The 72,089-nt window shown below is 34.3% G+C and overlaps 2 protein-coding genes across 5 annotated transcripts; both read right to left on the bottom strand.

Moving 5' to 3' along the window:
- Positions 1-21,811: 21,811 nt before the first annotated feature.
- On the bottom strand, positions 21,812-57,415 carry LOC124359836 (aminoacyl tRNA synthase complex-interacting multifunctional protein 1). 4 transcript variants are annotated; one of them, XM_046812914.1, is made up of 6 exons: positions 57,285-57,355; positions 52,955-52,989; positions 43,579-43,725; positions 27,292-27,427; positions 23,719-23,867; positions 21,812-22,242 (listed from the first exon to the last, which is right to left on the bottom strand). In XM_046812914.1, exons 3-6 carry the CDS (start codon positions 43,711-43,713, stop codon positions 21,865-21,867), a joined length of 798 nt encoding a protein of 265 aa, XP_046668870.1. In that variant the 5' UTR covers positions 43,714-43,725; positions 52,955-52,989; positions 57,285-57,355; the 3' UTR covers positions 21,812-21,864. The 4 variants fall into 4 exon arrangements, with proteins under 4 accessions (XP_046668870.1, XP_046668868.1, XP_046668867.1 ...); XM_046812912.1 differs by lacking the exon at positions 52,955-52,989 and having other exon boundaries at positions 57,285-57,362; XM_046812911.1 differs by lacking the exons at positions 52,955-52,989; positions 57,285-57,355 and adding an exon at positions 45,747-46,053.
- Positions 57,416-57,602: 187 nt separating this feature from the next.
- Positions 57,603-66,192, bottom strand: LOC124359837. Its single transcript, XM_046812916.1, has 4 exons — positions 65,905-66,192; positions 62,655-62,745; positions 62,330-62,437; positions 57,603-58,311 (listed from the first exon to the last, which is right to left on the bottom strand). The coding sequence occupies exons 1-4, from the start codon at positions 65,980-65,982 to the stop codon at positions 58,082-58,084; spliced, it is 507 nt and encodes a 168-aa protein (XP_046668872.1). The 5' UTR covers positions 65,983-66,192; the 3' UTR covers positions 57,603-58,081.
- Between the last annotated feature and the right edge of the window lie 5,897 nt (positions 66,193-72,089).

Here is a 72,089-nt window from a genome sequence, read left to right as displayed (position 1 = left end):
TAAAAGACGGGATATGAATATTCAGTGCTATGTTGGACCATATAAGAATAATGTTGGAAAGTATGTATATATTTATAGGACTACAAAGTCAAAAGGTAAACAAAGTTTTCCTTACAATCAGTTAAAGTCAGTTTGCCAAAGACATCCGTTGTTCGGGTTCATTCTTAATAATCTCATTCATAATTGGAGTCAGGTATTATAGCTGGAATAGATAGGTTAGTATGTTTTAATTGGTCACATTTTTATAGCGGGTTTTAATTGTCAACAACCATAGGTGTAAATTTGCGTCAATCTCTATCTAGAGCAGTGATTCTGCACTCGTTGCTCACATTTTATAAAAGTAATAAGTTAACCACATTGTAATAAGTATTAGTTTGACGGAGCAGTTTATGTATGAAGTATGAGAACATAATAAGACTTAGTATTTTACACATGTATTCAGGTTTGGAACAAGTGTGCTCATTAGTGGCACCACAATACACTGATAACTGCTCCCAAGCTCTTGAATTTCTCACTGTCGAAATCGCTACGATAATCGCCGAATGAAGTAATAACGGAAATGCTATCTAACTGTTCCATCTTTAAGTAAAACAAAAGTTACTGGAAGAGACTGTTCCTTGTTGCATTTAGATGGAACTCCTAACGTTTAGTATTTGATTTATTATGATAACATAATGATAAATTTGATTAAAAATATAATCGGGAAAAAGTATAAGGGTTGACATGTACATAACCTTATAAAACTATAGTTGGACCTAATTGCAAATGTGCAGTACAAATTGCCTAAAGAGGCTCCCACCAAAATAGTCCGATTTCGGCTGTTGTCTTTTACCCCGAAATCCCCCTCTAAACCCCGCGCCCAGTTTTACGTTTATGGAAAGATTACTGATCCATCTCAAAATCAGGAATATTTTGTGGTCAGCAGCGATATGGCAACATCGCCTCAACTGTCAGAACTATTTTAATGCGGGCTGCTCTTGTAAACATTTCTCGTAGATCTTAGTGTCTCATGAAATGTTATTGCTTGGATACATTGAGGCACTGGAATTTTTATAGCCGCCTCCATTTGACAGTAATAACATTAGTATTTCTCTCGCTGAGTCTCCAACAGCTCCGTAGAATTCCAGTTGTGTCCAGACGGAAGATGTCACTTTCATTTATCCACACGCCCCGAACTCTCCCAAATATTGTTTTGTTTCGTTGAAACCTTAACCAAAATACAATAGTTACAGAATAATGATACAATGAAAATAATTATTAGAGTAATTACATTTATTCTTTATTATAATTAATTAGAGTTATAATGTTTTTAATAAATATGTGATTCGAAATTACACAAAATTAATTCTATACAAAATGTAGTATCCCACAAAGCGTATTGTAGTGAGTTCTGTTTAACATTTGCTGTGTGCCACTTGCCGTTAAACAAGCCTAATTCTTGCTTTTTTAATTTTTTGTAGGATCAAAACATGGAAATGAACCAATGATAGCAGTTTCTTGTCTACCGTGTACCACATGTTTATGTAGTCCTTGAAAAGGTTCATCTCTTAGTTTGCGTATACTTCTCAGTTTTATACGTTGAAAGATCCCCCTAGACAGTATGTTGTCACTCTGCACCACCCGATTCCAGAACATTTGTTGATGAACTCTCGTTAAATCAAAGGGTTCGCATCCCCTATTATGCCCCATATACCATGTACAAATATAACAAAAAATTGACTGCTTTTTCCTGTTTTCTACGATGAAAAGTCCAAAAAGACATGAAACTATTTCAAAAGTTTTTAAAAAATATGTAATGAGAAAAAATACAATTACGGTCTTGATCTAGGTCAAAATTGACCGAACAGTTTTTAAACCCTCTGGAAATAATCAGATCATCAGCAGATCACAAATTTAATATTAGTAACTGAATACATCCCCTTACCATTCCAACAAGTTTTATGTTGAAATCTTACGTGAATTAGTTATTTTAGACCGATATGTTGTGTGTTTGTGTTAATTTACTGATAAAATACGTATACAGCCAACACATTAAATATCTAAATGCTAATAGTATATTGCTAAAAGATCAGATACCACTCACTAGCTTACGGTCCCTGATAATTAATAAAATAATCAGTATATCGATGCATGGTTCATCTACGATAGTTAATTTTATCTGATTCTTGCTCTGTTGACTATCTCTTTTTGGTATCTATTTCATTAATTACCTGAAATTTAAGATTTTCTTAGAAATGAATTATAATTTAAAAGCCTTAATTTGTTTTATAAAGAAGTACTATTGATTCAATTGGTTAGGTTAGCGATTTCTAGCTTACGCTAAGACTAGTGTATGCTAAAGAGTTCTCTTTATAGTGTCATAGTGTACGTACAGTACCGTAGTTGTATGTAATAATACATCACAATACTGATTAATCCGCCAAAACCAATAGCATATTCACAGAATAATAGCCTGCATAATTTGTGTCCCACTCCAGGCATTGTCACAGAACACTGAAATTACCTTGCTGTAAAGATGTTGAACCATTAACTTTCTTCAGGCAAGAAAGTACAGTACTGCACAACTATAGACCCATCTCCACTTGAGCCTACAATTGTTGGCGACATCAGCGAAAGCAGCGTATGACACGGACTACTTATCTCGTATTGTAACCCGCGCCAGGAGATCGGGTCTCTCACTCTCATGCTGTCTTTCTTTCAAAGTTAATCAGAAAGGGAAGGCATAGTTCAGAATCGGTTGTATCAAAACGAGCAGGTAGTGAACAACAAATAACGGTATGTAATTTTCTCCGTTACCCATCTAGATTTAAAATAACCATGATATGAATTTACTTCTAGAGCCTGTTAAATGTAATCACCTGTTATGTGTAAACATAGTTTTATGACAGTACGACCATTTAAATACTTTAACCTCAATTTTCAATTTGTTTACATTTATAGTCTTGAAAGCATAAAGTAAGGTTGATAGTAACATGTTTATTATATCAAGCTTTTCTGCAACTGTAGCTTAGCAAAAAGTAAGAAAATATCCAGATAGCAAAATTTAATATCCAGATAGTAAATATATATATATATATATATATATATATATATATATATATATATATACTTTTAACTGTAGATTTTAGCAAATGTTAAGTATTTAGCGCTTGGTTAGTAATGAAAGGTTGATATAAAAAATAAAGTTACTCTCTAACTATTACTATTAAGTTTTACTATAAACTTGTTCTTCTCTGTCCTGTGTATTATATGTATATGTTAATATATATTCTTGGTCGGGAAACCAGGTAAAATTCAAAGACCAGTGTAAATTATAATGGCCATAAATATAGACGTTTTGACCGATCTTCTTGATCTTAGCAAACAAGACCGAACATTGGCGACGGAAATATAATTCTCTGGAACCAGAAGTGCTCATACACGTGCAAAGCGCACGAACTAGTGGGTGAAGCTGCGGGATACTGCTAGCATGTAAATACATTTAGAAAACGGGAAAGGCAGCATATATTGATCGTATAACCAAGTCACAGCGAATAAATAACAAACATTAGGGTGTCCTTTACAGAACTTTAACTCGTTGAGCAATTGAAGCTCCACCTTCTCCAAAAGATGGAGATCGACCAATGTCTTAGTAAAATTACGCAGTAGACAATAACAATATTTTACTTAGCCTAGCACTCCGTTCCACAATCACATGAGTAACAACATTCTCCATTTTCCAAATATAAAGCAATGAAGCAGAATCTACTGCTTCTGATGAAGACCATTGTTTACTACTACTGCGGGATAGTTTATCAAAACACTGATCTGACCATGAGAACTATTCCTGAACCAATTCCAGTTTTCTCCTATTTGAAAGCTTATTCCATACCAATGAGAAGCTATTCAAAGAGACTTTAGGTATATTAAATAAAAACTTTTGGGAGGAAAGTTTTAGTAGTCGTGTACAGATAAAGATGTACCCAGAAAATGGACGTTGCTTTATTCTGACGCTCCGTCAATATATCGCTAAATGTGTGTCATGACTTTAGAATTTGCTGCAGTTGTTGATATGGTGGAGTGATTACTATCACTAATCTTCAAATACATAGGGTTTTACGGCAGAGACTGTTCAAAAAATCTTTATTTGGCTATAATTTTACAAGCATTTACAATTTTCTTTCCCATGTGCCTCAAGTAGCACGCGCGGGAAAAAACAGTTACGATCGTATATAAATACTCGCCTTCGGCTCGCTGGGGGCTACGCCCCCAGGCCCCCATGATGTACGCTTGCAAATTCGGGGATAAGCGGAATTCGGTGATTGGTTAAGTCCGGACATTAGGTAAAGGACAAGGGATTTAAAAATTGACCTTTTCATTGATTTTTTTCTGGATTCGTCCAAACTTTTGACTTTGAGGGTGTTTTTGCGGCTTAACCGTTAGAGATACGACAAAAAGTGATTGGACCTTTCTTGTCGGAAATTTAATTTTTTCTCTTTCGATTCTGGTGTCCGATTTTAGCTACGACGTCTGGTTTAGCCAGTACGGAGCTGTGGAGAAAGGACTGCACTGGTGGGCTTTTGTGAATTGTTTAGTGTAAATATAACAAAAACCCAACCCTGAGTCATTATTTTTAAGTTGTTTAGGGGGTTTAATTTGCTCAGAGGTTTATCTTGTCATGCCAGGAAATTCCCGGGGGGGGAGATTAATGTTAAAGGGGGTTAAGATATCAGGGGGTTTAATTTAGTCAGGATATTTTCTGGTCATATGAATAAATTCCCGGGGGAGGGGTTAATGTTACAAGGGGTTAATGACACACGTGGGCCTATTTTAGAGAGTGTTGTGTATGTGAACATAATAAAAAACACTCTGTCCCTATCTATTATTGAAGCTTCACTAACGCTCAGCCAACTGCCGATGTGGAAGGGGGTTTTAGTCACTCGTTAACGTAGAAATACAAGGTCAATCTCTAACCAACATGAATCGCACTAATTATAGTTGCATACATCTAAAACACCTAAAAATGATGACAAAGAATTTGTCATTTAGTGCATTTATCAGGCTTACGGATAGATAAACGACAGAATGCTACTGAACCTTTTTTTAGATCTCTAGATTGTCTAGTTATGGATTTAAGTTATGACCAATGGTTCGGTTGCTACCGCCTCCAGAAACAAAGTTTTCACCTAAAAAGTATAAAATATTTCCTTTTAAAACAGGTTTTTTGGCCAGACCATTTAGGATAGGGCCAAAAGTTACTGGACGTTTTTTGTAGAACACATCGTTTACTAAAACTTATTAAATGACATGTTTTGAGCTACGACCAACCGTTTAGCCGCTATCAAGCCCGGAATGTAAATTTGTAGACGAAAATTTCCAAATATTTTCACTTACTAGCGTTTTGTGGACAAACCAATGGAGATAGAGTAAAATGTCACTTGACCTTTTTTGTAGATCACATTATTTCCTAAATCCAACCTTTGATTTATTTTGACCTCCGACCAATGGTTTCGCCGCTATCGACCTCAAAAACAAACTTTTCACGTAAATATTACAAAAAAATTGCACATAATCACGTTTTTCGGCCAAACCAATGGAGATAGGGCAAAAGGTCACTAGACCTTTTCTGTAGATCGCGCAATTTGCTAATTTGATGGGTCAATCAGATTTGAGCTACGACCAACGGTTCGGCCGCTATCGGGCTCGAAACATTAATTTTATCGAAAAAATCTCTGGAATTTCAAATGTTCGAGCGTTTTGTCGCTTAACCATGGAAGATACAGCAAAAAGTCACTGGACTTTTTTTGTAGTTCACTTCATTCCTGACCATGAATTTTTCGTCAGATCCGAGCTAGCTCAAACGGTTCGCCCGCTATCGGACTTACAAAAAAGGCCTGCAGGGGCGAAAAATGCGCAAATTTTCTCGAATTTTTTTGAGGGGTTTAAAAGTAAAAAAGTCCGGTTTTCAGACTTTTCCTGTTGGTGACACGACAAAAGGTACCCGCGTGCCAAATTTCAAGTTTCCCAGCACTTCTAGAACTATGTTAGAATTTGTATACATCCATCAGTGAGTGAGTGAGTGAGTGAGTGGTTTCACATGCGGCTGTATATAATATAGGATTCGTCAGGATATTGTCTGGTCATATGAACAAATTCCCAGGGGGGGTTAACGTTACCGGGGGATAAGTCTCCAGGGGGTTATCTGGTCATACCAGGATCTTCCCAGGGGGGGGGGGTTAAGAGATTTGGTGACTGGTAAAATTCGGACATGAGGTCATGGCAGGAAATTCCCTGGGGGGGTTTAATGTTACCAGGGGGGTTAACACATCAGGGGGTTGAATGTACAGGAGGTTATCAGGTCATACCAGGAAATCCCCGGGGGGGGGGTTAATATTACCGGGGGTTAATGACACACTTGGGCCTTTTTTTAGAGAGGGTATTGTGTCTGTGAACATAATAAATATTCCTCTGTCCCTATCTACTATTGACGCTTAGCTAACGCTCAGCCAACTCCCGAAGTCACTGAACCTTTTCTGTAGATCACGTGATTTCCTAAATCCCGTTTAAAATTTGTTTTGAGTTACGACCAACCGTTTAGGCCGCTATCAAGCCCGGAATGTAAATTTTTAGGCGAAAATGTCCAATATTTTCACTTAATCGCGTTTTGCGGTCAAACTAAGGGAAATATAGTAAAAAGTCACTGGACCTTTTTTGTAGGTCATCTTATTTCCTAAATAAAACGTTAGTCTTATTTTGACCTCCGACCAATGGTTTCGCCGCTATCGACCCCAAAAAACAAAAGTTTCGCGTAAAAGTTACAACAAAATTGTACATAATCACGTTTTTTCGGCCAAACCAATCGAGATAGGGCAAAAGATTACTGGACCTTTTCTGTAGATCGCGCAATTTGCTAATTTGATGGGTCAATCAGATTTGAGCTACGACCAACGGTTCGACCGCTATCGGGCTTGAAACATTATTTTTTATCGAAAAAATCTCTGGAATTTCAAATGTTCGAGCGTTTTGTCGCTTAACCATGGAAGATAGAGCAAAAAGTCATTAGACCTTTTTTGTAGTTCACTTCATTCCTGACCATGAATTTTCCGTCAGATCCGAGCTAGCTCCAACGGTTCGCCCGCTATCGGGCTTACAAAAAATGCCTGCAGGGGTGAAGAATGCGCGATTTTTTTTTGGGAATTTTTTTGAGGGGTTGAAAATGAAAAATTCTCACTTTTCGGGATTTTCCTGGTGGTTACACGTGGAAAGCTATCTGTGTACCAAATTTCAAGTCTCTAACTCATCTGGAAGTAGGTTAGAATTAGTATACGTGAGTCAGTCAGTCAGTCAGTTACACATGCGGTTGTATATATATTAGATTCGTCAGGATATTGTCTGGTCATATGAACAAATTCCCAGGGGGGGTTAACGTTACCGGGGGATAAGTCTCCAGGGGGTTATCTGGTCATACCAGGATCTTCCCAGGGGGGGGTTAAGAGATTTGGTGACTGGTAAAATTCGGACATGAGGTCATGGCAGGAAATTCCCTGGGGGGGGTTTAATGTTACCAGGGGGGTTAACACATCAGGGGGTTGAATGTACAGGAGGTTATCAGGTCATACCAGGAAATCCCCGGGGGGGTTAATATTACCGGGGGTTAATGACACACTTGGGCCTTTTTTAGAGGGTATTGTGTCTGTGAACATAATAAATATTCCTCTGTCCCTATCTACTATTGACGCTTAGCTAACGCTCAGCCAACTCCCGAAGTCACTGAACCTTTTCTGTAGATCACGTGATTTCCTAAATCCCGTTTAAAATTTGTTTTGAGTTACGACCAACCGTTTAGCCGCTATCAAGCCCGGAATGTAAATTTTTAGGCGAAAATGTCCAATATTTTCACTTAATCGCGTTTTGCGGTCAAACTAAGGGAAATATAGTAAAAAGTCACTGGACCTTTTTTGTAGGTCATCTTATTTCCTAAATAAAACGTTAGTCTTATTTTGACCTCCGACCAATGGTTTCGCCGCTATCGACCCCAAAAACAAAAGTTTCGCGTAAAAGTTACAACAAAATTGTACATAATCACGTTTTTCGGCCAAACCAATCGAGATAGGGCAAAAGATTACTGGACCTTTTCTGTAGATCGCGCAATTTGCTAATTTGATGGGTCAATCAGATTTGAGCTACGACCAACGGTTCGACCGCTATCGGGCTTGAAACATTATTTTTATCGAAAAAATCTCTGGAATTTCAAATGTTCGAGCGTTTTGTCGCTTAACCATGGAAGATAGAGCAAAAAGTCATTAGACCTTTTTTGTAGTTCACTTCATTCCTGACCATGAATTTTCCGTCAGATCCGAGCTAGCTCCAACGGTTCGCCCGCTATCGGGCTTACAAAAAATGCCTGCAGGGGTGAAGAATGCGCGATTTTTTGGGAATTTTTTTGAGGGGTTGAAAATGAAAAATTCTCACTTTTCGGGATTTTCCTGGTGGTTACACGTGGAAAGCTATCTGTGTACCAAATTTCAAGTCTCTAACTCATCTGGAAGTAGGTTAGAATTAGTATACGTGAGTGAGTGAGTGAGTCAGTCAGTCAGTCAGTTACACATGCGGTTGTATATATATTAGATAACCGTTAGAGATATGACAAAAAGTGACTGGACCTTTCTTGTCGGAAATTTAATTTTGTCTTTCGATTATGCCATCAGATTTTAAGCTACGACCTATAATTTAGGCAGTACAGAGCTTAGGACAAAAGACTGCACTGGGCAGTTTTAAAAATATCACGTAAAACATAAAAATCAATACTTTAAAACGCGTTATGCAGCCAAACCGTTGAGGATAGGGCAAATTGTTACTGAGCCTTTTTTGTAGATCACATTATTTGCTAAATCCTGTTGAAAATTTGTTTTGAGCAACGAGCAACCGTTTAGCCGCTATCAAGCCCTGAATGTAAATTTGTAGGCGAAAATTTCCAAATCTTTTCACTTAATCGCATTTTGCGGCCAAACTAATGGAGATAGAGTAAAAAGTCCACTTGACCTTTTATGTAGATCACTTCATTTCCTATATCTACACCTGTGTTTTTATTTTGCCCTCCGAGCAATGGTTTCGCCACTATCGACCCCAAAAACAAAAGTTTCGCGTAAAAGTTACAACAAAATTGTACATAATCACGTTTTTTGGCCAAACCAATCGAGATAGGGCAAAAGATTACTGGACCTTTTCTGTAGATCGCACAATTTGCTAATTTGATGGGTCAATCAGATTTGAGCTACGACCAACGGTTCGGCCGCTATCGGGCTTGAAACATTATTTTTATCGAAAAAAATCTCTGGAATTTCAAATGTTCGAGCGTTTTGTCGCTTAACCATGGAAGATAGAGCAAAAAGTCATTAGACCTTTTTTGTAGTTCACTTCATTCCTGACCATGAATTTTCCGTCAGATCCGAGCTAGCTCCAACGGTTCGCCCGCTATCGGGCTTACAAAAAATGCCTGCAGGGGTGAAGAATGCGCGATTTTTTGGGAATTTTTTTGAGGGGTTGAAAATGAAAAATTCTCACTTTTTCGGGATTTTCCTGGTGGTTACACGTGGAAAGCTATCTGTGTACCAAATTTCAAGTCTCTAACTCATCTGGAAGTAGGTTAGAATTAGTATACGTGAGTCAGTCAGTCAGTCAGTTACACATGCGGTTGTATATATATTAGATAACCGTTAGAGATATGACAAAAAGTGACTGGACCTTTCTTGTCGGAAATTTAATTTTGTCTTTCGATTGTGCCCTCAGATCTGATCTACGACCTATGGTTTAGCCAGAAATGAGCTCGGGAGAAAAGTCTGCACGGGTCAGCTATCTTGAATTGTTTAGTATAAACATAATAAAAACCGACCTCAAGGCAGTATTTTAAGTCGAACAGGGGGTTTAATATCACCAGGAGACTATCTAGTCAAGGCGAGAAATTCCCTGGGTGGGTGATTAATGTTAAGGAGGTTAAGACAAGAGGGGGTTTAATTTCGTCAGGATATTGTCTGGTCATATGAACAAATTCCCAGGGGGGGTTAACGTTACCGGGGGATAAGTCTCCAGGGGGTTATCTGGTCATACCAGGATCATCCCAGGGGGGGGGGTTAAGAGATTTGGTGACTGGTAAAATTCGGACATGAGGTCATGGCAGGAAAATTCCCTGGGGGGGTTTAATGTTACCAGGGGGGTTAACACATCAGGGGTTGAATGTACAGGAGGTTATCAGGTCATACCAGGAAATCCCCGGGGGGGGTTAATATTACCGGGGGTTAATGACACACTTGGGCCTTTTTTAGAGGGTATTGTGTCTGTGAACATAATAAATATTCCTCTGTCCCTATCTACTATTGACGCTTAGCTAACGCTCATCCAACTCCCGAAGTCACTGAACCTTTTCTGTAGATCACGTGATTTCCTAAATCCCGTTTAAAATTTGTTTTGAGTTACGACCAACCGTTTAGCCGCTATCAAGCCCGGAATGTAAATTTTTAGGCGAAAATGTCCAATATTTTCACTTAATCGCGTTTTGCGGTCAAACTAAGGGAAATATAGTAAAAAGTCACTGGACCTTTTTTGTAGGTCATCTTATTTCCTAAATAAAACGTTAGTCTTATTTTGACCTCCGACCAATGGTTTCGCCGCTATCGACCCCAAAAACAAAAGTTTCGCGTAAAAGTTACAACAAAATTGTACATAATCACGTTTTTCGGCCAAACCAATCGAGATAGGGCAAAAGATTACTGGACCTTTTCTGTAGATCGCGCAATTTGCTAATTTGATGGGTCAATCAGATTTGAGCTACGACCAACGGTTCGACCGCTATCGGGCTTGAAACATTATTTTTATCGAAAAAATCTCTGGAATTTCAAATGTTCGAGCGTTTTGTCGCTTAAACCATGGAAGATAGAGCAAAAAAGTCATTAGACCTTTTTTGTAGTTCACTTCATTCCTGACCATGAATTTTCCGTCAGATCCGAGCTAGCTCCAACGGTTCGCCCGCTATCGGGCTTACAAAAAATGCCTGCAGGGGCGAAGAATGCGCGATTTTTTGGGAATTTTTTTGAGGGGTTGAAAATGAAAAATTCTCACTTTTCGGGATTTTCCTGGTGGTTACACGTGGAAAGCTATCTGTGTACCAAATTTCAAGTCTCTAACTCATCTGGAAGTAGGTTAGAATTAGTATACGTGAGTCAGTCAGTCAGTCAGTTACACATGCGGTTTGTATATATATTAGATAACCGTTAGAGATATGACAAAAAGTGACTGGACCTTTCTTGTCGGAAATTTAATTTTGTCTTTCGATTGTGCCCTCAGATCTGATCTACGACCTATGGTTTAGCCAGAAATGAGCTCGGGAGAAAAGTCTGCACGGGTCAGCTATCTTGAATTGTTTAGTATAAACATAATAAAAACCGACCTCAAGGCAGTATTTTAAGTCGAACAGGGGGTTTAATATCACCAGGAGACTATCTAGTCCAAGGCGAGAAATTCCCTGGGTGGGTGATTTAATGTTAAGGAGGTTAAGACAAGAGGGGGTTTAATTTCGTCAGGATATTGTCTGGTCATATGAAACAAATTCCCAGGGGGGGTTAACGTTACCGGGGGATAAGTCTCCAGGGGGTTATCTGGTCATACCAGGATCTTCCCAGGGGGGGGGTTAAGAGATTTGGTGACTGGTAAAATTCGGACATGAGGTCATGGCAGGAAATTCCCTGGGGGGGTTTTAATGTTACCAGGGGGGTTAACACATCAGGGGGTTGAATGTACAGGAGGTTTATCAGGTCATACCAGGAAAATCCCCGGGGGGGGTTAATATTACCGGGGGTTAATGACACACTTGGGCCTTTTTTTAGAGGGTATTGTGTCTGTGAACATAATAAATATTCCTCTGTCCCTATCTACTATTGACGCTTAGCTAACGCTCAGCCAACTCCCGAAGTCACTGAACCTTTTCTGTAGATCACGTGATTTCCTAAATCCCGTTTAAAAATTTGTTTTGAGTTACGACCAACCGTTTAGCCGCTATCAAGCCCGGAATGTAAATTTTTAGGCGAAAATGTCCAATATTTTCACTTAATCGCGTTTTGCGGTCAAACTAAGGGAAATATAGTAAAAAGTCACTGGAACCTTTTTTGTAGGTCATCTTATTTCCTAAATAAAACGTTAGTCTTATTTTGACCTCCGACCAATGGTTTCGCCGCTATCGACCCCCAAAAACAAAAGTTTCGCGTAAAAGTTACAACAAAATTGTACATAATCACGTTTTTCGGCCAAACCAATCGAGATAGGGCAAAAGATTACTGGACCTTTTCTGTAGATCGCGCAATTTGCTAATTTGATGGGTCAATCAGATTTGAGCTACGACCAACGGTTCGACCGCTATCGGGCTTGAAACATTATTTTTATCGAAAAAATCTCTGGAATTTTCAAATGTTCGAGCGTTTTGTCGCTTAACCATGAAGATAGAGCAAAAAAAAAGTCATTAGACCTTTTTTGTAGTTCACTTCATTCCTGACCATGAATTTTCCGTCAGATCCGAGCTAGCTCCAACGGTTCGCCCGCTATCGGGCTTAACAAAAAATGCCTGCAGGGGTGAAGAATGCGCGATTTTTTGGGAATTTTTTTGAGGGGTTGAAAATGAAAAATTTCTCACTTTTTCGGGATTTTCCTGGTGGTTTACACGTGGAAAGCTATCTGTGTACCAAATTTCAAGTCTCTAACTCATCTGGAAGTAGGTTAGAATTAGTATACGTGAGTCAGTCAGTCAGTCAGTCAAGTTACACATGCGGTTTGTATATATATGTAGATAACCGTTAGAGATATGACAAAAAGTGACTGGACCTTTCTTTGTCGGAAATTTAATTTTGTCTTTCGATTGTGCCCTCAGATCTGATCTACGACCTATGGTTTAGCCAGAAATGAGCTCGGGAGAAAAGTCTGCACGGGTCAGCTATCTTGAAATTGTTTAGTATAAACATAATAAAAACCGACCTCAAGGCAGTATTTTAAGTCGAACAGGGGGTTTAATATCACCAGGAGACTATCTAGTCAAGGCGAGAAATTCCCCTGGGTGGGTGATTAATGTTAAGGAGGTTAAGACAAGAGGGGGTTTAATTTCGTCCAGGATATTGTCTGGTCATATGAACAAATTCCCAGGGGGGGTTAACGTTTACCGGGGGATAAGTCTCCAGGGGGTTATCTGGTCATACCAGGATCATCCCAGGGGGGGGGGTTTGTTAAGAGATTTGGTGACTGGTAAAATTCGGACATGAGGTCATGGCAGGAAATTCCCCCCTTGGGGGGGTTTAATGTTACCAGGGGGGGTTAACACATCAGGGGGTTGAATGTAACAGGAGGTTTATCAGGTCATACCAGGAAATCCCCGGGGGGGGTTAATATTACCCGGGGGTTAATGACACACTTGGGCCTTTTTTAGAGGTATTGTTGTCTGTGAACATAATAAATATTCCTCTGTCCCTATCTACTATTGACGCTTAGCTAACGCTCATCCAACTCCCGAAGTCACTGAACCTTTTCTGTAGATCACGTGATTTTCCTAAATCCCGTTTAAAATTTGTTTTGAGTTACGACCAACCGTTTAGCCGCTATCAAGCCCGGAATGTAAATTTTTAGGCGAAAATGTCCAATATTTTCACTTAATCGCGTTTTTGCGGTCAAACTAAGGGAAATATAGTAAAAAAGTCACTGGACCTTTTTTGTAGGTCATCTTATTTCCTAAATAAAACGTTAGTCTTATTTTGACCTCCGACCAATGGTTTCGCCGCTATCGACCCCAAAAAAACAAAAGTTTCGCGTAAAAGTTACAACAAAATTGTACATAATCACGTTTTTCGGCCAAACCAATCGAGATAGGGCAAAAGAGATTACTGGACCTTTTCTGTAGATCGCGCAATTTGCTAATTTGATGGGTCAAATCAATTTGAGCTACGACCAACGGTTCGACCGCTATCGGGCTTGAAACATTATTTTTATCGAAAAAATCTCTGGAATTTCAAATGTTTCGAGCGTTTTGTCGCTTAACCATGGAAGATAGAGCAAAAAGTCATTAGACCTTTTTGTAGTTCACTTCATTCCCTGACCATGAATTTTCCGTCAGATCCGAGCTAGCTCCAACGGTTCGCCCGCTATCGGGCCTTACCAAAAAATGCCTGCAGGGGCGAAGAATGCGCGATTTTTTGGGAATTTTTTTGAGGGGTTTGAAAATGAAAAATTCCCTACACTTTTCGGGTTTTTTCCTGGTGGTTACACGTGGAATGGGGGGGGGGGGGGGGGGGGGGGGGGGGGGGGGGGGGGGGGGGGGGGGGGGGGGGGTGGGGGGGGGGGGGGGGGGGGGGGGGGGGGGGGGGGGGGGGGGGTGTGCGTGTGTGTGCGGTGTGTGTGCGTGTGTGTGTGCGTGTGCGGTGTGTGTGCGGTGTGTGTGCGTGTGGTGTGTGCGGGTGTGTGTGCGGTGTGTGTGCGGTGTGTGTGCGGTGTGTGTGCGTGCGTGTGTGCGGTGCGTGCGTGTGCGTGCGTGCGTGCGTGCGTGTGTGTGCGTTGCGTGCGTGCGGTGCGTGCGTGCGTGCGTGTGCGTGGCGTGTGTGCGGTGTGTGTGTGCGTGCGTGTGTGCGTGCGTGCGTGCGGTGCGTGCGTGCGTGCGTGCGTGCGTGCGTGCGTGTGTGCGGTGCGTGCGTCGTGTGCGTGCGTGGTGTGCGTGCGTGCGTGCGGTGTGTGTGCGTGCGTGCGTGTGCGTGTGTGCGTGCGTGCGTGCGTGCGTGCGGTGTGCGTGCGTGTGCGTGCGTGCGTGCGTGCGTGCGTGCGTGCGTGCGTGCGTGCGTGCGTGCGTGCGTGCGTGCGTGCGTGCGTGTGCGTGCGTGCGTGCGTGCGTGCGTGCGTGCGTGCGTGCGTGCGTGCGTGCGTGCGTGCGTGCGTGCGTGCGTGCGTGCGTGCGTGCGTGCGTGCGTGCGTGCGTGCGTGTGCGTGCGTGCGTGCGTGCGTGCGTGTGCGTGCGTGCGTGCGTGCGTGCGTGCGTGCGGTGCGTGCGTGCGTGCGTGCGTGCGTGCGTGCGTGCGTTGCGTGCGTGCGTGTGCGTGCGTGGCGTGCTGCGTGCGTGCGTGCGTGCGTGCGTGCGTGCGTGCGTGCGTTGCGTGCGTGTGCGTGCGTGCGTGCGTGCGTGCGTGCGTGCGTGCGTTGCGTGCGTGCGTGCGTGCGTGCGTGCGTGCGTGCTGCGTGCGTGCGTGCGTGCGTGCGTGCGTGCGTGCGTGCGTGCGTGCGTGAGTGCGTGCGTGCGTGCGTGCGTGCGTGCGTGCGTGCGTGCGTGCCGTGCGTGCGTGCGTGCGTGCGTGCGTGCGTGCGTGCGTGCGTGCGTGCGTGCCGTGCGTGCGTGCGTGCGTGGCGTGCGTGCGTGCGTGCGTGCGTGCGTGCGTGCGTGCGTGCGTGCGTGCGTGCGTGCGTGCGTGCGTGCGTGCGTGCGGGCGTGCGTGCGTGCGTGCGTGCGCCGTGCGTGCGTGAGTGCGTGCGTGCGTGCGTGCGTGCGTGCGTGCGTGCGTGCGTGCGTGCGTGCGTGCGTGCGTGCGTGCGTGCGTGCGTGCGTGCGTGCGTGCGTGCGTGCGTGCGTTGCGTGCGTGCGTGCGTGCGTGCGTGCGTGCGTGCGTGCGTGGCGTGCGTGCGTGCGTGAGTGTGCGTGCGTGCGTGCGTGCAGTGCGTGCGTGCCGTGCGTGCGTGCGTGCGTGCGTGCGTGCGTGCGTGACGTGCGTGCGTGCGTGCGTGCGTGCGTGCGTGCGTGCGTGCGTGCGTGCGTGTGTGTGTGTGTGTGTGTGTGTGTGTGTGTGTGTGTGTGTGTGTGTGTGTGTTTTACTAATTTTTAACGGCATTAATTTTCTACTTATTCATTATTAATAATTTTTTTAAAGATAATGCCGTCAAAACAAAAATGAATAACTCCCACACGCCAAAGTAATTAACTAGACATGTAAGATATGAATTACGTAGCGTAGAATTTAAAATACATACAATAAGACTAAATTTTAGAAAACAGCCTCCGCATAAAAGCTCGTTATGGTATTGAGGAAGCGTCACAGACACATTAGTGTCAAATTCAAGTTTGAGCTTGCCAATAGCACATTTTTTATAGTAGATACCACCAGTTTAAGCATATTGAGACACACTCAATAGTTGCCGTCCAGTATCTTCCATTTTATCGCAGCTGCGGTATGTGACCTTCATCATTCGGTGGTGCAATAATTAGTGATCCTGTCTTGATAGCCAATGTTCTCAACAAAAGTTGTATTAATGCTGTAAGTAACCTTGAACATAATACACTCCTGTTTTACTAACCCATCATAATTGTTCCTATCTGAATAAGTTTCCACCGCATGTTCTAATTTCCTTCGTTTTCTTCAACATTGACATCAGTGATATTTTTAATCAATATACTCGTAGTATAAATAAGAAAAACAAAGAAGTATTTGGCATATATTTAACCTTTGTCGACTTTTCAACAGAGTTAACCCCAATTTTAACCCATGTGTTTAGTTCTTCAATTCAATATCACGGGACATTTTTTCATCCGACTTAAAGATCACAAAAACTATAAATGGCCTATTTTAATATCCCATGTTACAGACATCAACGGTTACGGACCGATATTTATCATTCCAGTGTTTTGAAACTTTTTGAAAGAGATATATGTTCACAACACACTGGATAAATTTTAAAACAGCATAATGTTATCTCTCAGAATAAATCTGTTTCTAAAGCTGGCCAGATCACTATTGCTTTGAAAGTGGTCATCACTCACTGCCTGGGGCTTTATGATGATTTCTCTAAAGCTTTTAAAGACAACTACTATATTCTGATAAATTAAAGATAGGTACGAACATGATATAGGGGACATACGGTGTATTGGTTCAGTTCTTATTTGACAAATGAAGTGCTCTGTTTTCAACTTTCTCAGAAAAATGAACTTTACTTCACATTTTGCAGGTGCTAAGACGAGTGCTACAGGCTTCCATCAAATATTTTTACTCCTGAATATTTTTAATATCAATCAATTATTTGCTATATTTTATATATTTCCAGGTTCCTGACAACACCAATATAGTATACACCCTCTCTGCAGATGATAAAATTTTTTATTTTAAATAAACCGTAACTTAATCACTGTCAACAATCTGTATATCATTTCAATATCACACTATCTTATGGATTGATAATTGAACACAAGCTCTTTCTAATTTTCCAAAAATAACAAGATTTTATTAATTAGGTACTTACTAGACTTCATCGCGATAACTTAGCCCCTCAATCAGGTATTGGGTTAGTGGTCGCTTAAATTTGTTGGCTTTGCGAGTCACGCAGTTAGTCACTACGAGAACTCATCGCGATAACGCAGCCTCTCAATCAGGTACTGGTTTAGCGGTCGCTTAAGTTTGTTGGCTTTGCGAGTCGCGCAGTTGGTCGCTACGAGACCCTATCGCGATTCTTATAAAAATTCTTATAATAGAAACCACACAGTGATAATGTACAATATTGTTTATTTGGACCTCATGTATTCTTCTAGTTACATATAATTTTTTTAAGAATAAACTTTTTTAACACAATCCTTATAACTTGTTAACACGTTCGGCAATCAGAATAATGTGTAATAACACTCACATGAGATAGAACGATCTGAGTCCTGACATACTCAGATGTTAATAAGTCCTGACATACTCAGATGTTAATAAGTCCTGACATACTCAGATGTTAATAAGTCCTGACATACTCGGATGTTAATAAGTCCTGACATACTCCCTCAAGGGTCAATTGAGTTAAGACAAGGGTCACCGTAATATACAGTGCCACCTAGTAACACATTTTGAGCTTCACAGGACATCAAATGCATGTTCGCATGCACTAGGCAGTATATGACAATGTAAGCCTACAACAGCTTGATAACTGTAAATTAAGAAATAATTGGCTTCAGACCAACAATAGCATCTGTGAAAACAATCCTGAAAATGAAAAACCCATAGATCTCTTAATTCAATCTCTCACCACAGATTGACTGACTGATGGTTTATTTATTTTGAGCAACAGTCAGGCACTTTGTAAGTGAAAATTGTGGCCTAGAAACATGTGCAAATTTATTACTGTTGCTCGTTTTGATATTTAACTATTTTTGTTGTATTTTTTTACCTTTTTTTATTATTTATTAACTAACTTATATTTCTTACTTATTCATTGTTTTGTTGATTATTTATTTTTAACACTGTTTGTTATTTAATTATATAAGTAAATATTATTAGAGCTATTAATAGTTTATACTCTTTAAACTCATTTATGTGTACTAATGGTGTAATTCTGTTTGAAGAATAGTTAAATAAATACTCCAAATTATTTATTCTATCTCATTATATGTATTTATTAAAATTTTAATGAGTGATGTGTAATTAAATATTTATGTCATGCCCCACATTTCATCTAACTTTATCTATTGTCAACACTTATTATTTACATTAATATTTGTCAGATACTTATTCATGTCACCATGTTAATTAAACATTCACATATTTTTATCAATATGCGTAAATTCAAAATTGAACTAAATTCTCCTCCTACTTTCATGTAGTGCTGTGATTTTGTGCTGTGCTAATTGGCTATTGGTTGCACCTGATGTACACTACCAGTAATGGTGAAATATTGTGTTATCCTGTTTCTTCATCAATAGACTTTTCATTGATGACCTGAAGATTGTGTATTAAAACACTTTTTAGCACTTCCTAAATTAAATTTCTCCCCATAAGTGTTTTAAAAATGTAGTTCAAACTTTGCATTAAATAGATTTTGGCCACTTATTTTATTATTATTTGAAGCCTCAAGAAATATACTGGTTGAAGAATAATCAGTCTGTGAGATAACCTATTACACTTCATAAACTCCTCCATTTGTAATCATTTCCAAGAATAACAAGATTTTTATAACTTATCAAATTTTAATACACAATTCAAAGACTAATCAACAACTAATATAAATCCAATCTAAGAGTCATAATATTATTATTGGTTTGATATCGAGTTTAAGAAATTTGAATGTAATTACTCGCCAAAACTTTTGTTAATAAAGTTATAAAAGCCATAATAAACTCTGGCCTGTTAGGATTGTATTTTGAACAATTTATTTAATTATCTACTTTTCAACAACAAAATTGAATTATATCAATGATTGGAATATTTATTTCGAACCGGCAAGCAAGCATTGCTTCTTGTCTAAAACATCACAGTCCACTCAATTGTGTATCTGAGGAGAAAATGAAAATACCTCTTTACATAGATTACACTATATGTTGTAGTCTAGCTGTCTCTGATATCGCATTGATGTAAAGTGTTCATTTTATGTTTCTAAAAGATAAATGAGCAGGCATTTTTCAAATACCCTTACAAAATCACTAAAAAGGGGAAAACTTTATGGCCAGGATTAAGCCTAAATGAAATAATTTATTTCAATTGAAATATATATCCTTTTTCTGAGAAATTTATGACTGTGCCAAAACTAGATTGGGTTAAAAATCTATAAATGGGAAAACAGCAGGATTTAAATATCAGATCGAATCGAAAGATAAAAAAATAGTTTGAATAGGTTATCCAAGGTAGTATTAGAAATATTCAAATAGATTGTATGCTTGAGTTGCCAAGAAAACATTTCTTAAATTTATTATATAGTCACTTGTCATTGACGAAACTAGAACCAAAAACATTCAGGCTGCACACAAACTTATATCTAAAGCATCTCAAAACTACATCCATAATTGTTCAATTTAGTAAACAGCAGAAACCTAATTGTGTTAAAATAAAACGTGAAAAATAAAGGACTACTACATTATGAGAGATGCATAGAGTCTACAGTTTATGTAAATTACTATATTCATTTTTTATTCAGGTAAATGTAGCTGAAATTATTAAAAAACTAATACTTTATCATTTAAACCAAATCACCATTACAAACAAATGCAGTAATTAAGGAACCAAAAGAAATTAATAGATAAATAATCCAGACAGAGATAGCAATTATACTTAGACTAACACATGTGTTCATTCATACTCATTCTTGTTTTCACAACCTGAACACTCTTTTACAGAAGGTGTGTTTTTTAAGTACCGTTTTAAAATTCCGCCACTGTAAAGCTGCGATCAGTGTTCCTTGCTTGCACACTCTACTTTTATCTCATTACAAGCCACACACACAATGACGGCAAAAATCTATCATTTTTACATGTGTAACTGCATATTTCAATTTGAGAATTTCACTGACCGTGATGTATGTGTTGTTAATTGTTTTCTTAGCACTAAAGGTGAAAACAATTGAAATTTACTGTCAGGACTCAGAATGTAAGGACAAAATATTATGAGTGATAAAATACTCGCAGCATTCAAACTAGCAAGAGCTTTAAAAGATGGCCAAAAGAATGTTCGTAATGACAGAGTGAACGGCCCTCAATGATCTCCACCAATTTCATGCAGAAATGAAGTACAAAGTGAAAACTAACAGGAATTTTACAATTTCTTTGTTATTGGAAGAGTTTCCTGAAGTTTCAAGAAATGTTCCCTAAGACATTTTTATCGACAAACATGTTTTACTGTACGTCTGTTCACATGTGGCAAAACAAACTCAAGATCTCACCACTGCACTTTGCTGGGAACAATTTGATAAACCCCCAAAACATTCCCATTTAGCGACCAGTGACTACCATTTGTTTTTTCATCAGAAGAAGCATCTTGAAGGTTAGCACGGCAACAACAATAGCATCAAAATGATCATGTTACAGTCATAGTCACATTGAAAAAATATTCACATTTTACCTCAACAAAAACAAACTACAGTAAAATTATATTAATCCGGCATCCTATAGTTCGTTTGGCACGCTTGGTAATCCTAAGCATTAAGCGTAATTCTCAACGTTAAAGCCTTTTAGAAAAAGTAACATTTTCCTGAACAACGCAATATATCAATCATTATATAAAAAAAATGTTTTCCATTCGTGGTAGACACAGCATTTATGCAGGCGTGGAGAAGAAGCTTGGCATCGGCAGTCAGCCTGTGTAACCAATTGCACTTCCATATTTTCATATCAGTTCAATTGAATCTAGTAATGGTAGGTCAATGTCACAGTTAATGTGCTCAGCACAGGTTTGTGATGGAAGGACGACTCTAAACGAATAATATCTCACCATTTCTTTAGGAGATAGGAAAGCAGAGTCTAGAGAGGCTGGCAGAGGCAGTACGGCGTACGGGGCTGTGATGAACTGGGGTGAACGTGCCCTCAACTTCGTTCCGCCCAATTGTTGTGATGTGTAGACTATGCACTATAAATAAGCCACTTAAAAAAATGTTCTTATAGATGCATATATAACGAGGAGGCTATATTTGAGTAATAAAAACGTGTTTTACTATAATTGTTTGTTTATTTATTATGCCAACATTATTTCTCTGATATAAATATGCAATAATCTGGTATATTTAATCATTTGGCATGCTTTAAGTACTGACCATGCCGGATTAATGGCAGTTTAGTGTACTAAACAAATACATAACTCCAGGTATTGCAGTTGCTGTGAAATTAGGCAGTAATATTCTAAGATGACAGTTTTAGAAAGGTTGTGTTTATATACACATGATAAATGCATTGATTTGATAGTAATTATGTAGGAAAGTACAGTAGATAAAAGTGCAGGTTTTCATATAGAAATAAAATTGTTACAAAAAGTGTACTTGATTTTTTTTTTAATGGTACTTACTTAAAAACAGTGAGGGTAAAAAGAAGTTGGAGACATTTTTTTAAATCAACATAATAAATTTTAATATTTATTTAATTGAAATAATTATCTATCTGATGTGACAACCAGAAAGTGCTTGAACAGTTATATAGCCTGATTTTCCCTCAATTTCCCAGGGAACATCTTTGTAAGAAGCTTGTTTTTTGCTGTTTACTTTCAAATCCTCTGCAACTTTTTCAAATATTTTCTTTTTTGGGTTCATGAATGGCAAGTCCGGGTTGCGAGGATATCCCGGCACTGTTATGTTGTCCCCAGCCTTGGCCTCGGGAGGCGGAGTCAGCAGTTCCACAGTTTCTGGCGTGCTTGCACACAGCACCATTGCTTCTGACACGATGCCTCTCATCTTCTGCGGTTTCAAGTTACACAACACAAGCACCATCCTCTGGTCCAGTTCTGCCAAAGGGATGTGTCTCACCAACCCACTCACCTGTAATCACCATCTCTAATTATGTGACGCTAAAGATAACATACAAATATACAGTTATAGTATAAGTGCTATAGTTGCTATCAATTATACTAGTGTGTTTCACTTTATTGTATTTTGTTCAAAACCATTAGAAGACAAAACAAAAAACTAAATAAATGATTACCATTTTATGTACAATGATTATAAAAGTCTTTAATTTAATTTAAAAGCCAAATGGTTTTAAGGTCCCAGCTTGTCATTCTGTTTCTGGTGTCACAATACATATAAAAGGAACATATGGCTAAATCGCCTCCAAAAATAAAAAAATTATTTCAGGAAGCAATCTATAACTTCTGAAAGTGGAGATAAATTTGCTTGCAGCACTATAGTATGAGATAATATCATTGCAAGCCTGGACATTTGTTTGGCTTTATTATTTATTATTAACATAAAGCAATACTTAATAATTAATTTTAATACTAGTGTTATTGCAAGAAACTAATCTTCTATACTCATGTGAAGTTTTAAAACAATATATATCATGCCTAGGTGCATTAATCAATAGTTTATTTGCCACACACCACCCAGGCTTGCAATGATATGTCTATAAGAGATACTGCCAATGTGACAAAAACAAAGACAAACAATTATTACAGATTGCTGTTATATCAATCTTATGGCCCAAAACACTAACAGATGTATTAAAATGTTAGATTGTTAACTTTTATTTGTGACTACTGAGTTGTAATCGGAGGTGACATGAATGCCAGCTATGACATAACCTCGTGCAAAAAAAAACAATTAGGGAATTTTCAAATATGTTAAGACAATATAGTTATTTTTGCATCAATGACAAACCAACCCGGGATAAACATTGTCTAAATTTGTTAAATTTCCCAGATCAAGTCATCTCACTTTATTTTCAGACCATAACAGGCTCATCTTAAATATCCAAAATTATGACCTTTATAATTATACCTATGAAATACCTATGACCTTTCAAAATCATCTGAAAAATTTAATGATTGTACAGAATGGCACAAGAGAGTCTTTTAGTGGAAATCTTTATGAATGAAGTATTTTCATGATGATTCTAACAGCAACATAAATGACAGCAGTACCAGGACACAACATTGGTGTGCTGCGAGTGTAATGTTACACTGTGAATCTCAGACAGCTTCTGAGCCTTCATATCACTTCATACTCTTCATATATGTACACTTTATTGAACTTGAAAATGATAACCATGTACCTTGTCTTAATATGTATATAAATAGATACTGACTTTTATTTACATTAAATTGTATAAATGGCAATAGCCTTATTTAATTTCAATAAACATTGAATCACAAAAAGTACTTGCTAGCATATCTGCTTTGGCAAATCCAGCATAATAAAAGCTCATTGGGGCATTACTACTGTGGAAAAATTATCACCAAAGTTGTTAATAATGTTGGTGAACTTGATAAAATAATAATTATGTTAACTAATACATACAACAGTTCGAGAGATTTCTTCTCCAACATCAATCTGTTCAATGTACAACTGATCAGCATCTGGATGAACCTGAGCATGTAACACCTTGCCAACACGAATGTCCAGTCGGCCCACATCTATTGGAGGCTCCTCTGCTGCTGGCGTCACCTCTAATGACAATACCAACCAATCACAACTTCATCAGATATTGACACAGAATTTGTATGAATACATAAACTAGTTTACACTCGATTCTCAATAATTACTGCTAGAACAAGCCTGGTTATATTTTTTATTATTATAATGAAAAAAATTAAATAAAAATTTCATAAAAAACATACATAAACATACTGTGAGTAAATATTGAGAATTTGAGTTTTCTTTGTTTACATCAAATTTTAATGATGCTAGACCTGGACACAGAGAATGGCAGAGTATGATTAATAGTGGGGTAGTACTGCAAGAAGCCTCCTGCAAAAACAAACTCAAATCAGTCCGGCGTACATTGGATGGCGGTTTGATGGCCAGATGGCCAACACATTGAATTGCTTAACAGTATACAATTTTTGATCAGATTTTGCTAGTCAGTTGTTCTGCTGTGATTGTGATATCTTCCGTAGTTTATTTGGCCCTCAAAATTTATGAGTTTACTGTATTTCTATTAGTTTATTTTAGAACTGCATTTTGTGATTTTTGTTCTGCCTTAAAATGGAAACATTGATACCGAAGTAAAAACCAACCTCACCAAGAAAACATTTAGGCTCAATAACTTAGCAGATGAGTGAGTATGCAAAGTGAGACAAAATATCCAACAACATAATACCGGTGAAAAATTCTTGGAAAGAATAGTATTTATACATGGAGTTTCAGTTGTAGTCCAATCATTAATAAAAACTAGATTTAATACCTCACAGGAATTAAGATGTTTATTCCCTACTCCACAGAGAAAAGAGAAATTTCAATACCAAAGAAACCAATGTTTTTTTACAAATCAGTAAAAAATGTAGGTTTGACAAAGATAAAACAGAAAACAGTCAAACAACTTTCATAGATGTTTTCATTTCAACATTAGAGCAGATTGAAATTAAGACATACGGACTAGTGATACATTTTATCAATGTACACAACGGAAAGTCTGGTATGATACCGACTTAGGAGGTTTAAAAAGTAACACAAACATAGGCCACACAGCAGTTGTAGTAAAAGGAAAGCCAGAATTATAGAGAATGATTAAATCAAAGTAAGAACCATGCAATTTTGTTACCTTAACCAGAAATATGTTATTCCAATCAAATTCAACTGCTGATATTGACAACACACACTACCATCCTCAATGTTTAAGTCAATAAATAACCGAATTTCAAACTTTAAAAATACTACATACACAATCAAAAGGCTCAATCAAAAGTGGAATTGAATATGAAATGAACAATACTCTTAATTTTTATTTGTTACCTATTTGCCATAATTTAATTTCAACCAGTTGTTGATCTTTACTAGTCTATTTTCATGCAGAATTAAAAACTTAAGACAAAAATAAATATAAACCACTTCAACCCTTAAATTTAAAATTGAGGTTAAACAAATAATCATATTAATTTAAGCCCAAAACCAATTTTACTAATTTAAAGTAAAATTTATAATACTCAACAAATTTGAATACTACTTTAATAAAGTTTGCAATGTATTTTTTCATCTAATATACATTAAACTCTTGGCTACAAGTCTGTAATGACTGATCTTGAATAATCACAATTCCTAACACACGTATGCACCAACTTGTTAATATATTAAACTACTGCACTGTAACTGATCATATATAACGCATGTAGTTAACACCTTTACTGCTGGTATATACTGAGTGATCTTGATTACCCATATAATGATACACTAATAATGTGTCTGCTGCAGTCAATGTGTTTTATAATATTATGCCACTCCATCATGCCACTACCACTTGTGTGGCTCCCATAGTCTAAAATATAAATCTTCTACAAAAAAGTGAGTTACAAAATTAAATTCATCTTTCCATAAAAATTCCTTATTTAAAGATTAAGCCTAACAATTTTTCTAAATCTTTACTTGTCACCTTTTTTGATAACCTCACTAATAATGTCTCAAATATAAAAGAAAACAACAAACATATGACAAAATTGTATGGTTATTACTTGATTAACCCTAGAAGAGGTAACCATCACATTTCCAATATTTCTATTCGTTTGTGAGGTAACCAGCATCAAATTGCCAACCATCCTGTATTATTTAACTTTAACTCATGATTTAAAGTTTGCGGCTAACATATATATCAATTAAAAGATGAGACTGAACTTTCATTTTCGTATAATAATGAAACAAACATTACTGTTCTTTATTTGGCTATGAATAGAGAATTAAAAACTGCAATAATTTGTAAAGGTCAACATTTAAAACAGTTTACCAGTTATATTGGCAAAACGCAGTAACATTGTACAAAAACATTCCCATAGAGCTATTGTTTTTGTACAAACTTCAGAATAATATCACTGAAAAGTTCCATTTCTAGAGCAACTATGGTAAATTAAGTGTTTTTATGTAGGAATTAATTTTCATGCAATAGATTTTTGAAATTATGCCATTTGAAAAACTACAAACAAACAAAAGTGTCAGCAGGCGGTAAAGAGACAATCTTCTTTTTTACTTGTACTTACAATATAAAACATTTTTTAGTAATGATATTTATATCAAATGAAAGCCTAAGTTCTGTAATATGCTTAAACTATTGTTGTTGGTCAGCATTCATCGCAACAAAGCTGTTTCTAAAGAAACCAGATTGTTGCTCACCTGAGCAAAAACTGAGTCAGTTTATATTGTACATTGTTTGCTGGGCATGTTGAAGTTGTAATATAAGAGTAATTTCACTTTCTTTTATTTAGATGTGTAATTTGAAGTATGAAATCATACAGTTCAATACATGTTTATTTCATTGTATATAAATTAAAGTTTGTTTTTTCAGTTGTGCATTTAAACAAAACATTATAAAATAATTTGTACATAATAATATTAATCATTTCACCTTTAAAGAACTAATTTCCATGATTTCTGCATATTTTAGAATCTATATCTAGATATTGTAATACAGTTATTTTTTAAATTAAAATAATATCTGTCCAAATACTGCTTCTTTTGTAGTTTTTTAGCTAAAATTATAAATCGTGTTTTCATTGAAATGTTTAGGTTTTACAAAATTATTAACGATTCAAAAAATCATATTAACTTATTGTCCTCTTATTTCTGTTTACTGGTTCTAGTTACAGTATACAAGTGAGCCATTTGAGTTTAGATCAACTTTGGTGAAGATAGTGAGTTAAATTAACATGGTGAAGATGGTGAGTTAAATTAAACATGGTGAAGGTGGTGATATAAATTAACAATGTTTTAAAACTTTGACTGCAGCAGACACCCTAGTGTGCTTACTGCCTCATTAGACTACTTATAATCAATCACTTAGTATACACAAGCAAGTGAAGGTGTCAATGGGCTTTTACTACACACAATTGATATAAAATATACTTAAAATTAGAATAAATTCTAATACACCAATAAACTAATACAAACGTTTTTTTGGCTTTGCCGCCTTGACAGGTTTACTTTCATTGCTAGTATTCTCAGTGCTGACGACTTTTCCTGAATCCTCAGTGGACAACTTAACTGGATGCTCCTCCACATCTAATTTGTCTCCAGGTACTGGAATCTTACAGAAATAAAAACAAAAATGTTCATATGGTAAATTACGTTGAAGAAGGCACTTTGGCACAATACTGTGTTGAAGATTTAGTGATCACTTATCAACATATCCAATTAGAACTGGCTGTACTGGTATTATTTAGGTTTTAGCCTCATAAGAATATAATGTTAAATCTGAAACAGTTTAAAATCTTATTTTTTGTTATAGAATTATAAAAGATAACCCATTTTAATGATTTGATGAATAAAAGTCATCACACTTAATTTTTTTAATATATATTTTATATACTTAAAATCTATACAGTTTACTTTACAAGAAAAAACTCAAAAGCATTTCTATGTGTATTAATAATATCCTTAAAATGAAACATCTCCCATTATTCAAAATAAAAATAAAGTTGAAAAAGTGATTGAGGTTTAACATTGTTTTTATACAGTAAAATTTACGTTTTGCTTTACTTGAACTTCTGTTCCAATTATTATTATATTTTTTTATACTTCACTGTAGGCCTAGTGTTCTTGGTGTTTTATATGTAAAACTTTTTTAATGAGCATGGAATATGTAAAGAACTTACTTACCTATTTACCTTAAATATTTAAAGAATGATTCATTGACACATGATATGTACGAAAATATAATAACCACGGTAATTATTTATCACACACTGTATCCAACACAATATTAGCAGTACCTTAAATAAATATTATATTACACAAGGCAGCTTGATGCTCCATATATTGCATCCTTGAAAGTTGGGAACATTAATTTAATTGGCTGAGCATTAGCAAAACCACTCATGGGGGTGGAATATTGTTACAAGTAACCTCAGTGAAGTCTATTACTTGACACGTGGTGGCTCCTATATACTCCTATCTTGTTACATAATGGCATAGTAAAAATAAAGAATTTTACTACATCAAAGTTTAATTATTAAATCTTAAGAAACAAAAAATGTATTCTACACCCACGAGTTAAACATGTGAAAAACAATTGGTCCTCTGTATAAAATTCATTTAATTGCTATCCACAATTATACTAAACTTTTTAATGCATTTCCACAAGTTATTTAAAACACTTCACCAACACAAATGAAGAGAAAAAATTACTGTTTACCACAAGTTCAACAAAAGACCACTGTGCCCACTCTGCTATCACAGCAAAAATTATATGACACTGTAAGCTGTCCTTTAAAATGATATTTCATGATGAATTATAGAATTACAGATACTAAATACTCTGTAAGTCCAGCACTCATAGGACATACTCTACAGCAGTGTTCTTCAACCTTATCTTAATAAAGGGCAAAAGTTTTATTATGGGTAGGCTTGAGGGCCGCATTGATCAACGTATGTATATGAATATATATATAATATAAACATATATGAAATTTTTGTTTCAGGCTAAAAGAAATAACATGATTTTTTTTTTAAAGCTTATATTGGTTGAAAATGACAGTAAATTATAATATAAACATATATGAAATTTTTGTTTCAGGTTAAAAGAAATAACATGATTTTTTTAAAAGCTTATATTGGTTGAAAATGACAGTAAATATTAATATTGAAACATATACTTATACTTAAACATGTTGTAAAACACAAAACCAAACCAAAAACGTAAAAATGGTGATTTTTCAGTTCAATGGGAAACTTGACATTCTTTCTCTTTCACTAGTTTGTCGACATTGGCTTTTATGTTGGATATAGAAATTCAAAGAGAGTTCTCTAGATGAGTGTCAGAAATACGGTTCCTCAATTTTGACTTCACGTTCTTCATTTGGAAAATAGCTGCTCACAGATATAAGCGCTACCAAAAAGAGATGCTGTGGACAGAGCGTAAGATCTAATTGTTGAAAATTTATCTCCTTACACATACAATAAATAAAACTTCAAAATTTCAACATTTTGAAATTTTTCCTGTAAATCACTATTGCACTGAAACTCGATAAGTTCCATTTGTATGTTGCCGGGATATTCTTCCATATCCACACTAAATGGAGCAAAAAAATGTTTCATCATTTTTTTATTTTTCTTGAAATCTTCAAACCTGTTGCTAAAATTAGAGCTTAGAACAGATAGTGCTTGTCTTGCTTTTGAACTTCGTAATGTGAGAATGTGGGAAAATGTGTGACTTCACCCTTAAGTAGTTGACTTTCCCAAAAACAAAGTTTTCTCTCAAAAGCCTCAACTTGATCAAAGAGGTTATGTATCATAGCATTCTTTCCTTGCAACCGAATATTCAGCTCATTGAAATGCACTGAAATATCAGTGAGATATCCAACTCAGCCATCTCACTGGGATCTTTGAACTGGTGAACTGTCTCTCCATGAACTTACTTTCCATGAAAACACAGATTTCTTCTTTCAGATCAAAAACCCTTTTTAAAACCTTTCTTCGACTAAGCCATCAAAAATCTGTGTAATATACTGCATCACCAGTCTGCATCCATCTGCTTGAGAAAGGTCTGGAATCCCCTATGGTTCATTCAATCCTTGTGATCTAATGAAATTTTTGATATTTGTCACATCTTTCATGACATCCCTGAAACAAGCGCTTTATGTACATAAATGTTCTTGATGAACAATGCAACCGTACTACATGAATTGTTTATTTTCACATGCACCTTTTCGAAACAGAGCCGTAGCACCTTCATGCTGGGGGACCATCAGTAACAAGACCGGACAGGTTGTTCAGCTTTACACCAAATCGGTTCAAAGTTAAAGTCAAAGCCTTGTAAATATTACTGCCTTTCATTGGAAATAGAGCAACCATTTGCTCAGAATATAAAAATTCTGGTTGATTCCTCTAATAAAAATGGTTAACTGAGCTGTACCTGTAACATCAGTGATCTTGTCAAGTGCCACTGAATAAAAAACAAACTTTAATGCAAGGTCATTTAGTGTGTTTTCAATATCCTGAGATAATCCTTCTGGCCACAGGAACCCCAGATAAACTAACATTTGAAAACAAGTGCTTTTGTTTCCAGCCTAGAATTTCAGCTGCCAATTCCATGCACTGTAAATTACAAACTCACCACCTGTAAATAGCTTTGATTTTTTAGTAATTCGTTCAGAAATGATATAGCTAACTTTAACACTCAACCACTTTCGACTTTTTGTCAAGTGAACAAAGATTGTGGATTCTCTAGTTTTTTTCATTAAATCTCATACCTTATCCAATCAAAACTGATCTTGTATTGTGTCCATCTTGGAGGCATGTTTGGTGTTATAATGACGCTTTAAGTTGTACTCTTTCATAAAGGATACAGACTCATTACAAACTAAGCAAACTGGTTTATTTTTCATATTTACAAAGAAGTAGAGATCAGTCCACTTTTCTTGAAACACTCATCAGTAATTTTCCGTTTCTTACTACTCGTGACCATAGGGTTAAAAATCAACAAAATTATGCAATGTTCTGAGGTCTTTGCTCGAAAACTGAAATCATTCGGCAGGCCGCTAAAATTTAAGTGGCGGGCCACGGGTTGAAGATCACTGCTCTATGGGTAGAAAAGATAGGTTACACACATCAGTGCGCAGTGCTTGCAGAACGTTATTCCAAAGGTATAAGTTGTACATTAGGTAATATACAAGGTACAATCCAAATGTACTCGGAAGTATTATTTGTATTCCTTTTCCAGTAGTTGGCAGCACTGCTGTTAAAATTTCCAATCCCTTTGTCTCTTATTTATTTTATCCCTTTTAGAGGTGCAGTAAAACAAAAGATTTTGCATACAGAATTTACAAAAGTCATTATTGGTTCATAACTAAAAACATTAAGTGTTCAAAGGCAATGGAAGATATAGTTCTCCAAAATGCCCACTCATATGATTTCTCGAATGCAAGCAACATTGTCTTGCACTAGACATGGAGGGATAAACTTTCAATGTCTTCAACTTGTATAGCTGTAAGACCTCCAAGAAAATGCTCACACCATATTTTGTGCATTGTTTTCTTATCATTATCTTCTCTCTATATGCTCCTAACAACTTCAAGCATCTTCTCAGATGGTGATTTCTACAACAAAACACACAATTTGATGTTGGCACGCTGCTTTAAAGAAAACATCTGACTGATAAATATAATTCTTTTTGAGAAATAACTTGTAGTTTTATACGGGATTGTTCTTACGTTACCGGTTTGGATTTCAGTGACCGACCCCATTAAGAATGAATTATACAGAGATTAAAACTTGTAAATTATATAAAGATTATTTATTCTTTTGGAAAATATATTTGTCAATTAAAAATAATGTACTTATTTTACTATAATTGTTGAATACAGTCACTAACTCATATTGTTTAAAAGATAGTGGTAAAAGTGATGAATTAATTTTGTGAATTATAAAAATTATATTAGTATAAATAATTTCATTTTTCTCTATAACATTCTTAAGGAAATTTATATAAAAGCACAAATTCGACCAATTTGCAAATTACTGTTTAATATTCCTATACTTTAATCTAACTATAGGCTATAAACTTAATAATAATAACTTATTAAATGTTTCAGAATTTTGAAAATGTCATTATTACGTAGTTCCCCTTTTCTGAACCATCTCCATTTTAATTCAACAATACATTGATCACCATACTTATTTTGAGAAACAATACATTTTATAATAAATATTTTCTTTACTAGCACATACCCGTGACTTCGCCTGCAATTACTATGCAACATTCCGTGTATTTCTTTGAACAGCTACCACGATTTCAGTAAACTACTTTATATCAATGTAGAGCAACTCCAAAGTCAAAGTTCATAGCTTTCTTAGTGAATGCACTTGTGATATACTACGATAGGTTTCTATGATATTTTTAAAATGGATTTAGTCATACATCATGCATCACGTAACCATATTTTTCAATGTTCATGAATGAGAGGACCAGAGGTTAAGCAAAATTGCGAGTAATTCTTATTTCATGTTTTGTATTTCTAGTTCAAATTAATTATATTTAAAACAAAATTGGAGTGTACTATTGTGCCCCGAGAAACAATATAAATAAGAATAAAAACTAAATCAACATCAATAATACTTACACATTTCAATACTTACATTATTAGTATAGGAGCTAGCAACGTTTTCTAGAGATAATTTCAGGTCAGCTGATTTTTTGATATACTGTCTTTCTTGCTCTTTCGGTTAGAGTCTGGGCTATCTGGCTGGCGGTAGTGGTTGCGTTTATTAATGCGCATCTTGCCTGCACAGGTAAAAATCCTGGAGTTTAAAAGAATTTTATTATGCGTAATTTTAATTTTTTTCCCTTTAGATAGATCTACCAGACATTATTTTTTTATTGCAGACATTTTTACTGTTGTTAATTATGTGCCATACGCGATAATTATATTTTTTTTTTATAAAAAATTCAAAAGTATTTTAGAATGTCTGTTATTTTTATATTATGTTATTTAAACTAAAATAATCTAAAATTAATTTGCCAGACGTTAATTCGATTGTTAAATATTAAATATATATAAAAATGTAATGAAAAGTATTGCGGTATGATGCTTGTGGTTCGGAGAGAGACAGTTTGAAGTGCAAGAGAGACAGAAAGCGACGGCAGCGCTTTGGCATATGGACAACAATACATGGCGTCAGTCTAAAGTCACATGTTTGTGTTGTGGTTTGTTTTATTTGTGATGTTTATTTATTAACTTCGCTACAATGGGCCAGTGGTACAATGAAATGTGTTTTCTGTAAAGGACATAAAGGTAAAATAATTCTTTTCGTGATTGATAAATTGAAGAAGTGCCAGGAAGTTTTGAATATACGTTTGAAATATAAATTAAAGTACAGTGACATTGAACTGCCTACTGAAATAAATGAGACAGATGGATACCACAGACAATGTTATAGCAGTTTTACAGCTTTAATGGCAAAAATACCGTGATTTCATCGACTGAAATAGATAGTACCAGTAAATCTATTCCCACATAATTTGTCATCAAAACACTCCAGCAAATATCAGTGATTACTATTACGAGTAACACAAACAGTGAAATAGTAAGTGAGATTGCTGCTTCAAGTTTAATTCATCAGACAACATCCATGATTTTGATTGAGTTTAAATAAAAAATAATACCGGAAGATGCTCGTGAAAATGTAAATAATCATTGTATGTCAGGGACATCCTAACCAAGTTTTAACGATGAGGTACTTTCAGAGGATGCAGCTGTAAGTTTAGATAGTCAGGAGAATGCTTGGAGATATTGCTTCCAGCTCTCTTAGCAATTTGAGTATCAACGAAAATAACGTTTTGTGATGATTATCCTGACGCAAATATTGAATGTGTTGAGGCAGGTCGACAATTCAAAAATTTTTGTTTTTATTGTGAGAAAGATCGTAAACAAAATAAAGGAAAACAACAAAATCTTCATTCATCAAAAGATGCAAAACTTTATCAAAAAATTACTGAGTGGATGGAGAAACTTAATAATGATGTGTTGTTACAAAAAATTTAACGATTTAAAATCTACAAATAGACCAATTTTTTATCATCATTCGTGTGAACTAAATTATTTAAATGAGTATAATAAAGTAGTTTCAGACATTCCATTATACTTCTTGGCATAAAAATCGTAATATCCATAAAGAAATTTTCAATCATATTGCTATCAGCAATAAACGAAGAGGTTTTAATGAAAAAAAATTGTGTATCGCTATCATTCTCTTTGTGATATGTACAATAATGAGTTGAATTATGAGGAGAAATTTCAGCCTCAGACAGATATAAGTTTAATAAACTAATCATTATCTGGAAGAAAAAATACAAAAATATTTCAAGAAAAATATCAAAATTATATCGAAGCAAAAGGAAAAAATTATTATTCATAAGGATTGTAGTTTATTAGAAGATGATCTAACAAAACTTGAAGAAAACGACCTTATTGATAAAGTTCGCGTTAATATTACAAATACAATTTTGAAAATTGAAAAATCAAAATTTACCATCAAAAATTAAAACAAATGACTTGATTACTGGTGAATGCGTGATTCCTGATAAATTAGATCCATTCTTCAAAGCATTTATTGGAGGTAAAGATATTAGACGCAGAGATGGTTTAAATTGTAGTAGATTGAGTTCTTCAATGGCTGCTGATGCAATTTTTTTTGTGTTAGTAAATGGTACCGTTAAACCATCCAAACACATTACTCTTGGCAATGACTATAAAAAGTCTCACAAGTAGTAAGAAAATAATAAATATTTTAAATAGATTTGGACATTGCTGTAACTATACTACTCTAGAAGAATTGGAAACAGAAGCAACTATCTCATCAGTACATCGAACACAGTTTGTCCTCCAGACATCATTTTAAATCCCTCACTATGTACTGGTGTAGCTTTTGATAATTTTGATAGATACGTTGATACCTTGAATGGAAAAGAAACTTTGCATGATACTGTGGGAATTCAATATACCAAAACATTGATAATAATTCACATGCTCAACTAAATCAAGCTAATGATAATTCAGAAGATTTATTACCAACAGAACCATCACAAAAAAGAAAACGATCGTTGACAGACTTCACTCCCGACATAATTCCTTATGGTAAGCGATTAAAGATGGCAGGTCGCTTAACACCGGTCGAAATTGATCGATCATCACCATCACCTGAAAATGTTTCATCTTTACAAACCATTGATCTGTTACATTTGCTATCATATGTTTTTCGTGTGTGCCAAATACACCATCTTGGACAGGATTTTAATGGCAGAATGATAGAAGACAATACTCCAAAACAGAAAGTATCATATCTTACTTCTATTAATTTATCACCAACAAATGTATCAGTGGTCGCGTTTACAATGGAACAAGCACAAACTAGTTGGTAAAGAATGTGGTCAAAACTTATGTACAGGTCACATACGATATTTAGCAATTGCTAAAATAGCTTATAAAATTCAAGCAACAGGAAGGTCTCAAGTTTAGTAATCTGTTTATACATCTTGGATCGTTTCATTTAATGATGGCTTTTTTTAAAGCTGTCGGTACTTTCATCGATGAGTGTGGATTATCCCACATGATGATTGAAAGTAAAAATCATTGCTTCAGGGTCTGTAAATGGAATTAATTGAGGGTAAACACTTTAATCGTTGCAAACGTTCTACATCCGTTGATGGCATTAAGCTTACAGATGTTACATTTTGATCCAATTTTTGAAAAGTAAGAATGCTGAATATGATTTTGTAAAAGGACAAATTTATGAAGATCTTTTAGAATATCAGGAGAAAAAATTTTCCTTCTCATTCATCAACGGACACTGATTTATTACCTAATGAAATGTTATCGCAACTGCTCAATTCATACAAGAAATACGTAGCAAAGACCAGGCAAGGTACCCATGGAAAAACAGCACAGTTCTACATGATCTACATTCAGTTGATTAGTTATTACATAAATCTTTCGAGAAGTATACGTATGGGTGACTTTCAAATGTTTACGCACGTAATTCCAAAAATGACGAACTTGTTTTTTATTGTAAATCAACCTAACTACGCTCGTTATTGTGTAAAATATTCAGATTATTTAAAATAATGTTGATAAAACCCACCCTGGGACTACAAGATGATTTTAATAAAGGATGTTTTGGAGTCAAAAGAACTGATAAGCCATTTTCACGAATACCAATAGATCTTACACTGGAGCAAATCGATAAATGCTGATGCAGCTAAATGACTGAGCGGAATTGCTCACTTTACTAATTCTTTAGCTGCACGTCAACGCTGGACCAAAAGTCACAGCATAAAGAGCAGCGTTAATATCACGTCTTGGATGTTTGTGGCTTAAGATACTTTACAAGATGTTACGGCAGAATTTACAACCGAACAGAATTAAAATCTATGGAAAACAAATTGCTGATTTTATTGAAATTCTCGATAAAAATTGCAATCCATTTGATCCAAAATTAGACAAAGAAAATCTATACAACATTGCTACTTCAAAGCCTGCTTCTCCTGACGTTACTGATTTTTTACTAAATATTGAAGAGAATGGTGAGACTCTAAGAAAACAATTTATCAGTGAATGCATTGAAGATGGGAATAGATTTGATAAACCAATAACAAAAATAAAGTTTTTAATTTTGCTGAGGTGCGAAGAAAAAGAAGTTGACTTTAGGAAATAAAGTCGTTGAGTTGCGAATGCAAGAGATCTATTTGGTAGAATGCTGGGGATTTCTCTGGCTCACAAGGTTCACATTGAGAAGGTTTTGACATTCCCACTCACCCCTATGCCAACATCAATGTGTCACCCAGATGGTTCAATCTGTAAAACTGATAAATCACAATTAGCAAAGCTCATCGAAAAAAAAATTGAGCAACACTATACATCAACAACCGTCATCTTTTGATGTTTGTCTTGTTGATGGTTTCTTTTTGTTGCATCTCATGAAAGATGTACCACAAACGTATGATGGTATATCTAAAAAGTTTATGAGTACCATCTCCCAAATGAAATCTATTCGTATTGACATTGTCTTTGACCAGTATTTCTCGCCGTCTATCAAAGATTTCGAAGTTCACGTCGAGAAGAAGCAACCAGTCCAGTATCAATTGGTCCAAATCAAGCTCGACCACACAATTTTGCAGCAGAACTTAAAAATATACAATTTAAAGAAGCTCTAGTAAACTTTTTTATAGATCACTGGGATAGTGAAGACATTGTACCTTTTATTGCTAATAAAAATATTTATGTAAGTTACAATAAATGTTATTCTTACAAGGTTTCAAATAACAAAAGTGATTAAAAACAAACTGAAGAATCATTATCATGTGAAGAACACGAAAGAAGCTGATTCTAGGATCATTTTTCATATTTGTCAAATCGATTTTGACGCTGAAGTTGTTATACGCTGTGTTCTGACTCTGATATTTTTAATTATACTTCTGGGGAAATATGGATCACTTAAACTCATCTTTAAAAAATCTGGATGGATATGGGCGTAGGAAATCATCAACGATACATAAAACGTCAATGAAATATACCAAAATACTTGGAGTATCTTTATGTAAAGCTTTGCCATGCTTCCACGCAATCACCGGGTGTGATTACACACCAGCATTTTTTAGAAAGGCAAAGTTAGACCCTTTAAAAATATTAGAGAAATCGAACGAATATCAATTAGCTTTTCAAAATATTATTACGGGTGACGAAGAAATACTTAAAACTACCTTTGTAACCCTTGAGAAGTTTATTTGTCAAATGTATGGAGTTAAAAATTCCTTCGAATGTTAATGATGTTCGATTTCATCTATTCTCAAGCACTTTTCAGTCAAAAAAATCCGATGAGAAATTTGAAAAAAAAAAATATCGTAACTTCGACTCATCCAGTTTGCCACCCTGTATAAAGCAGAATTGCTTCAACATTTATTAAGAGTTCGCTATGTGACTAAGCTATGGAGAAATGCTCACTTAAAACATCCAACATCTTTATCTCCAGTTGATTCCGGTTGGACCATCAACAATGATAAATATGATTTTATCTGGTTTGTCGGAGAGAGCAATTACCTTCCACAGTTTCAGATGTTATTATTTCAAAGTAAGTATAAAATAGAAATTTATCAATAAAAACTGAATTTTTGTATGAAAAACAAAAAGAATTAAAGAAAATTTAATTTCTTCTTTACAGATGATAGAGTATTGGAAGACAATGACAATTCCCAAGACGATGATCTAAATAATTCTGACAGTGACAGGGAAGATGATGATGATGATTATGAAGATGCCACCTTTTTTTGTGACACTATTACAGAATGAAAATCGTTATAATCGCTTTTTAAATAAAAGATGTAGTTTTTAAACCTTCTATGCTATGTTTTTAATTCCATTCTTTTCAATTTATACTTATTTTAATTTTGATGTTAAAATTTTTTCATCCCAAGTTGTATTTACAAGAACAAACGTAAGTAATGTATTTTTGCGATTATTTTCTGTCTCATTCTTAAAAATATTATGTTATTACACTAGCCTAAGCGTTGCCGTCGCTTTCTGTCTCTCTTGCACTTCAAAACTGTCTCTCTCCAACCACAAGCATCATACCGCAATACTTTTCATTACATTTTTATATATATTTAATATTTAACAATCGAAATTAACGTCTGGCAAATTAATTTTAGATTATTTTAGGTTTAAATAACATAATATAAAAATAACAGACATTCTAAAATACTTTGAATTTTTTATAAAAAAAAATATATTAATTTCGCGTATGGCACATAATTAACAACAGTAAAAATGTCTGGCAATAAAAAAAATAATGTCTGGTAGATCTATCTAAAGGGAAAAAAATTAAAATTACGCATAATAAAAATTCTTTTAAACTCCAGGATTTTTACCTGTGCAGGCAAGATGCGCATTAATAAACGCAACCACTACCACCAGCCAGATAGCCCGGACTCTAACCGAAAGAGCAAGAAAGAAAGCATATCAAAAAAAATCAGCTGACCTGGAATTTCTTGTTTTAGAAACGTTGCTAGCTCCCGTACTATTATGACAGTTGTCATCCGTATATAAAGATGATACACAATACAGTAAAGTACATGTTCTTGCTGCCCAATTTAGCATACCATTGTTCACAGTATTTTTCTATTTCACACTATTTCCTCAGTCCAGTGTAGAATTATGTCAGCATTTATATACCTAGTCAGTATCATATACCTTATTACTGAGAAATAGATGCTATGTCCTCTTGACAATTTTCTCTCATAAAAATTCCATTTAGAGTCTTGTGTTTTTTCTTTGTGATTCCACTTGCTATAATTAAGAGCTCACTGCACTCGCTAGTTATCCCAAAATTTTAGTCATGAAGTGAATGGTTAGTTGAATCAAGCTCATGCCGGTCCGTCTGATTTTAGTCCTTCAGCTATTGTAAATATGCCGTCCCACAATGTCTAAGGGAACCAAATTCAATACCTTACATGTATGCATTCCCAATTTAGTTCAATTAATTATAATCCTGAGTAAATTAATTTGTGTGTCTTGCGCCACGATGTTGTTATTTTTATTATACTTTTACTCTATAAATGTAAACAAATTGTTGGTTAAATTAACTAAATATACGATCACATAATAATATGCTGTCATAATATAATTTTTACACAGAAGAGTTGACTACATTTAACAGGCTCTTTCAATTCATGTTACTCAACTTTATAGACCAAGATGAGATTTTTTGCTGCTTTAGAGGCCAGTGGACCGTAGCCCGGAGTGATTTTTGAAATAAGATTAGGCCTATATACATCCCAGGAGGCCCTGAATGTCAATGTAAAATTTCAATAAAATCGGTTGAATAGTTTGTGCCTGAAAGCAAAACAAAGAAAAGCAAGGCACGTTGGCATTTATACCAGTGGTATTTTTTTCTATACCAGTGGTATTTTTAATCAAACATGTATAACTTAACATATAAAGACGTGTTAACACTTTTAAGGGGAAATGGTCTAAACCCATATGCAAATGTTTCATGACCTCTCCGGGAATTGAACCTGTGACCTCTTGGTCTGATCACAGCTCGTTGCTCTCCCACAGTGCAATTCTCAAGCAGACTCGCCATTTTTCACTGAGTAAATTTGAGGCTATATTTACAAAATATGTGTGAACAGCAGATCAGATGTCAACACAAGGTTGCCAATTTTATTTCCTAAAAGTTTCATAAAGATCAATTCAGCCGTTTTTTAGCAGTAGTAATTTGTCTCGTAACTTGTTGAATGACCCTCGTATAATGGCATTCTAATACATAGAAATTTCTATTTTTTTTAGTTGTTTGACTGGTTTTAAAAACAATTAAAATTATAGTAGCTTGAGACCTATAAAAAATAGAGCAAACTACACTTTAAATGTTTAAATTAGTTTAAAAACAAAATTGTATATAACTATTGTATAGGACTCCACTTATGTACATGCATACTATATAGGACCACGTAAAATATTTAAGTATAGTATGTCATTTAAAAATATATCTAATGCCCAAGAAGCGTTTTTGAAGAACAGTATTATTTTCGTTACTTAAATGACCTAGATAAACTATGCTTAGCTCTCATTGCTATTTTACACTACACCAACAACAGCTTTGAATGTCCTCCTCACAAACATAGAAACAAACATCAGCTGGTTGCAATAAAAGAAAAAAAGTAGTATATTATGCAGTTATGTCAAACAGAAACATTTAAAGTATGATAGGTAAGATTAGGGCTCACAGCCTATTCCGTGCTACTATATAGCAGACAACAGTACAACTCCATAATAAGTTTCATAGCGAGATAGTCTCGTCATAGCATGATTATAGTACAGCTATTTCCAATAGTAATCCTTACTCCCCTCTTTAAGTACTAATATATATTCTAGAATTTGAAACCTTTCTCTCAATAAATTTATTTGCAACTTTTTTTAATTCTATGGAACATTTTTGGACAATTTATTACACTTTATGCTATACATTATTAAAATCTACTGTATAAAACTAAGTGCCACTCCTAATAAAACTTTTTCAACGTCGTTCAATGGAGGAAATGATGTCATCATTCCAGGGTACGCCGGCGTACCCTGAGCATTGGGCATGAAAAACTTCATAGGCATACTCTGCGCACTATGTAATATCTATCACAAAAAATACACAGTAACTTGTTTTATCATAAACTGTATTTATTTCACAAATAAAATCAAGTCTTATTTACACTGTAGCCTAATATTTTTAACAAAAACACTATTTACAACCCCATCCAACCTTGCTTAGTCTGAAATCTACTGGGTGTAGAACTTGTCATAACAAGCCACTGGGCAAAGTCCTGGTTATCCTGGGCATTGAGCACAAAAATACGCTGTGTGCTTCTGTTTCCCCAAAGAAAGATACACTCTACAACGCTTTGGCTTTTGTCGTTCAACTCCTCTGCGATTAGTAGAAACAACAATGTTGTTTTAAAATTCAGTGGAGATATAGTTGGCAACACGTTTGTCTTTCCACTTTGCCATCATGATGTTGCAAACAACATCATGATGGCAAAGTCAACAAAAACAACATCAAAATGATGATGTTTCAACTAAGAGGTCCTAGAGATCCAGTGTACATGGTAAATTTCAGAATAAGACGTCCAGGCTCAGTCACAGAGTACGATTTCATGCCATATTTATGGCACTTGCCTTTTATGTATTGCCTAAATACTAGTCACCCATATCACAGTACCATTGCTTCATCCAAGGATAATTCCTGCCAGGGGTAGTAAATGGTATTCATTTTTCGATTGAAATGATCAATCAACAAATAGACATTTTGCAAGCGATCTTCATGCAAGTCCCAGCACATTAGCAGGAATATGCTCAAAGTGGATGCACCGTAAAATGAGTAAAAAACGATCACAACTAATGTTTTCACTAAAACTGAACATGGAGTTTGTTTTCCAGTAATCTTGAAGCCGGTTCAGTCTAATCGTACCTGTATGTAATAATAGGCCTATGAATCGTTTGAGTTCATCAATGGTTAACTCTTTCCAACAATGAACACGGGAATTCAGTTCAGTATTTGGCCCACAAAACAACTCAAAGGCATTTCGATTTGTATCAGATACAATAGCTTCCAGTAAGTCATCATCTAGTAATAAATAATACCAATGAATAGGTTTGTTTTCACCTGGAATAGGAACAAGAATTTTGTTTTGTTTATCAAATAGAATATTTCTTAGTGCAGGGCCTTGTGAGGATCAAGAGGGGTTGTACTCACGGGTTGTGTCATCATCAAAATCAGTGTCAGAGTCCATTTCACTCTCACCACTGCCACTGTCACTAATGAACTCAATGAACTCATTGTCTGGTTCACTGTCACTAAGCTCCCACTATAAATTTGTGAGTCACTCAGCATCGCCATTGTTGCGAAAAAAATCCCTGTAGTAGTTAAAACATGATTACTACGCCTCACTACATAGTAACAAACAGTATTACAATAAAAGCCACTATAAGCAACAATATCAGGAAACGAAGAGCTCCAAAATAAACAATGGACTTGCCCTACCACGCTCACGCACAAACGACCTTTTCCCGCCATAACTGTGGCCATAGTGAGCAATGTTGTTGGAAGTGCGAGATGTCCACCAGCGTACCCTCGCAGCTTTTTGGCGCACCCTGAGAAGTCAATGTATTAAAGACAATATGTCCCACAGTTTAGAATTATTTGTCCTGTGTATATATTTATTTTCAGCATTCATGGAATTATGGCAAAGGGAAATTATTCTTTGTTATACATGAGCAAATAAACATCTGATTTCCAATAAAATGACATAAAAATCTCAAATTTCAGAACAGTTTAGTTTTTGTACGTATTTAAGTTAAGAGTATGTGACATTTATATTGTTTGCTTACTACACGATAGAATTTTCTTATACTTAAATTATTAAATTCTCAAAATTAAATGTTTATTTTTGTGGGGAGGGTAATAATTTGTTACCCAAACTGAATCACTTTTAAGGAACTTTAAATTATTTAGTATTTTTTAAGAGGCTAATTTAGTTTTCTAAGTTACATGGTTAAAAACGCTATTAATAAATCATCTTAGTAAAATTGTAAGAATTTTGTTGAAAATTAATTATAATGCCTTAAACAGTTTTTAGGCATTTCAAGAAGTTTAAACATTCAACTAAAAATGTTATCTTTTGAATTGTGTACCATTTATAATCAAATAACAAATCATTTACATTTTCCTTTGTTCAAAGAATTTATAAAATTGCCCATTATAAAAGTTAAATTTAGGTTTAGTCTACTTCAGAAATTTTTTCAAAGTCTTCGAATAAAGTTCTCACAATTGAATATTTTAGTTAAAAATAAACAATTTTGAAGATTATTCTTTTTATAACAAATAATATTGGCTAAAAAAGACAGTTGAATTCGTAAATCTTGTTTTTAAAATTATCTATCACTCAAAACCTTACAACTAAAACTTATGTGCGAATAAAATTGTTCAAGGCTTGTTTTAATGCAGCCATCATATAAGTTGTCTTAAGAAATCATCATCAACAATTACCGGTATCATCATGTAGTTGTTTCGGACATAAAAATGTTAAGAAGTGTTGTGATATAACAATGACAAATGTCCGAAAACTTATTATCCTTTCAAAACTTCCACCGCCAATAACAAACTATAAGCAAAGAATGTGTTTTCATATTTTAGTCTTACCTGTGGAACACCATTAGCTATTTGCAGTTGAATTAATTCTTTCTTGACAGCATTTATTTCATTTTTTATTTTGTTATTTTCATCTTGCAACTCCTTTATTTTAGTAACTGTATACTTTTCATGCACAAGGGACATCAACTGTTTTACCTAAAACCAAGCAAAACTTTTATATTTTCATAACAAACACTTCAGAAGGAATAACAAATTTAATGTGTAAAAAAAGTGACCCTTACTAGAATTTTATTATCTATGTTAGTCTCTATACAATTTGATACAACTAATATATCCAATTATTATAATCTAAAACGTCCTAAAGCACTTAGACTTATATTATACATTCAACAATCACACAATTGCATCATTCTTCCCTCCTTGAATATTTTATAAATAATTTGTCTACATTTGTTTACTATATAACATATTAAGTGTAACTGAAAATATGACATTGTCAGTTTTTTTATGTTCTTGTGTCCGTGTAGAGTATGAAAGGGAACTGGGCTCTTTAAAACTGAAAAAATTATCTCATTAAATTAATAAAAGTCATATAGACTAATGAATTTTTGTACACTTACATGTTACCAAGGTAACAAGTTACTGGACCGTAATATCTCAATACGTTACTTTGTAATAGGTTATTGACAAAAAAAGTTTTTCATCTCTAGCGGCCATTACTCAAATACTAAAAACATTATTTCTTTGTTTGAACTAATTTGGAACAATAAAATCAAACAAAATTAAGTACGTTATAGACTTTTATGATTCTATTATAGTGGAACTATATTATTATATGTAAAAGAATTAGTCTACGCACTTTAGATAGTAAAAAATAACACAACTTTATTTATACTAAGTTTGAGCAGTGCAATGCTTACAAATTTTACATGACAGGGTAAAAATGACTGACAGCATTTAAATCCTTTAATTGATAGTTGATTTGATTATTCAAATGTTTTACACTTATCATACTGCAGCCCAGGGATTTTTAAGCCCTCCCCCCCCCCCCCGCGCAGGAGGAGTTGAAAAATTCGAAAATTCCCAGTTGTTATTCCAGAAAAGAGGTATCAATTTACATTAACGTGACCATGGAAAGGTATGTTCAATTTTTTTTCCTGAAAACAATATTCAAGAAAAAATTCGTCGGCAACGAAAATCAAAGGAGCTACGAATTTTTTAAATCCTCTGAAAACTCAGTTTTTGACAGTTTCCTATAACTCCCCGTCTGCTCAGACTCAGTATAGGCCTAGCCAGATTTTAAAAACCGATTATCATACCAACAACGAGAAATTATTGTACTTTCATATAAAATAATCGTACCAAACACATTTAATAAAAAAGTATGTTATGTTCGTATAATAAATTATGTTATAATTAATATTTGGTTTGTTACTTGTATAAATTTGTCAAAAATCTCTCATGGTACGATAATAACTACCCATCGTGTATCTTACTGGCGCATAAAATTAATGAAATTATCGTACCTCTGGCAACAGTATCCATATTTGACAGTTTGGTATTACTCCGTGCCTTCTCAAATATAGAAGGGAGGCCATTTTGAACTACTGTTGTTCCTCCGCGTCTATTCTTAACCTCCTAGTTCAGTAGTGGGAAAACTGTACCCACCTGAACATTAAGGTAAGTGATAAGTTACTGAAATGATGCTGACTAATACGTTAATCCTGTCAACGATACCTGCCCGCTGCGCACTGCTTGCTCTTTTAGAACAAAAATTAACTCAAGCTTGCAAAGGTCGAATCCCAGATCATGTGATGCCCCTGCTCCTTAACGCAATAATGTCCGAAAGGCATCAATATAATACAATAATATACTTTCCCCCCAGTTCATATGCACTTGTGATAATAATACTTGGCTATAAATGCCCAGCCCATGAAAAAAAGTCCATCTTCCATGGTCACGCTAATGTAAATAAATACCAAAATAGATATTGAAAAGGGTTTTAGAACAAATTTGGTCAAAATCAGGCAACTTTAATAAAAGGAGAACAAGGTAACCCCCCTGAGAAAGGGGTGTCTGGGGATGAAATGTATACCATATATTTCATGGAAACACAACTGCGACATTTTAAAAATATTTTACTATAGTAAATGGGCTAACCTCCAGAGTCTGGGAATCACCCCATCTAACAGTGACACTATCATACTAAAACATACCTCTGCTTTCAAATGAGTGATCAAATGCTCACTATCATTGACATTATCATGTAACAAGTGAAGATCAGTAGCTGCGGACATCTTATATAGAAACCCTTTGCTGATTCCAAAACTAAACAATCTACTACAAATTAACATCTACTTCTAAGCGTTTTCACTTTTAATTGAGTTTAAATACTTTTAACCACTGATAAACTTCCTTACAATAAATAGGCCTATGAAGTTATTGAACTTAAAGTATAAACACGGCACACACACACAGCAGAGCACTATTGTTAGTAGCACACTGTTCAGTGTTCACGCTAAATCTCACAGACCACAGATTAGCTGTTGCGCGTTTTCGTTCTGAGTATAGGTTAGGAAGTAGATTGTTATAAATATATACCGATACCGGTGTCCAGTTTTACACTACATACTAGTTAGAACCGTTGCTCGACTATATAATGTATATATTTCATTAATTTATTGGAATATAAAATAATAATACTGGTATAACAGTTATTATTGTAATTAGACTCTAAACAAAATAATTAACAGCTGGCCCTAATTCTGATTCTAACTGATAATGAGTGACCGGCAGGGATCCAATCCATGCCCCCGCGGTCTGAATAGAACGCTGTTTAAAATGGGATGTTAAATCATATCATTTATTGCCATAAAAACAATTTCTTGAGCATTTGCAATACTAACAATAAGGTTCTGAGATTGTAGTATACGTATCGCATATTCAAACTATTCTAGATATACAAACAAAAATAATACTGTCTGAAAAAACTAGTATTACATATAAGTACTAAATTAATAAATTAGTTAATAAATTAATTTACACTGTAAAATTATTTGTCATAGAATATTTATTTTAACATGCATAGGAAATAATTCATGGGTAGATCTTTCTTCAAGAAGGCTAGGTGAGAGTTTAGTGTTATGTTTGTTAGTTTCTGAGCTCATAAATAATAGGTGTAGATGAAAGTTTAATTAGAAAGTTTGGAATCTGAAACTGATATCCAGCTCAAAACTTATCAATAAGAACAAATTCGAAGAGCTGTATTTGAAACTCTATCCATGGTATTCATGCCAAGTAGCGTACACAACCAGCTCTTAATACATAGAGCAGATATCATGCATTCTTTCCACTTCCGATAGGACAAAATGTCAGAAGAGGCAGTTGAAGCTACTCAAAGTTTTCCGCAAACTCGCATGGTATTTTATCTGTACCATGCACGAAAACATCAAGCTCGTTTTTATGAACCTGTAGTGATCTTATGAACAGAACGATTCTCAAGCCGACCCTAACATAGCATTGAAGAGAAGTGTTGAAAGGAGAAATAAAAAAATCCGTCGATAGCGACAAAGAGCTTCATCAGTATTGTTTATCATCAGAAACCGAATAAAACATTTGGAAATTAGAAGTGATGATGAGTCAAATTAAACCTGTTATACTTATTTGTGTGTGTGTGTGTGTGTGTGTGTGTGTGTGTGTGTGTGTGTGTGTGTGTGTGTGTGTGTGTGTGTGTGTGTGTGTCATTTATTTGTATAATAAAAGCAATTATAAAAGTATGTAATTATACTATCTCTTAGAAGTTCTGTTTCACTCTAATGCTCAACTACTTGGCGGCTTATATGCTTTCAATGCCCCCTGGTTATTTTTTTATCCAGTAACATCTGGATCTAACCTAGCCAGTGTGGTAATAAGTTGTTTACTGGAGTAACTGAAAGCCTTGTGAAGAAAATAGATCGTAAAAATAATGTTTTTTTCCAATATCCCTATTTGCTCGGTGCGCTGTGCGGCGTTGCTTTCTCATTTCTCGTGTTTAAGTTTACTGTTCCCAGACACAACTATAGATCACGTCAGCTTTTCTCCTATTATTTCTTTCGAACTAATTTGGACACATGTTCACCTCTTAAAGCAATTATTTACTGTTTAATTTAATTATTATAATAATTTTGGATATTGTTCCATTAGGAGAATGTGTTATGTATGAGGTTTTGTATTAGTGTGGATGTTGATTGTTGTATGGTGGTTTTGCAAAGCTATTGTTCATGTTCATTGTGATTATTCTAGTTGGCTTCTTTGTGTGTTTAGTAGTTACTATTTTTCATATTTTATAACTTATTGTTCATTATAATATATAATTACTATGTGACATCATTCACTTCTCAGTTAGTTGATAACAGTGGAATTTTGTTACTTAGGTACTTTGCTTTACTTTACTTAGGTATTATTAGTTAAGGGCTCATGTGGGCAAGCTTGATATTGGACCTAATATGTTTTGCCAACATGTCAATTGGTATGTACCTTAATGCTGCTTTGTCATTGGAATTAACCTGTTTTGTATAATTTTGAAATGCAATAAATAAACTGTTGTCGTCAAATGGCTCCTGTCTGAATTTGAAGTCTAAAAGATTCGTTTTTGGTGTTAACAACCAGACAATTTCCAACAAACTATTAAAGTATAAAGGCAAATTTAATTCAATAAAGCCATTAACCTCTGCGTTTTTTATCATCGAGAGAAACTCATCTTAAAAGGAGTTTATTTGCATTATTAGTGAAGTTTTTCATGTCTTTTATGGATACAAAATAAGAATTGGTTCTAAAACGGACCCCTGATTTTCTGGGGACTCCCATTTTATCATCTACATGGTTAGAATGTTATTTTTACAAAAATCATGACTGCCAACAAAACTTATTTCTACTCTAAGAGTTTATCCTGTTAGGCAAGAAGAAAAGTTAATCATGATATAACTTCTGACGTCTACGAAGTTTATGTAAAAGATAAAGAATGTCAACTGAGCCAAAAGCTTTACTTAGGTCAAAATATAGACCTAAGGCAACAACAAGAGCGTCAACTACTTTGTCCATTAAACAAAACATTACATTACGTGTAGGCTGCTTTTTTGTTTTAGGAATCCAACTGGTTTGGAAACAGAATCTTATTTAGGTAATAAAGATAGAAATCTATTTGATATTATTGTAATCAGCTTAGGCAGTTATGAATGAATCGAAATGGGTCTAATGACACGCCGTTTCAGGCCCAAATGCTTTAGAAGTTTTTTCACAACATCCACTTTCAAAATAAAAAGAAATGAGCCACATCTTAATCAAACCAATCGATTATTACGTTAGCTGCCATGCTGAATTTGGGTGATTGCCAATTTTTTAAACTATTTTAATCTAATAGATCGTATTCATTTAGTGGTTATTACATATCACTGACACCTAATATACCCTAATAACGTATTTATATATTTAAATAAAAAAGGTCAGATATGGCCGGCCAATTTTATTTTGTTTTTATTTTCCACTGAAAATGCTCCTGCCGGTCAGATATGGTCGGCAGGGTTAGACTGTCAAAATTTTTCTACTCTGCGAGGTTGGCACTAACTGACGGCCACCCCACTACTCTGACTAACGTTCCCGCCAATTTGACGTGTTTTCTGTTTACTTTTCTGCTACTGATCATTCATTACACAGGCAAGAGGCAACATCGTTGCAGGTAGTTTCCAGATGGAAAGATAAACGAGACGTATGCATGCTTTCTCCTCTGCATGGCGTTGATTTTATTGATACAGGTAAAAAGGGCAAACAACATAGGCCTATTATGAAACTACACGTTGTAGATGATTACAACAATGCTAAGATGGGGATAGATGTATCCGACCAAATGTCTTCGTACAATACTGCTGTACGAAAATCCATGAGGTGGTACCACAAGGTGGCCGAGGAGCTTCTACTCGGTACAGCAATGGTTAACTCCTGGTTAGCATATGCAGACAAAGTCAAGCCAAGACCAACAGCTAGTGGACGACTTAAAAAGTACAGTATTTCTATAACTGCTTTCAAGGAGAAGGTAGCAATTGCTTTGATGAGCCTAAAAGAAGATGAAGTTGTTCCACCTGTAAGGGTTATGGGACATCATTACTTGACCGTCTCAGAAACCTTTGTCAGCGAGGGAAAAACGAGACACAGAGTGAGAAAAATTTGTAAAATATGTTACAAGAAAACAGTAACAGAGTTTGGGCGTAAGGGGGCAAAGAACTTAAAAAAAAGTGAACACTTTCTATGACCAATGTGAGTACAAACCATACTTGTGTAAAATCTGTTTCAAAGAAGTACATATTAAAATGATGTAACTGACTTTTCTGTGAAAGCACATGGCTATAAAATAACGTTATTGTTCGTTCATTTTACTAATAATAAGTAAATTTAGCTAAGTACTATTTAGATTTACTTGTAAAATAAAATTTAAAACAACTTCATAATAATAAATTTTACCCACAATTTTTATACGAGTACTACCTAGGATACAGGTTATGGTAAGTATAGATTTATTTATAGCTTATTTCTTATAAAACAAATTAATTTTATAATACCAGTTGTATAGTTCCACATAAACAGTTTTCTGTAATATTTTAAAATACACATTGAGCGTAAAAATAATTGCCGGCTATATCTGGTCGGCAGAAATACGCAAACATTGTTGAATTTCAAGCCAGCACTGTTGTACATTCACAAAGCACTAGAATAAAACATCATGGTTATCTGTATAGCACATCCCTAACAGACTGCTATCAGTTTAGTTTGAGACCAATAGATCGCAAACTAGTAGCCAGTTCTAGTCTATCAAACATAACATTGCATTCCACCACTGTCGGCCAGATATGGTCGGCACAGTTCTGTTACTACCATCATTGTGCCAGCCAAATGTAGTCGGCGCGGCAGCTAACGTGTTATATGAACCAGCGACCATTCAGACATGGTAAAATCTTTTTTTAAACAGCTTATTTGTCTGTACTCACTGAAGGACTCGCTTAAATTACAATAATCTATACCTCTATCAAGCCTGTAAGACGATTTGGAATATAACAAAGAGGTCCAATAAAACAAGACTAATTAGGAGTGTTCGAAACAGTACACTGGGCTTTAATTTCCCCCTAAAGTAACAACAACATAAATGAAGACATTAGCTTTATCTATAGAATTTTCAACAATATCACCATTTTAATCAACAAATTTCTCACTGAAATATGTTTGTGGAGAAACTACACAATAACTACTATTGTCCTCAGATAATTATTTTCCACATCGGCTTTGACTTCGATTTTGCATTATTTATCACTCTAATATCTTTTCAGATCTAGCTATGCTTATAGAGGATCTATGCTATATTTTTATTGTTATGTATAGATTGTTTTTTATCGTCTAAGGAATAAAGTTTCTTAAAATCTTTAAACGAGACAAAGATAATTTGAAAAGGTATGGTAATAAATTTGAATTTCCCAGGCGGCAAATACTTAAGAGCGGCAATATTTACAAGGAAATACATTTAATCTATACAAAAACTCAACTTTACAAAATATTGTTTTTTTTATGAGTAATGTAATGACAAAACCACATATATATGTAACAAATATATAAAAACAGGAATTATTATTGACTTATTTCTTATTGACTTATGTTACAAAAATTGGGTGGAATTTGGCAAGAAGCAGTGTAGCAGTGTGTACAGCTTACCGCAGAAGCAGTGTGCAGCCTACAGCTTACCGCAGAAGCAATATGTACATCTTACCGCGGACGGCCACAATCACTACGGAAAGCAAGCAACGTATTTCTTTCGAATCTGTAACATCCATCGGGTCATATACCCATTTGAAGCATTCAGAAGAAACACGTGGTTTTAGACGGTCTAAGACTGTTCAACCATTTCCATTCTCATCTGATTATCCCTTCAAGGATTCACTTCACAAAGTACATGAACTTAGTTTTGACTTAAACCTAGATAACCGAGCTTTATGGAACGTTGAAATCTATGAACAAATGAAAAAAGTTTATTCTAACCTAACAAAACCTACAAGAAACTGTTGTAACGTCATGTCACGACGTTTATATCGGCAAATACTACATTTTCCTGTGTGCTACTAAATTATGCATGGTGATTGTTTTAAAGGGATTGGCTATTGTGTTCAAAATCTACAGGCCGTGCGTTCCGCGTGCCTTAATTGCTGCTATATGTTATAGCCTGAAAATAGACGAACGCCTTTTATTCCGAAGGTGTTAATTATTAGAAGAATTCTTTTGAGAAGGCATACTAGAAGCTGAACGAACAATAAAATTATGATTGTGTATTGATTTATAAAAAAATAACGCGTCCAACGTTGCGTATGCTTGTTTGACTATAGCGCGACGTATGTCAAAAACGGCCATACTCCAGTCCCTCAAAAACCAGTAACTGCAACTTCCATGAGAAACGTTGATTTCGGGGAAAATGTTTTTCATCATTAAAAAATGTATACCTATACTATGTTACTACCTTAATTAATTTACAAATCGTTCACAAATGTAATAATATTACAATTTTGAGAATATCGCATTTAATGCAAAGTAGATTATTTATTGTGATTTCATACTAGAACTCAATATATCTTTTAGTGTGTTTGTTACAAAACTGATTCAGTATTTATATGTCTTAAACTTACAGGTCGTTAGGGCAGAAATCGCTGACGTAAAAAGGTCATTAGATCTTGTTTGCATCTATGACTTGTGCGATTATGGCATATTACTAATTTATGTTATAAGAGTTGCTTCCGTATGACTTATCGTGTGTTATTTCTGTAATTCTCGCATATCACACTTAGTTTACAGTTGGTATGTATAGGGTACTTTATTTCAATGATTTCTACACATTTTTTTTGTTCTTACAACAATTTAAATGCTTTTGTCTATTTATCTCATTCTGTGATTATTGTTTAGTGAATATAATCAATAGAAGTAATCAGCATGAATGCAGAAATTTTACAGATCTGCTGAAAATTATGAAATTAGAAGAAAGGTAATGTAGCCTCAGTGTTGTTCAACCGATGGACTATTGAAGTCCTCTGTCGGCTTAAGTGCGTACACTCTTGAAGTGATGCAGAAACCAGTCTTGAGAGGGAGTTATGCTTCGGCTGGTGGGTTTGATTCCCACTCACTAGCTTAATACACTAATGGTACACATCTATTTCCCAAATCTAGTTTTGTGGCAGCTGCCCAAACTGCTACTTAGAAACACACTAAAAGGCAATACTTTTAGGCTAAAACTGCCATTTGCCACTCATTTTAGTTTATTACTTGGCTCATACATTTTATTGCTTTAACAGGCTGTAGTTTCCATGTTTCAAATATGTGAATAAACTAGTATATTATTAAGAATAAAGTGGAAATATCTTACCGGTCAGTAGTAGGTTCACCCAATCCTTAGTGGGCCTGTGTACACAACAGAAATAAACTTGTGCAACAATTAAACAACAAAATTAACAACTGGTACTGGAGTCCAAACCAAATGCCTCTTGAAGTATGAATGTCTAGAGATGGGCTAAATCAGTAGGAACCTGTAACGTTCTGATACCGTTACTCAGCGATACTGAGTTCAAATACTGGATATTTGAAATCAGTATTTCCATACTGATAACGTTTTAAATACCTACTAGAAAGTCTAAATCAGTATTTGTAATGTTTTAAATACTGGATACTTGAAATCAGTATTGAACATAGTTTTGTCAATGCTTTGATGTAATTAATAGTATTCAAAAGTACAACAAAATTATGTACAAAATGTATAAACATATTTGATTATGTATTATTAAAAAGTGTATACTTTTTGAGATGCAATTAATGAATTGTACGATAAATTGAACTTCTGCCTCTTTGAATAGAGTCAAATGTGCTGTTTAATGAGTGAGTTAATGTTACAGTGAGTATTCTTTAAGGTTATGTACGTAAAATTCTATTTTATAAGTAATTTACTTCTCTAGTGCATTTTTTGTACATTAACATAGTTTTGTATTACTAAAAAAATTAAGTAAGCTCTAATTTGAATTAAAAGCATAAAATATCTAATCATAGTTTACATAGTTAAACACTTTTTATATATAAACTATTTAGTTTTCTTTGAAAAAAATATATTTATTACTCAATAACTAACTCAAGAATATCACACTGACACCGGGGTTGAAGTGATTTAGACTGCGAAAAAGCAATATTTGGCAGTTTGAGCGTCATGATGATGGGTATTTATTTTGTAGTTGTCACCCTCAAATCAGTATTCGGCATCAGTGAGGATATGAGTACTTCAGGACTAGTACAGTAATCAGTACGAGAAAATATCTGTATCGTGTAACCATATGGATTACTACATACAAAGTATCTGTCATCAGTACTTTTGTTTCTCAGTAACCGTTACAGATACTGGAAAAAAGTAACCGTTACAAAGTAATGAAATACCGTCTCACCTCTATGACTGTCTTAGGTCTCATTGGTAGCAGCGATACTAGTACCGTAAATAAAGACTAGAAACAGCAACTAAACTATTTTTACGCATCAGCTTTTCAAAATGACAATCAATACCTAATTATGCAACAAAAGTTATTGAAATTGCATTCTCATTACATTCATATATTTACCGTTTTATTAGGAATTATCACCTAAACAATAAATTAAAAATCTCAATCTGAGACTATTGAGATGATTATTTGTTTTTTGTTAGTGTTGGTGCCAATGAGAATATGATACAACAGAGAAGGCTGTTCCTTTGATTTCCTAGTTAAAGAATACATTACCAGTTTATATAATTTTTATTCTAGATTGCACCAGTGGTGAATAAACCATCTAATGCATTGAAAATAATTTTTAAACAGTGTTATAAAACCCACCTTGATGAACAAAACTGTGAATGTTTTGCTCATAAGGTTATCAAAACTGATCGTCTCCCTTAACTATGTTACTGTAGTTAAAGAAAAAGCAAAGGGATGATACACTCTTCCCCTTATATTAGAAGTAACATACAAGTGACGAAAGTTTATGTATTTTGACTAAAGTAGTCATTTTAAGCTTAAGTATGCACATATTTTCTTGATCAGGGTAAAACTCAATGTTACATATAACACCAGAAATATTGTAGACCACAAATAAACACTTTAAATGAAAGTAGGATTCCAAAACACACATATATGTTTATTTTCTTGGTCAGTGTAACAATAAACTCAACTGTGGAACCATAATTAAATTAGAGCAGAAGTGAATTTAATCGTTTATGTCCGACTCTTTGGACAGCAGTAACTTTTCAGTTGTACATAAGATATATATATATATATATATATATATTTCCTTTATCAGGACAAAAAAGTAAACTATCACTTTGGCACCTTGAAAATTTAAGACAAAGAGTAAATTAAAAGAGCTGAAAGTACACACTTTTTAATTGAAGTTGCTTTTTGATGGTATATATTTTCTTGACCGGGGCACAAGTCAAACTCAACTGTGGTACTTGAAATACCTTAGATAGAAAATTAATCTAAACTAATATAATCGAGATTTATATGTATATATTTATTCAAACAACAAAACATGAAAACAGAACCAGTCATAATTTTATTTACATTTTGAATCCCTCAACTATGGATACTGAAATAATATGTAACTGATACATCTATTTATGTTTACAAAATTGTAGGGTTCCATCATATTACATAAAAAATGCTTTCACTAAGAAAGCTCTAGCTTTGATTTTGAAGATTGCATGTGAAGCCTCGGGTAACACCTAGTTTTCCAAAGTATATATATATATATATATATATATGTGTGTGTGTGTGTGTGTGTGTGTGTGTGTGTGTGTGTTTAGTGAGATGTTGCAAACACAAAGGTTCCTAGTTTCAGTTTTCAATTAGATTGCAGACCATTGGGCACATATATTATTAACATTTTATTATAATATCCTACCAGTGGATTACTGTTATTCACATTCTTTCAAATACAGTAATAATTTTCATATCTGGCTTGTCCAAACAGACAAACTAACAAGAGCCAAGTAAAGTTAAATGTACCCAACCAAAGACTTAAAAATTATAAGATACAACTATACTGACGAACTAGTAATTACTTTATTATTCATCCTTCAAATTCAACTTCAAGTTGTATGTACTCCATCTGGAGAAAGGCACGTTGTTAACTAAGGGGTAGTTACAACTACATTTTATTCGCATCAAACCTAGTTATAACTTTAATAGTTAAGCAATAGCCACAACTACATTTTGTTCACTTGGCCCAATAAATCCAATCAAGCACTTGCTATAGCTATGAATTTTATTTCAATGCATTACATGTTGGTTGTCACATTGTTCTTTAAATTTTGTTTTACTTGTTTATGTATTATAACCAAATAATATTTATTAAATATACAATTTGTTGCTTAGTACAATTTTATTAATATACTTTTTGTTACTTTAAATGAACTAATTTATTGAATAAAATCAATTAAGTTACGCAATCATTAGGTTTTCAACCTATCTTTACATTTAACCCGCCATCAGATTTGTCTACCTGATTCACGCCAGTAGGCTCCTGTATAGCTGGCATCTAACATTTGACATCTGACAACTTAATCGCTTAATATTAAACTGTTTACTATTAAAACAATTTTTGTTCCCATTTTAGTGGTTTGTTATATTGATGTTACAATGTATGTATACATATATACATACACACTGAAAAGCATATTTATTATAAAATATTCATATTAAATATATATCAAGTTCATTACAAATAATGTTAAGATAACACAAAAATGTGCAACAAGTTACATGTCAATATAGCTGAGTCTGCACAGATTACTCGTCTATGGTGGAAATGCATGTGTTTCATTTGTGTACAGTTGATACATTGTGTTCTATACAATAATATGGATCTTCTGCAGTTTTCACATTTGTAGGGTGTAAATTTGTTGTTCCGCACTGGATTGTAAAAACATTTTGGATTTCTCCCAACTCTTCTAAAGCATCTATCCAACTTAAAATGATACTTTCATCAACAGGTCCTTCCATTATAAAAATACAATTTTTAACTAATAAATAATCAGAAAACACAAATAAAATAATATTAAAACGTATGACGACAACAAACCACTCTGACACAAAAACACAAACATTAATAGGCTTGCACGAAGACAGTATCTAACAGTAAGACTGGCACTATCCGTCTTGTGACACTCTTCAATTCCCCCCTCCCCACCCTTCAGCCTACCCATAAAATATACTATTAACATTGTAACATGTTCCTAATATAGTCACGCTCAGGTGACAGGAATAACTATTATAAAAACTTTCTTATGTAAGACTAATTTTGTTAGATGGCATCTAACAAGGAGCCTGATGGCGGGTTAATAGCTGAATTGACTACTTGTTGATTTTATTTAGTAACGGTTTTACTGAAACTTATTTTAAAGCCATGTCTTAACTAGATTTAAAAGTTTGCAAAGTTTGAATGTTATACCTTTATTCAGTTTAAGGATATCACTTTTTTCTAAATAATATGAACAGATAGATGGTAAACTAAGCAAGATATAACCAAACTTTAGATGAAATTCTTACTTATTTTGACCTGAAAATCATATATTAAGATTGTTAAAGAAATGTTTGGACCCTGTATGTAAATTTATTAACATATAATAATCTCTAGTAAAGTAAATAGAGCATGCAATAATAAAGATACTTGCTTTGGATACTTACAGAATTGAGTAAACTTGTTTTTAAAACACTTGCAAATACTACAGCAACTACAATATAAGTCATACTTAATCCCAACACTGTCTAACAGGTCAACGAAACAAACATTAATGTATAATTTTACATCAGATTAAATGGTGCAACTGATAAGCACACAACTCATATGCTTTCAATAGTGTTCACACTAAATTAAATTTAGGGATTTAATAAGTTTTTTTGGATTTTTTTATATAATAAGGGTTTTATTTAACTGATCATAGCTCTTAGATGTAAAATTTTTATGATCACAGCCTATGAAAGGGAACAGTTAAATAATACAAATTACATTTTATAAATTGTATTTTAACACATTATTGCACTAGTTACAATCACATTTTTATCATATAATAACAATACAGAAAATTAACACTGAGTGTGGATCCCCTTGTTTTACTGAACACCAAACCTGTGAAGAATGAGGATCCCATAGCTTTGTATGATTGATGTTTTCAATTGAATGATATATTGTATTCTTCATATTTCTTCATAAAATCACAGTAAATACGTTCAGTTTATGTTTCCTTTAATAACATGTGTAAACTAATCTTTACTTTAAAACTTGCTACGCATTTGTATTCTCTTTTCATAATGATTATATTATTTTTAAATTGAAAGAGTAAAACAAAAGTCATACAGGAATATAAGTATATTTTACATAAGCATTTTTAACTTATGCTTTTTTTTATTATAAACATGCTCAGCAATCTATAAAGAGGCAAAATAACCAGGCCAGCACTCAAAGTGGTAATCCTTATTGACAATTATGAAATATTTATTTCTGGAATGTAAGGTGTAGCTAAAAGAGTGTTTAAATTTTCACTTAGTTTGGTTAATTGATTAAATGCTCTGCTGAGCGATGTGGCAGCATCCTGTATTTGGATTTGTGTGACCAACAGTTGTTGGTTGGTAGAATTGAGAACTTTGATCGCATTCACCAGATTCTGACGTGACTCAGTGCATACATTATTGTGAAGAGATCTGTTGCACTCTCCTGCACAAAAACAAACAGTAACAGTATTAACTAACATACATGCTCTCTACCATCAAAACTTTTATTAGTCATAAGTCAAAGTAATTAATTGAAAAACAGTAAAAATTCCACTTTGTCTAGTTGTAGATATCCATTTGCATGGCACTTGAGTTAAAGATTAATAGATAGTTGTTGAATTCACTATGGTAGTCAGAACTTTCAGTAGCTCCCGAGTAAAATCATATATTTCTGGGTTTTAGTGATCAACCTATCATATACCATCGCTTAACTGCTTCAGTAACTGTCTGTGTCAGTTTTTATCAGGAAGGCTCAGTTAGTCATTATTAATATCAATAAGTGTGTGGCAAAGGCAACGTGATTAGGTGTGCATGTTGCAACGTGTTCTGTGCATGACAACTAATGCAGTGCTGGATATTCGTTGAGGATATTCGCTCAGTGTGCATAGTGAGTGTATTTTTTTTTCATTCAAATACTGTGGTTATGAGTGATTAGTGAGTCCATGAGTACGGGAACTATCTACATGTTTTTTACGCCAAATGACAGCAGCCAGGTAGTTTTGATGTTGATATTGGCAACAGGTGTGGAGCATGTCGAATTGCTGCCTCAGACACAGTGGATGGAGGATAACAAACTTGTTAAGTTAGCAACTAAAGCAGTCTTGGAAATATTCACTGCAAGATCGAGGTTCTGGAGATCAAAAACAAAAATTTAAAGGAGTAGGTACAAGCATTGAAATCAAAGCAAGTTAAGATAACTTCAAAACTGCTTGATCTAGAGGGACAATCACGGCTAAACAACCTTATATTTAGAAGTCTTTAGTTTCATAATAACACTATGGATTTTAGAGCTTTTGTTGCACTTCTGTGTGGAGAGGCTGCACTATAGACACATGGATAAATCGGGCTCACCCGTTACATGACTGTAAAGCTGTGATTGCACATTTCCCTGAGAACAGGATGTTGAGTATATTATGATTTTTGCGATTCAATGTTTATTGAAATTAAATAAGGCTATTACCACTTATACAAATTTAAAGTAAATAAAAGTCATTTGATAGGTATTTGGTCTTCCGATCATATGTTAGTTTGGTTATTTAAACGCATATGTGACAGATACGGCCAAATACAAAATAATTGAATCGTAAAAAGTGAGGGCTCTGTGGTGTAATGGTAGTACATTCATCCGGCAAGTGAGAGATCCGGGTTCGAGTCCCGGCAGAGCAAGTACTTTTTGCGATTCAATGTTTATTAAAATTAATTATAAAAACAAAAACACTAAATAATTTTGCTAGTAAATATGTAAATAAATATGTTATGTTACTGGCAAGAACTATAGTCAAACACTAATTTTTCATTGCTTTAGAAATTAGTTGCTGAGGAGCACCATACATTTAATTGGTAACAAAACAAACAAATTCATAATTCTGAGTTTTGCCTACAGACCCTAGACATATTTTTTAACTCTTTGACTAATGTAGCAATTTTGCTTTTCTACCCCCCTTAAATTTCCAGCCTAAACTTTCTGTACATTTGCTAGCTTTTAAGAAAAAATTTTTGTTCAATTACCATTTGACAAACTTTCATAATGTTTTTTGTTCTCTGGACAACAAAACAAATTATATAATAAAACCAAATTCAATTTTACCTGTTTTTAGCAGAATTTTTGAAAAACTGTTCCTGGACCGACTTCTTAATTTTCTTGACAAACACAAAATTTTGTCTGACCAACAATTTGGTTTCAGACCAGGAAATCAACTTTAGGAACAATCACACAAATTGTAGATTTTATTGTGGAAGGATTTGAGACACATCAAAGAACGCTCAGTGTCTTTCTTGATCTCTCAAAAGCGTTTGATACAGTTAATCATGGTATATTGCTACACAAGCTGGAAGGCTGTGGTGTACAGGGGACATCACACCAGTGGCTCCACTCATACTTGAGCAGCAGAAGTCAATGTGTTCAGGTCCAGAATGCAGTATCAAGTAGTATTAGAATATACAAAGGAGTCCCACAGGGATCAATCTTGGGTCCTGTCCTTTTCTTGATTGATGTGAATAACATCCATGCGTCAGCCTTCTATGGGAAAATCATTCAATACGCAGATGACACGACTCTCTGTTTCCTGGCTGATTCTCTGACTTCTTTGGAGATTCAAACCTTCATTGATCTTAATTCCTGCATTCAAAATTTTCTGGTAAAATAATCTCAAAACTAATCATGAAAAGACAAATTACATCAACTTCTGTATACGTGGGTTAAATACTTATGAAACCTCAACAATAATGATGGATAACATTGTTCTGGAAGAAACTGATTCTGCCAAATTTATAGGAATACACCTAGATAAAGTGTTAACCTGGAAAGTTCACATTGAAAGTGTATGCGCTGAATTGGCAACTGGAATTTTTGTCCTACGAAATTTATCAAAATTTTGTGTACGCCTGATGTCTTAATGATGGCTTACTATGGATTAATATTTCCATACCTGTCGTATGGAATTTCTCTGTGGGGCAGTTGTGCCATATCAAACTTGGAAAAAGTATTCAGACTGCAAAAAAAAGCTGTTTGAATCATCGCAAAATTGAACAACAGAGAGTCATGTCGAAGTGCCTTCAGGGAGCTCAACTTGCTAACTCTACCAAGCTTGTATATTTTAGAGACTTCATTTTACTGTCAATTTCAGTGTATAACACAGGGCAGTGATATACACAGATACGAGACAAGAGCTCGGGGGCGCTTTCGAGCCCAACAGCATATTTGAACACCTCCCTTCTCAAGCTGGGATCAAATTCATTAAAAATCTCCCTAAAACACTAAATTTAGAAACAAATCCCAAAAAATTTTAAACCCAATTAAAACACTACCTGGTGTATTGTGCTTTTTACTCAGTTGGCGAGTTCATGGAGCACACTTGGGACTGATATTCGCGGCGGTGTTGCAATCCTGGGGGTTAATCCCACGAATTATGAATTTAGTTTTTTTGTATATGTATGAATGTGTGCCTGTGTGCAACTGAATGGAAAGTCGAGTGAATGGATATATTATTATTATTATGTATTATTGACTATTACAATACAATGTAATATATATTGTCAATGCAATAAAATGTATTCTATTCTAATACATATTTTTATAGAAAAAATTAAATACAACATATTTTCAATATGTGTTAGTAGGAAATAAAAAAACTTTTATATCAACTTTGGAGTTTCATTCTAAATTGTTCATAATGATTTATTTTAGCTATACCATGTGAAAGGCCATGAAAGCATAAAAAATTCAAGCACAATAATATATTTTCCTGCAATAAACTAATGTCAACAATAGATTGTCAAAATTATATTTGAAAACAATTAGAAACAATAAAGCAAACAAAAGCTCATTACTATGGAAACATCCAAATATCAATATTGATATTATTACACTAATAAATGTAATTTGTGTTTGCTTTATGACATTTTGTTACATCAAAAAACAGTTACAGTACAAAGTTAACAGTGTTACTAGCCAAACGCGTAACATCATATTTAATCATCATTCAAAGACCTACGAGGAAGAAAACAAAAAGTGGGTAATAATCGATAAATTGAAAAATAACCAATGCAATTGTTTCTCAGATATTTCAAGTGTGTACTATATTAAATATCATCTAAATAAGCAACGTGGAGCCAATTGACACAGATAATTTATGGTTTTTATCACATCATCTGATATGCAGATGCCGCGGTAATTAAAAGAGATAAATAAGCTTTTAATCCTCCAAATCCCCGACTACAATCTGGAAGATATTGTGTCACATTGCCTTTACATCATAATCTTTATCTAAGATCTAGAAGGTTAATAATATTTAGGGTGTGTTACAAAATGTATTTTCTCCAAAGCTATTCTCTTCTCGTAAATTTCTTCTCTTAACTCCCATAAACTCTACAATTTATAATCCAACCACGACAACTATTAAAAGGAGATTCCTAAAACTCAATCAAATGAGTGTTGTCCAATCTGTAAACGCAATACTCACTTAATTTTTTATGAAGTAATGAATCATACTGTGTTGATTGCAGATGATCTTCTTCTGGATCATTTGTTACTGCTCCACTTTTGGCAAAGAAAGCCTCACGGCAAGTTTCTGCGAATTTAAACACTTCAATTGTACATTTTCAATGAAAATTTAAAATTAATAAGCTTTTGTTCACAAAGCTTTTCTATTTATTACCATTTTTTACAGATGTTTCTCATTTTATTCATTCACACACAGTCACAACATAATATAATATTTTTATATTACCTAAAGAAATACAACCATGAAATCAAAATAAATCATTTTAAATTAAATAGAATATTACCTTCAGATTCACTCTCGGACTCAGATGCTTCTCCTGCTACAATTACTCCTTTACTTAAAGATTGTGAAGATGACTTTCCCGTACTTCTTACCTTTAAAATTAAAAACATCAGTGAGCTTTGATTTTTATTAGAATGCTTAATTACACATATTTTGGCTAAACATTTTCTTAATAGTTATTTTTATTAACACCGTCTGGTCAGCCACTCCAACTATCTCGACTATCCATTGTAACTGTTCTCAGTATGAGTTTTAATGTCAACCCGCACTTCTAACAAAAAACGAAACACATCCCTTGAGATAGTACTTAAATTCAAGCTCAGATAATGTGAGGGCTCATATATGGCTTATTCTCCATAAACTATCAAATAACTTGTCCTTATGAATAGTATCATTTATTTAATATAAAATTCATAATTTTTTGTATTAATTTGGAAACTATAACACATTACCTTACGACTATCAAGTTTAAAGTAAAAACAAAAAGATTAATTTAATAAAAATAAGTCCACAGAACATGACTAACCATGTCCGTGGATAGTTTCAAGAGGTACGTTTTCATCTTTATTTTTGTTTGAAATATGCATAATATCTGACTATATTAACAAAAATCCATATTTTTTACTTTAATAATACCATTAAAAGTTACTACATAAGTTTTAAAAGTTCTAAAAAAAACTTTGTAGGTGTCAGCAGTACTCTTCTCTGGAAGAGAGAAATATTCTCGTCCATCTTGGTTATTATGTGAAAAGGTTATAGATATTATTATAGTATGAAGAGTTTATAAATTATTTCAAATTAAAAGTGAAGTTGAGAAGTTGTAAAGATCATATCATCATATCTTAAGCCAGCAAATTGTACAGGTAGGATAGTTTTATATTTCTTTTATGTAACATAAATATTGATATGTTAAAAAGATAAGAAATCATTCTTTAGATGATTTTAAGCTGTTTTTGTATAAAACACACATAATTTTTAACATTTTACTGTATTAAAACTGTTTACATAGTTTTATTGCAACTTACTACACATAGTAAGATTTTACTCTGGTTATGATTTAGTTAGCTTTTTAAACTGCATTAAATTGTTATGTTTCATTAATTAACACAGGCTATCCCCATATTATAAACAGTAATTAATATTACTAAGTAAAGTGTAACAATACTTTTAATTTGAATTGTTCATTATGTGCTCAACTTGACTAATACTTAATATTAAAACTTCCCTCAGAATAATTTGAGGGTAGGGAGGACTTATTTGTACATTAAGCACTTTTGAACTAACTTTAATAGGTATTATATTATCATTCTGTTTGGAAGTTGATTTCAGGCAGTGAAAATGGCTCCTGTTAAGAAAAGGCTTTCAGCAAAGCAACGTGAAACAATAAGGTGTGGATGGAAAAATTAAAAAAGGCTCTGTTGAGTATGAGGACAAGAAAAGGATATGGAAGGAAAGATAGCATAAAGAAAAGGTACTTTCTAATTAAACGGAGGCCACTGATAATAAACGGGATTTGCAACTTTGGGTGGGCAGTTACATAATAAATACTAACGGTTAGTTAGGTTAGTAAACCTAAATATCCTAACCACAACAGCCGCAGCGTGCTTTGAATAGGTGGCCTCTGTTTAATCAGAAAGTACCAAAGAAAATTTATAGATGATTTGGCAAAAAGAGAGAAGAGAACTGAATATCTTATACTATCTTTAAGAAACAACAAACCTACATTAAGTCCAATTAAAAATGAATTAAACCCACACTCTTCCACATCAAGAGTTTCAAGCTAAAAAAGACCAGGAGAAAGAAATCAAGAGAAATGAAAAAAAAGAAATTCTGAATCTTAAATAAGAAAATAACAGATAACATAAAAAATATGCATGTATCGCAAGAGATTGCAGAGGGGAAATAAAAACTGAAGATGCAAATCTGACACCAAGAAAACAAGTTAAAGGAGTAAATATACTTTAAAGATGTAAAGAGAGCAGTTGCCGATAACTTTTTCAAGAGGAAAAGTTTTTAATAAGAAGAAGTATTTTTCATAAATATGAATGGTAAAATTATAAAAAAAATACAGACTTGAATAACATATTGCATTAATATCATTACACAGAATACTAAAACAAACAGAAATGTTTGGAAAAATGTCACTGACATACCAAATTAAGCTGAGAAAAGGTGTAATTGAGTTTATAGAGCAGCTTAGGATGAAGAAAGCAGAAAATGTGTGGGGAAAAAAGAAAAAGAAAAAATTAAAGAAAAAGAAGAAAAATAAAATGCAAAAATATTATTCATTACATATCGAACAGACCAATCATATTAAAGCTATTATTTTATATATGAGATTGGCTTAGCATGTAGACCTATTAAGTCAGCACTCATTTTACTTTTGTTTTATCATTTTTTACTTTGTACGAATGTATGCTATAATAAAGAACAAGTGTTTCATATTTTTTTAACCAAAACTAGGCTAAATATAGAATATTTTGTATGTAATAGATTTACTTCATTATTATGTGTCAATAAATAGCCAGTGCACAAAGTATAAAGGCAAATATAGTATTGTTCTATATACTTGAATAAAATTATGTAGGGCCCACTATCCCAGTCCCAGTTTGTAACAAACAGTGAACAATAAATAAATAACTTAAGTAGCTTGTGTAAAATGGATTTAGCACTGACAAAAATTTAACTTAATAGGGTGAATTAAAAAGTGGGTAGGGTACAATAAGCAGACCCGGTTTTTTATATTGAAGAATGTAATCATCGATACCTAATATTTGCATCTCAAATCCTAGACTATCAATCGATGTAAAGATAGGTATCTATAGTCCTCAATAATAATCAAATGTTTTAAATTAAAATATGAATTTAATATTTACAGTAATCAAACAAATATTAAAACCATAATTAAGAAAACTGAAGACCATATTTGCTCCTCTCACAGTTACATTTGTTTCTTTCCCACAAATTTCAAATAATTGGTTTTTCTGTATGAGAAATGTTACTTATGTAAGATTGAAATATTACCCTAGTGTATTATTTGAAAGTGTTTACAGCTGTTGATATTGATTATTTAAATTAATTGTTCAAAATAATTAATCAGCATCGATTAATTATATCGATGGTTATCATTAAGTAATATCATTTGCCAATTTCTATAAAAAAAACCGGGTCCGCTTATCGTACCCTACCCTTAAAAAGTTTCCTAGTTCCAAGAAACTAACCTATAACGGATAGGCTAGCTGCCAACTTACCACTGATAATACAGTTTTTTCATCATCTTCACCATCTGATTCAGAAGCCTCGCCAAGTATAACAAAAGCTTTTTCCATTATAATAAACTCGTTATCATACCAACACTATCTACACGAAATTTATACCCCCAGCGAGAGAGCGAGACCTTATATATACACTCAATTCACTTCCATGGTTCACACACAAATATAAACAGAAACAGTCAACAGATGATTACGGGCAATACTTGTTCACGAGCTCTTCACGCAGCAACAAAATGGGGTGATCGCAACCGGCGGAGAGAAAGAGTGGGGATGGAGGGGCCCCTCCTGCCAATTACAGATAGCCCGTGTATTGGAATAGTGGAATGAGCAGTCCGCGCGTTCTCGCTCTGTACTCCTCTGAATTTAATTTAGTTCAGTACCTGGCAAACCTATTAAAATGTATCACTGTATTTTCAAACCCCTTTCCGTAGTTTAGTACAGTATACATACCGTATATTTAAATTACATTTTCAAAGCTGGATGTTGCAGGATGCAGCACAGTTAAATTGCAGGCAATTAATCTGACAAATCTCTTAAAATGTACCACTGTGTTTTTAGCTTATACTCTGAGTTAAACACCTTTCAGTAATTTGGTACAACATACATATATATTACATTTTCAAATCTGGATGCTGCAGGATGCAGCACAATTAAATTTATTTCATTAAACCTTGATTTTACAACGTAATTAATTAATGACAGGCAATTAATCTTGTCTAAACCAATACAAGGGAGTATCGAAAGACCCCAAAAGACGTAAGGAAGTCTAATGTAACAAAGTAACCCCGTTACATACAGTGGCGTAGATAGAAAACATTCGATGGTGGATTAAACATCCAGGAGGATTAAAAAGAGCCCTACTCGCAAAATGTATAAATTTGTTTGTTTACAAGTGAATTCTCAATCTAATTGTACTTTTTTAATTTTCTTAGTCACTCAAATATGATTTTAAGCATTCATGCTTGCAAACATTTAAACTTTTCAAAATATTCGAGACTTGTGTTCTCAGTATAGTAGTTAAATGATCTTCAGGGTCTGCAAAATACAAAATCAACAATTAAGTTGAGTTTTTTAATTGAATCTTTTGTATTAACATGTAAACCAATAAAATTGTTTTGTAACATTATATTTGGTTCATTGCATTTTCCAACTGCCTTAATCAAATAAATATAATTTGTAGGTTACATTACTATTAGTTAGAAATTATTCGATAATTGTCATGTACTATAGATCAGGTCAGCATTATAATTGCGTACGCCAGACGACACATGACACATATCAGGCTTGGTCGAAGTTGCATGCACAATTTCAAGTCTATAGCGTATTATTCATTCTCGATATATCCAACAAACAGAAACAGACAGAGAAATCTATTGCTATTGCTATAAGTTAAAACTTGATCGTAATATTTGAGGTTATTAAAATATGAATACTTAACAAAGTGTTTCAAATACTAAAGTTCTCAAAAGAACTTCAGGGTTTGTCGGAACTGCTTGGCTCTGACCAGTCGACTAATTTTCGGGATTTATCGATACTGCTCGGCTCTGCCCCCACTCTTTCTCTTCGCCGGTTGCGATCACCCCATTTTGTTGCTGCGTGAGGAGCTCGTTACTTGTTTGCTCCTTTTTTAAGATTAACATTACTAATCTAAAAAAAGGTTAGTGTTACTATCTTTTGTCAAAGTTCCCATGGCCAAACTCTAAATTTCCCTAATTTTTCTTCTACTAGCTTCGATATTTCTTTATAGTTTCCTGGAATTTTGAAAATCGTGAATGTATTTACATTAATACAATCAAAGATGTTGCGTACAAGTCGCCTTTATGACAAAAAAAAAAACACAGCGAGACTGACTTTTTCATGCAGGTTAGTATCATTAGCATGTCGGTGACGCGAACCAAGGATTTTACCCTCTACCAAAACGCTCAACGCGCCTAAAGAAGTTTTCACTTCAAAAAAATGAAATGCTTTAAATAATAAATATTGACGTGACAACGTCTTAAATTAGGTTGCGGCTCGGAGTCACTCATGAAAAAGTGTAACGCCCGGTAACGTTACGATGCCCGTCCAGTGGGTCCGCCGCACGGGATCCGCACGGGATAAAGCAGATAACTGTGGGTCCGCCGCACGGGATAAAGCAGATAACTATGTTTATTCGTGAAAATGTGGAGTGCTTAGATTCGTCATTTACAACAACTACAACAATAAAGGTAAATAATTGTACACTGATATTTCATTATCGTAAACTATGATTGATTGATTAATTGTTAGATTGACACAAAAGTTGAGAAACTGAGTTTATAGGTTATGTCACACTATTGACAAATGTTGATAGTGTTAAGTAAATTATTAGTTTAAATCACTCTGCAATCAATCGTAATTCAGTCGATTGAGAAGAAACAGCGCGTATTGCTAGTCAAACATTTAAAATAACAAATTATAACCTCTAACCTGTCATAACAGTGCGACCAAACAAACGAACTAAACCGACCAATCACCACGCGCGGAGTTAGAATTTAACTGTGTTTAGCAAGAATTTCAAATTCCAATTTTAGTAAATGTTTTATTCAACTTTACCATTTACAATAACAAATTTTAATTAATTTCAAATTATGTACAATGTTTTAGTAAACAAAATATATTTATATAGTTAAAATTTGTGCAATTCTTATTTTCATTCAATTCCTTGTTCCTATTGTGCAATTTAATAATATTCATATCAATAAATATTCTACCGAGAAAAAGACGTTGTCACGTAAAATCTTCGCCCGTAAAACCGACTTTACAGGCAACCATAATTTTTTTTTAATTATTGTGCAATGTATAACTTACTATCTGTTACCGCGACTTCGCACAAAAGTTTCAAAACCGAAGCCCTTATAATTATTACAGTACTTAATAAAAGCACTTATGATATAATATGATGGAGTCCTATAGAAATTTTAAAACGAAAGTAGGCATGCTGGTGGCAGATATTATTTACGTTCATGGTAAATAGTATCATAGTTTAACTTAATTCGTATATAATGTTTTGTACGTGTAGGAGCATTTCTGGTTTTAATTATACATGTACGTCCCAGCTGAGTCTGCATTGTTACCCTGATCAAGAAAATACAATACACAGGTCTCAAAAAGCAACTTCGGTCAAAAGCGTATATTTCTAGCCTTTACCATATTTTTCAGGTCTAAGATATTTCCAGTAGCCTACTATAGCAGAATTTGCCTTGTCCTGACGAAGCAAAAATATATACTTACGTAGGGTCGAGAAGCATACTTCGGTTGAAAGTGCCTACTTCAGACCGTTTAAATTCACTTACTATGTTACAGTTTAACTTGCCATATTGCCTGGATCAAAATACTATGTACGTTGATTATGCACTTCTCGTAAATCTGCTATCATCAAAATCGTCTACTACCGGCTTCTTATGTACTTTCAGTCTAAAATTTTTCCAGAGACGTAGTTGAGTTTGCCTCGTCCTGAGGAAGAAAATATACACACATAAGTAGGCCCAAGAAGCCTAATACGTCATACGTTGAAGTCCTACCTACTTCCTATGTACTTTCGGTATAAGGGGGAAATCTTTATTAAGGTTATGCAACATTCCAAAATAATCATTATTAAAGGTTTGTATCATATAAGTCTTGTTTTTTTGGACTGAAGTAAGGAAAGAAAGAATCGTTGAGGCATGTTAGTGTTCATTCTATGTTTTCCATTTCCATAAGCCACTGTTAAAATTCCACATCACAACGTCAAGGAAGCCCACCAGTTTAAAGTAACTTATTTGGAAACATTCATAACTTTATTCGTTAACGTTGATTACATAACGGCGTTTAAATAATATTTAAAATGCATTAGATTATTTAAATCCATCACTGGTGCAATCTGGATTAAAATTTATATATTAACTTCATATTTACTATTTCCATTGCACTACTGATCAAGCAATGTTTACTTAATATTTCATCAATTTTAAATTTAAACAGATGTCGACATAAAACTCAAGGTGTGAACAGCTGTTTATTAGTGCCAGTTTAATTTGGATTATGAAACGTAAAGACTACATTTTTTCTGAATTTAAAAATATTCCAGGTAACTTTTCTTTTATTTTTCTTCATAAAAACCTTCCTCGGATTTCAATGAACGTTTTACAAAATTAATCAACCAAATTGGTCAAGCCGTTATCGAGATTAGCGCTTACCGTCATATTTCGCCATTCATTTTTATTTATAGGACTAGCTGTTACCTGCGGCTTCGCACGCAATCTTTAAAACCGAAGTCCTTATATTACTTAGTAAAAGCAATATTATGATGTAATATGATGGGAGTCCTATACAAATTTTAAAACGTAAGTAGGCATACATCAGGTAGATATTATTATTTGGCACGTGTAGGAGGATTTCTGGTTCTAATTAATTAGATACATAACGTCACAGCTGAATCTGCCTTGTCATCCCGATCAAGAAAACGCAAATATCGGATTACACAGGTCTCGGAAACTTACTTCGGTCAAAAAGCGTATATTTTCAGTACTTGTCATATATTTTAGGTCTAAGATATTTCCAGTACCATAGTAGAGTTTGCCTTGTTGTTCTGAAGAAGAAAAAATGTATATACTTTCGTAGGACTGAGATGCCTACTTTGGGTAAAAAGTGCCTACTTAAGACCGTTTAAATTCACTTTCCTACTATGTCACAGTTTAGCTTGCCATACTGCCTCGAACAAAATACTATATACGTTCGGTTATCTAGTTCTCGGAAATCTAGTTTGGTCAATCGTGTTGACATAGTTGAGTTTGCCTTGTCCTGATAAAGAAAATACACACATAAGTAGGACGGAAAATCCTAATACAACGTAGGGGAAAGTCCTACCTACTTCTTATGTACTTCCGGTATAAGAGGAAAATCTTTATTAAGGTTTTGCAACATTCCAAAATAATCGTTATTAAAGTTTTGCGTTACACTTGTTTTTTGGACTGTAGCCAGGGAAAGAATGAATCGTTAAGGCATGTTAGTATTCATTTCTCTGTTTTCCATAAGCCATTGTTAAAATGTAATATTATAATGTCAAGGAAGCCTACCAGTTTAAAGTAGCTTATGTGAAAACAGTCATAACTTTGTTCAATAAGGTTAGTTTTATAACAGTATTTAATGCATTAGATGATTTTAATTCGTCACTGGCGCAATCTGGAGTAAAATTTATATATTGATTAATGTTTTATTTACTATATGCATTACACTACTGTAGCGTTTTTAAAGCTACATTGGTTTATTTTTTTTAATTAAAGCTTAAATTGAATGAAAATGTTGGGATCGAAATATTGGGATTTAATTTTAGATTAGATTGTGAAAAGTCAGGGTAAAAAACGAATATGTAATCCTTTGGCAAGTTAGTACTGGTAGTTTTAAATTGTTAGGCAGGCAGGTTGAGTGCCTTGAATTAATTAGAACTTGTCTTGTTGCGAGTATTGTTCTCCTGGTTTGATACAGCTGGACCAATGAGAGAACACCGCGGATGTCCTGCAAAGTTGATTGGAAAGGGAAGTATTTAAGCGCCCGCTCATAATTTTCGCCCTTCTTTTGGTCATTTAGTAAGTTAAGTTGATTACAGTGCGCCGTGTTTCTTAATTTTCTTTTCCGCGAGGGATTTTGAGGTAAGCACCAAATTTAGTGTACGTTTTATTGAAATAGTCTTCCTGATTTGATATTAAATTAATTCTGTTGTCTTTTTTATAGGAAAAAATTTAATTCATAGAAACTACAGAGCAATCTGAATAACTTATTCTCGAAGAACAATAGTGCATATGTTATCATACAAGTTACATTTGGTTCATGCTTGCAAGAAAAGTGAATTAAAATTGAACTTTGTTAATAACTTTAATTGAGATTTGGAATAGTAGCAATTTATTAATATTTATCTGGAACTGTTTTATTGTGAATTATTAATTGGAAATTAATTGAACATTAATAATTGTTTGAGAGAGTTGTAATCTGAATTGCAGAGACTTGAAAGTTAAGGTTCAACTATTGTAAAAAGAAGTTTAAATTTTTATTTTTGATTTGTGAGTGTACTTAGAAGTGAACATTTTTATTTTAGTTATTTCCAAGTGGTATTAGATTTTTATTTTAAAACTTTATTATTTTATTTTAGAAGAGAGCTCTGATTT

Source organism: Homalodisca vitripennis, chromosome 4 (assembly GCF_021130785.1).
Source record: "Homalodisca vitripennis isolate AUS2020 chromosome 4, UT_GWSS_2.1, whole genome shotgun sequence".
In the NCBI taxonomy this organism is placed as follows: Eukaryota; Metazoa; Arthropoda; class Insecta; order Hemiptera; family Cicadellidae; genus Homalodisca; species Homalodisca vitripennis.
The sequence above is the reverse complement of the archived record's forward strand: the minus strand, read 5'-3'. Positions and strand labels throughout refer to the sequence as shown.

Excerpts from the sequence above, each read along its gene's own strand:
- LOC124359836 (XM_046812911.1), bottom strand. The coding sequence starts at position 45,884 with ATGTTAATTTGTAGTAGATTGTTTAGTTTTGGAATCAGCAAAGGGTTT. Across the intron at positions 43,726-45,746 it reads TCACTCATTTGAAAGCAGAG|GTAAAACAGTTGATGTCCCT; the intron begins GTATGTTTTAGT and ends GCTTGGTTTTAG. Across the intron at positions 23,868-27,291 it reads GGCGGCAAAGCCAAAAAAAC|AGGTGACGCCAGCAGCAGAG; the intron begins GTTTGTATTAGT and ends TATTGTCATTAG.
- LOC124359837 (XM_046812916.1), bottom strand. The coding sequence starts at position 65,982 with ATGGAAAAAGCTTTTGTTATACTTGGCGAGGCTTCTGAATCAGATGGT. Across the intron at positions 62,746-65,904 it reads AAAAAACTGTATTATCAGTG|GTAAGAAGTACGGGAAAGTC; the intron begins GTAAGTTGGCAG and ends TTAATTTTAAAG. Across the intron at positions 58,312-62,329 it reads ATTACTTCATAAAAAATTAA|GAGAGTGCAACAGATCTCTT; the intron begins GTGAGTATTGCG and ends GTTTTTGTGCAG.